General features: G+C 46.6%; 1 protein-coding gene across 1 annotated transcript; it reads right to left on the bottom strand.

Moving 5' to 3' along the window:
* Positions 1 to 43,169: 43,169 nt before the first annotated feature.
* LOC143769723 (glutathione S-transferase omega-1-like) lies at positions 43,170 to 53,259 on the bottom strand. The gene is made up of 6 exons (XM_077258530.1): positions 53,068 to 53,259; positions 50,666 to 50,774; positions 48,663 to 48,885; positions 45,883 to 45,984; positions 44,021 to 44,127; positions 43,170 to 43,435 (listed from the first exon to the last, which is right to left on the bottom strand). The coding sequence occupies exons 1-6, from the start codon at positions 53,096 to 53,098 to the stop codon at positions 43,279 to 43,281; spliced, it is 729 nt and encodes a 242-aa protein (XP_077114645.1). The 5' UTR covers positions 53,099 to 53,259; the 3' UTR covers positions 43,170 to 43,278.
* Between the last annotated feature and the right edge of the window lie 18,830 nt (positions 53,260 to 72,089).

Here is a 72,089-nt window from a genome sequence, read left to right as displayed (position 1 = left end):
GTTGTTCCTTTGGTGATCCCCGGTATTTATATGTCCTCTCTTTCTCTTGTTTATTGACACTTTTTTGGACATACCCCGGGCTGATCCCAGTTTGATATAAGTATGATGGTGCCCTCCATTCCTCTTTCTCATAGTTCAGGTTTTTTGGGGTGACACTAGTCTCTCCCCTTTTCTGGAGTTGTGGCACATCAGGAAAGATTTGAAACATTTGGTGAATATTATTTTATATATATTCATTTTTTCATATACTGGCGTCCATTTCCAACATGGACCTTTCTAGTAGGGAAACGGCGTGGAGCAATAGGGCCTTAGGCCTATTTGATAACAATAGTGGCAGTACTATAGTGGGTGAACCTAGTAGAGAAACGGACTTTCAGGTGTTGTCACAGAAAATCATTGGTCTACATAAATCATTAACAAAAGTATGGTGGAATATAAGGAGTCTCGAGGAATATAAAAAAGCTGGATTCATACCTCGTGGTTTACGGGTCCAAATTTTCCCAGCATGGGAGGTCTCCTCTGATTTTCAAAAAACATGGGAAATGGGACTCGCTAAATGCTCCACCATACTGATTGATATGCTGATCGAACATGATCAGCAGCTATTAATAAAAATCAAAAACGAAATTAAAACCTGTGAAGGCACTTTGGTGGATTTTGATAATGATATTTTTGTTAGCCCTTTTCAATTAAAGCTCAAGGATCTAATTGATACCTTTGAGAAGGAAATTATTAATCGGAAAAGAAACAAATTCCACAGAGATAAAACTGACTTTGGCAATGGAAGGGCATACAGATGGTCCCATCGGGGAAACAGACGCCCCCTTTTTGAAGAATCGAGAGGTATGACTGAACCCCCTTCCAGACAAGACATTTCCTCGAGTGATTTTTTATCCTCGGACCCCAGCGACGCAGAAGGCGCTGTCGGCGGGGTCGCAGGAAAAACAAACTTCACCCGCAAGAAGGGCAGAGGTTACAAGAAGTGGTCACCGTCTTACAGGAGAGAAACGAGGTTCAACAAGAGACCTTGATGGAGGTGCATGGTGATGATGGATCAGATGGTAATCTACAAATTATCAACCTCTCCACCTACACATTATCGGATATTGAAAAACAGGTACTTTCCAAGGGTCTCTCGTTCTCCCCTATGAACCAGCTTGACAAGTTTGTGCTTGTAAAAGATGTGTATCTGTTCTGTCGCCAAATTACTTTCAAATTATTGTACCATCAACCATCTTTAATTGATACCCTGCCCGATAACGAAAGACGTGTTTTTTGTGATCTTTTGGAATTGTTGCAGGAAAATGAGCTTTCTGATACCTCGGATAGATTCACAAGACGACTTCCCTCCCAAGCCACACCATCATTCTCCTTGTTTCCAGCAGTCCAAATTTTTTTTGATAAAGTATGCAAGGACATTGAAAGACTTAGACTGGATCGACATCAACAAGAGAATTTGGGTAAGACCGAAAGAGAGGCTTTGCGGCGTTTAACTACTAATAACAACTTCCTAATACGTGAAGCAGACAAAGGAGGGAATGTGGTCTTGTGGCCACATGAACTATATGTTAAAGAGGTTATGCGCCAATTACATGAAGGGCAATGTTACACTTTGTTACCCTCGGACCCCACTTGGGTCTTCAAAAACAAAATTGATAATCTTATCAATAGGGCTTTTTCGGACAGGGTTATCACGAAAAAAGAGACCGATTTTTTGATAACACCTCATCCTGTTGTACCTACTTTTTACGCCCTGCCGAAGATCCACAAGTCCCTTGTCGAACCACCGGGTAGGCCCATAGTCTCCGGCATAGGCAGCATTTTTGAACGACCCTGTATTTATGTCGACCACTTCCTTCAACCTTTGGTTACCTCTTTAAAATCATTCACCAGGGATTCGACTCATCTTATGCAAATCCTGGAGACGTTGGAGATCCCTGCGGGCACGTTCCTAGTGAGCATGGACGTGGAATCACTTTATACCAGCATTCAACATCAAGCAGGTATGCAGGCTATCATATATTTTTTGGAAAAAGATGAACATCGTGTAACAGCACATAGGGACTTCATTCTTCATTTGTTGTTCTTCATCTTGGACAAAAATTATTTTGTGTTTGATAGAAAGTTTTTTCGTCAGCTATCTGGTACAGCGATGGGCGCACGTTGTGCACCATCGTATGCCAACCTATTTCTTGGTTGGTGGGAGGAGCAGATCGTGTACAAACATCAGGCTTTTATATCTAATGTATTGATGTGGCAACGCTACATTGACGACATCTTGTTTGTCTGGTCTGGCTCTTTGGAGGAGTGCAATAGTTTCATCAAAGAGCTGAATGACAATTCTCTTAACATCAAACTCACCTCTGTTGTTTCAGATCACAGTATTGAATTTCTGGACCTTAAACTCTCTGTCTTAAACTCTGGTATTGTGAGCTCCTTGTTCAGGAAAACCACCGCAACCAACAGCCTTCTCCACTACACAAGCTTCCATCCATATCATCTTAGGAGGGGGATCCCGAAGGGTCAGTTTCTCCGTTTAAGGAGAAACTGTAGTATGAACAGTGATTTTTTACAAGAGGCCAGAGATCTATCGTGTCGATTCAGGAAGAGAGGATACCCTCGGAGGGCAATCTCTGATGCTTTTCAACATGCCGCAGAACAGGACAGGAGCAGTCTTTTTATCAAAAAGGTACGTGACTCCTCTCGGCCTCTCTCTTTAATTACCACCTACAATAACCAGTGGGCAGACATTCGGAAAATACTTCAGAACAACTGGGACATTCTTATGAGTGAGAGAAGAATTGTACCCTTTGTTTCCAGCTCGCCCTGTCTTGTAGCCAGGAGAGCCAAAAACTTGAGGGACACACTATGCCACAGCCACTATCAACGACCGTCTTTAAGATTAAACAGTGGTACTAGGATATATGGTTCATATCCATGTGGCGGATGTACTATCTGCCAATACATGATTGCACAGGATGGTTATTCAACACCTACCCTCTCTTTTCAGATCCGACCTAGGGAATTTTTCACGTGTAGATCCAGAAATATTGTCTATGCGATCTTCTGCACTTGCCCGAAAATTTACGTTGGACAAACGACACAAGAACTCAGAAGACGCATACAACAACATCTGTCTAACATCTCCACGGCCCGCAGGGATCGAGAAAAGAAGAAGGTCCTGTCATCAGTGGCGATGCACTTTTTGGATGTTCATCAGGGCAAGACATCGGGTTTAAAAGTCATGGGACTTGAGAGTGTTCGGACTAATATCAGGGGTGGCGACAGTACTAACAGTCTACTCCGCTGTGAAACAAAGTGGATATTCAATTTGAAAAGTTTGGCCCCTCATGGCCTGAACGAAGAACTACTCTTTACGGGCTTTTACAAAAAACTATGACCCAGCTTATCCGGTTACTATTTACATCGGCTGCCTCCTGTATATCTGTTAACCCACCCCTCTCAGGTTATGGTATGGGTACACATATCTCATTGTGCAACTAACTGCAGTTTAGAAGTCTGATCCATTGGGTGATGGCTCCTCACCTGATTTTAGTTTAGGGTGCATATATTTGGGAGTTTAATATCTTGATAAATCAAATTTCTTTCACGCTAATTTGTACTTGTAACATTTTTAGTTTAACCTATTGGACACCTGTATTGACAGGGTTTGGTGGTCTGATTTGGAGATATAACTATAACTACTATGCAGTACAAACTTGTTGGATTCATACCAATAGGCTATGTGTATACCATATATACCTTTTTCTTAAAATTTGCCATCATTACACAGATAGCATCACCTTGCGTGAGGAGCTGGGATGTTATATATATAAATATATTTTTTTATATATATATATATTTTTTGTGGAGCCTATTTCCGTAACTTATATAGCTCTCCTAATATCACCAATTTTTGTAACGTTATGCATGGGGGGCCCCTTGGGTCCTATTAGGTTTTATGATTCTTTTGTATGCGGGTGCATCATGCACTACTGCATGTTGCACTTTGTATTCTATTCAATATGTGTTTCTACCAGAGTCCCTTCACAGCTTTGCAGGCATTGTGTTGATCTATGTCTGGTGTGTGTGTTTTTTACATTCCTCACTTGATTTTTGTTTGGCCTGTGACAAAAAGTCTTTTTCGGCGACATACCATCTGACCTATCGGCCTATGTATATAATACAGTTTTCTTGTCAACTTGCTAAGGCATGTGCGTAATAAATAAATATATGTAATTTGATAATATTGCGGTAATATGCATATCATCTTTATTTATTCATTTGTTTCCCCTATGGATGTGGCATTCTAGACCAGCTTAGCCCTTGTGCTACCACTATTTGTTTAATTAGGTGCCATTTTTCTCTTTCTCTGCCCTCTGCATGACGTATTTATGACATTTGATCCGTATGCATATAATCCTCGATTTGGATAAGCATACTTAATTTATTACGTAGCAGGCTCCTCTTTACTATCCATATGGCACCTTTTTGTGGGAGTCACATGACTGTCTCTCCTTACGTTACGATCTATATTGAATAATGGGATCTCCCCCCCTATTACTTATATTTAGCACTTGTATATGTCGTCACTATGCCTTATTTTGGAATTTGTTCTCTTGTGCTGCAGATATATGCAGCGGAGGACAATCTATGTGTATATATCCTGGCGCATGCGCAATTGTAACGTCGTCCTCCATCTTGGGACACCTTACTCGCTCATATGTCTATGACGCAGGGACACTTCTGGTCTCCGATATGGAGGACAATACATCCTAGCGCATGCGCAATAGTAACGTCGCCCGCCATCTTGGGACACCCTATTCTGTAATATGTCTATGACGCAGGGACACTTCCGGTTTCCGGTATGGTGCCTCGGCGTCTAACAGCCCGCACATCGCCGTTCTCTGCTCGATGATTCTCTCCAGCTGGTATGAAATTTGTCTTAATTTGGGTCTATAAATACTTGCAAATATGTGGACACTGGTACTTCTGCTCCTGACGAAGCCACGCTGTGGCGACACGCGTTGGGCGTTTTTTGCCCCCCCTGACCGGTGCCATGCTGTTGCAGTGTTGTTCCCAGCCTTAGGCAGGTTGTATTTGGCGTTCACAGCTCCTCTATCTCCCTTGGTGCACATCCGTATGCCCTTCTACAGCCATTAGTGCAGATAAATGGGATATTTTTTTGTGCACCATTTCTTGCAGGTCTGTTTATATTCCCTTTTTAGTCTATGATATTCAGGTACCTCCTGACTTTATATCACAGCCTTTAGTCATCTTGCATATAGCACTTTATTTTGCCTATAGCACTTTATCGATGTGGCTATCCATCAAGACTATTATGACATTCAGGATGCATTTATATATATATACTACAAGGTTTATCTGACACACCACTGAATGTCGATTATATGTCTTTTTCTCCCTGACTTAATAGTTGTTTACAGGCAGGTGTGATACTTAGGTTTCCCTCATTTATAGGCTCATATTAATTGTGCTTACAGTCTGTGGGATACCGGGAGTCCTCCTTTTTCTCTCCCCTCTAGACTTTGTAGATTTCATATACAGCACTCTATACATCTACAGCATCTGGGACCTATTCTTTAAGGGCTGTTTGTTCATCTACACCATTTTGTGCACCTGTATAAGGGGACGCTCAGATTTGCTATTATTATACTATATTTATTCATTTATTTATATGGGTCTGTTGAGCTTCATTTCATTCTACATTGTTATGGCCATAACAATCTTTAGCCGCTAAGGCACATAGGGTATATATATTCTTTGACTATCAAGCCATTGTACACTGCATATGTGAATTTGTTCATCTATGGTATAATTGTGTAATATCACGGTACATCAATATTGTATTTTCCTGCATCAGTCTGTTCTCGGTTCTGGGGGGCATCCCCCTTTTGGGGATGTACCTATTTGGTTTTTAATTGTTTTTATTGGGTTTTGTGTCCTGTTTGAATTTAATAAAAATTGAGTATTATGCACAATTTTGTTGTTCCTTTGGTGATCCCCGGTATTTATATGTCCTCTCTTTCTCTTGTTTATTGACACTTTTTTGGACATACCCCGGGCTGATCCCAGTTTGATATAAGTATGATGGTGCCCTCCATTCCTCTTTCTCATACCTTTTAATTGCCAGTGCAGTCCGGGGCACCAGTTAAAGGCGATCTTTGAAATCCGGGCAGCCTGGAAGCGGTTCGGAATCCCCCTAGCCAGGTGGGGTTGGAAGCCTTCCTTCTGTGCTGAATTCTGGGTTCTTGATGCCTTTGCTTTCTTCAAGTCCCTCGCTCAATCTGTCCCTCATGTGGAACACTACTCGCATGGCAGGCAGCTTGAGCCTTTTTTAGGTGTCCCTCTCTCATGGTGACTCTGGGCTCTAGTCTGCTGCTGTGCCTTCAGGTGTCTGTTGTGGCCAAGAGACCTGCAATCTACTGTCCTCCGGTTTCAGTTGTGGGGCCTACAGCTCCCACACAACCTCAGACTCCAGTGTCCGGTTTCTTTTGCTCTCAATCCTGGGTGTGAGCTCAATCGCAGCTCCACTCCCAGTTTCTCTCCCACTTCCTCCTTCTCCCTTCACTGTCTCACACAGACTAACCTCTAACTCCTCCTCCAGACCAAAACTTATAGGGAAGCTACCCTGAAACCGGGTTTAGCGCTCCCCCTTCTGGCCTGGAGTTGGGAACGAGTTGTATGCTAGTGTTACCTGCTGCTAAGGGGATTCCATCTCGCTTCCAGGCATGACATCACCCTCCCTGGGAGGCAGGCAATACCACTGTGGCAACCGGATTCCTGAGGTGCCACAGATCTATCTCCCCAACCCTGCACATACTGACACTGGAGCGCCTAAGCAACTGCATTCAGTGTCAGTGGGAGCAGGAGCACACAGAATCACAAAGCAGTGGGCGGCCGATGCGGAGAGCAGAGGGAGATGAGAATGTGCAGACAGTGGCACTGTGTGTACATGTTAGCCCCCTGTATGTCATGCACGTGTGCTGTTATCTCCCTCTTCTGTGTACAGAGGCCGCTCGCTGCACACAGGACCGCACGGCAGCATGTGGCCGCTACACGCAGGAGAGTGAGCTGAGAGCGCACTCCAACATTGCACTTATACTTATCCCTCTCCTGTCTGTATCGGCCACTATACACAGGAGAGAGGGATTGGGAACTCTGCCCCTGCACACCGACACTGTACGAAGCTGCTCAGCAGCTCCAGTTTAATTATATGCAGGGCTGGGGACTTTGAGAAGGCAATACTCAACAGTGAGCGCTGTCAAATCACCATGAGGATAGGGACGGAGCATTGTAATTGAGGGGAAAGAATTGGAAAGGTGATCCGAAGTGGTTAGCCGCAGACAGCAAGTGCTGATGGGTCCCATACTTTCTGAATTTCAGATTGGGCTCTTCTGACTGTACCGCCAGTAGCGCCCTGATGGCAGCCCAGTCAGTTATTTGAAAAAAGGAGTACCCTAAACCAGACTGCCCCTTTTAATAATTGAGGAACATACAATGTGTAAGGCGGGTAAAAAGTAACTGGAAATAAAAAGGTAAAATAAATAAATTATAATACACACACACACACACACAGTGTCTGACTGGTGTGGCAAGGACCAACCAGTATAATTGATTTAGGGTGCCCACTGTTCAGCTTCATGCAAATATATTACCCTCTTCACAAATTTACTAGGTAGTTTTTTTTAATGAATAATTAGATCCTGCTTTGTGTGTAGATTGTGAATTAATGTACTGTATTGGCCAACTATTGCTCATGTTGGGGGTAAGTGGCTTACTTTTGCATAGTGGTAGTGGTTAGGGTTGAGCGACTTTCATTTTTTTAAGATCGAGTCGGGTTTTGCAAAACCCGACTTTTGTCCAGAGTCGAGTGCAGTCGGCCGATTATCGCTAAAAGTCGGGGATCGACCGAAACACGAAACCCAATGCAAGTCAATGGGGAAGCATAGTCGGCAGTGAGTGGAGGCCAGGAAAACACCTACAGTGCCCATTTTAATGCCAAAAACATCCATTCTTGTTTCTGAAGCTTGTCAATCTTAATTAACTTTATAATAATAGTTGGGCATTGGAAATTGGGGGTCATTTGGCAAAAGTTGTGGGGGGTAGGGCTGGTTCAAGGTTTTAGTGGGCCCAGGAAACGTGGACTACGTCATTGCGGTGGAGCAGTGAGAGGTAAGTATGTCAAGTTTGCAAGTGCTGTGATCCTAAGCAAGCAGGGGGGGCCCACTCGTTGGTATTGGCACTGGCACAGGGCCCCTCAAAGTACAGCGATGTGTTTGCACGGCGGGGGCGCCTCCCACCAGCAGCGACACTTTTGCGTACTCTGAGGGGCCCTGTGCCAGTGAAGTCGCCAACGAGTATGCCCCCCCACCTGATGAAGGAACCTGCACTTTCATCTGCACCTTCCTCTTTGTCCCTGTGTAAGGTGGTATAACATGCGGGAAGGGGAACCTTACTTTCAGCAGGGTCAGATTCTGGCTGTGTAGAGTGCAAGGGGAATGTAGTGGTCTAGGTCAATGTACCAGCAGACTCATCTAGCAGTGGCTGGGCAATGGGCAGGATGAGGAGGAAACACAGATATAGGGCCAAAGAATAAAGTAGGCTAAATGCAGTTCAAAATTGGTAACAGGACTAAACAGGCGGCATTGCTTTGTTCAGTGGAGGAGCAAACCCAGGAGCAGCAGACACTGTTTTAAGGGCCCAACCACACTAGTAGGCCAAATGCAGTTTAATATCTGCTACTATAGGCCAAAAGCCTAAAGACTGAAGCTCAGCTTTATACAGTGGAGGACAACACCAGGGAGCGGCAGACCCCGTTAGTAGGCCGTAACCACCAATTTTTTTAAAAAACAGCACTTAATGAGAGCCAGAAGGTTGAAGCTCAGCTTTATTCAGTTGAGGTCAACACCAGGGAGCGGCAGACACCGTTAGTAGGCCGTAACCACCAAGCTTTTTAAAAAACAGCACTTAATGAGAGCCAGAAGGTTGAAGCTCAGCTTTATTCAGTTGAGGTCAACACCAGGGAGCGGCAGACACCGTTAGTAGGCCGTAACCACCAAGTTTTTTATAAAACAGCACTTAATGAGAGCCAGAAGGTTGAAGCTCAGCTTTATTCAGTTGAGGTCAACACCAGGGAGCGGCAGACCCCGTTAGTAGGCCGTAACCACCAAGCTTTTTAAAAAACAGCACTTAATGAGAGCCAGAAGGTTGAAGCTCAGATTTAGACAGTGGAGGACAATTTTAATTAGGGACTGCAGACAGACTTAGTAGGCTGTCCCCTGTGGACCATGCATCCACCACATTAACCCATTGCGCCGTAATGGACACGTAACCTTCCGTGGCCATGCCTACAGGTCCATGCATCAGTTGTCAGGTGCACCTTTGTACTCACAGATTGCCAGAGTGCATGGTCTTTTACATGCTGGTGGAGGGTTGGGATGGCTTTTCTCGCAAAACAAGTGTCGACTGGTTAGCTTGTAGCGTGGTACAGCGTAGTCCATCATGGCTTTATTAATATTAAATAAAATATATAAATAGGCTCTATGAACTTTTAAATAGGTTCCAGGGGTACACGGGCAGCATTGGTGTGGTCAGCGGAGGAGGATTGCAAGTAGGGACCGCAGACAGGCTAATGAAGGCCTAAAATAACAAAAAATAGGCTCATGGCTGTTTTAAATCGGTTACATGGATACACAGGCAGCATTGTGGTCAGTGGAGGAGTATTGCAAGTAGGGACCGCAGACAGGCTAATGAAGGCCCGCAGACAGGCTAATGAAGGCCTAAAATAACTAAAAATAGGCTCATGGCAGTTTTAAATCGGTTACATGGATACACAGGCAGCATTGTGGTCAGTGGAGGAGTATTGCAAGGAGGGACCGCCGACAGGCTAATGAAGGCCTAAAATAACAAAAAATAGGCTCATGGCAGCTTTAAATCGGTTACATGGATACACAGGCAGCATTGTGGTCAGTGGAGGAGTATTGCAAGTAGGGACCGCAGTCAGGCTAATGAAGGCCTAAAATAACAAAAAATAGGCTCAAGGCAGTTTTAAATCGGTTACATGGATACACAGGCAGCATTGTGGTCAGTGGAGGAGTATTGCAAGGAGGGACCGCAGACAGGCTAATGAAGGCCTAAAATAACAAAAAATAGGCTCATGGCAGTTTTAAATCGGTTACATGGATACACAGGCAGCATTGTGGTCAGTTCAGGAGTATTGCAAGTAGGGACCGCAGACAGGCTAATGAAGGCCCGCAGACAGGCTAATGAAGGCCTAAAATAACTAAAAATAGGCTCATGGCAGTTTTAAATCGGTTACATGGATACACAGGCAGCATTGTGGTCAGTGGAGGAGTACTGCAAGTAGGGACCGCAGACAGGCTAATGAAGGCCCGCAGACAGGCTAATGAAGGCCTAAAATAGCTAAAAATAGGCTCATGGCAGTTTTAAATAGGTTACATGGATACACAGGCAGCATTGTGGTCAGTGGAGGAGTATTGCAAGGAGGGACCGCCGACAGGCTAATGAAGGCCTAAAATAACAAAAAATAGGCTCATGGCAGTTTTAAATCGGTTACATGGATACACAGGCAGCATTGTGGTCAGTGGAGGAGTATTGCAAGTAGGGACCGCAGTCAGGCTAATGAAGGCCTAAAATAACAAAAAATAGGCTCAAGGCAGTTTTAAATCGGTTACATGGATACACAGGCAGCATTGTGGTCAGTGGAGGAGTATTGCAAGGAGGGACCGCAGACAGGCTAATGAAGGCCTAAAATAACAAAAAATAGGCTCATGGCAGTTTTAAATCGGTTACATGGATACACAGGCAGCATTGTGGTCAGTTCAGGAGTATTGCAAGTAGGGACCGCAGACAGGCTAATGAAGGCCCGCAGACAGGCTAATGAAGGCCTAAAATAACAAAAAATAGGCTCAAGGCAGTTTTAAATCGGTTACATGGATACACAGGCAGCATTGTGGTCAGTGGAGGAGTATTGCAAGGAGGGACTGCAGACAGGCTAATGAAGGCCTAAAATAACTAAAAATAGGCTCATGGCAGTTTTAAATCGGTTACATGGATACACAGGCAGCATTGTGGTCAGTGGAGGAGTACTGCAAGTAGGGACCGCAGACAGGCTAATGAAGGCCCGCAGACAGGCTAATGAAGGCCTAAAATAGCTAAAAATAGGCTCATGGCAGTTTTAAATCGGTTACATGGATACACAGGCAGCATTGTGGTCAGTGGAGGAGTATTGCAAGGAGGGACCGCCGACAGGCTAATGAAGGCCTAAAATAACAAAAAATAGGCTCATGGCAGTTTTAAATCGGTTACATGGATACACAGGCAGCATTGTGGTCAGTGGAGGAGTATTGCAAGTAGGGACCGCAGTCAGGCTAATGAAGGCCTAAAATAACAAAAAATAGGCTCAAGGCAGTTTTAAATCGGTTACATGGATACACAGGCAGCATTGTGGTCAGTGGAGGAGTATTGCAAGGAGGGACCGCAGACAGGCTAATGAAGGCCTAAAATAACAAAAAATAGGCTCATGGCAGTTTTAAATCGGTTACATGGATACACAGGCAGCATTGTGGTCAGTTCAGGAGTATTGCAAGTAGGGACCGCAGACAGGCTAATGAAGGCCCGCAGACAGGCTAATGAAGGCCTAAAATAACTAAAAATAGGCTCATGGCAGTTTTAAATCGGTTACATGGATACACAGGCAGCATTGTGGTCAGTGGAGGAGTACTGCAAGTAGGGACCGCAGACAGGCTAATGAAGGCCCGCAGACAGGCTAATGAAGGCCTAAAATAGCTAAAAATAGGCTCATGGCAGTTTTAAATAGGTTACATGGATACACAGGCAGCATTGTGGTCAGTGGAGGAGTATTGCAAGTAGGGACCGCAGACAGACTAATGAAGGCCCGCAGACAGGCTAATGAAGGCCTAAAATAACAAAAAATAGGCTCAAGGCAGTTTTAAATCGGTTACATGGATACACAGGCAGCATTGTGGTCAGTGGAGGAGTATTGCAAGGAGGGACCGCAGACAGGCTAATGAAGGTCTAAAATAACAAAAAATAGGTTCAAGGCAGTTTTAAATCGGTTACATGGATACACAGGCAGCATTGTGGTCAGTGGAGGAGTATTGCAAGGAGGGACCGCAGACAGGCTAATGAAGGCCTAAAATAACAAAAAATAGGCTCATGGCAGTTTTAAATCGGTTACATGGATACACAGGCAGCATTGTGGTCAGCGGAGGAGGATTGCAAGGAGTGTCTGACACAGTTAGTACTCACAAAAAATAAATAGATGTTAATGTCTCGCAAAACAAAAAAAAAAAATTTGTGGCATACTTAGGTACAGGGGTGGGCTCATCTGCTGAGTTTCTGACAAAGTAATTTGGCAGTAAGTATTTACTGGTGTCAATATAGGACACTGACCCAGACTACTTTAACTAGCATCATAGATGTCAACAAATTGGTATTGTCAGTGCCAGGCATTGAATGATGTCAGCGCATAGACTAAACATTGGTGGAGCTGTGCGAGAGAATTTTGCATGTGGTAGAGCACAGTTTGAGCTGGGGGGGGGGAACTCTCTTGTGGCCGGCGGTACCGTCCCAGGGCCCCTCATGTTACAACGGTGTGTCTGACGTTGGGTGCGCGCCACCACCGCCAGAGACACTTTATTTTACTATGAGGGACCCAGTGGCAGTGCCGTCGACCAAAAGCGGGCACACCCACCTCTTCAGACAAACGGCACTCTAACGGGTGCTTGCGCCAAGTGGCGAGACCACGGCCCCGTGGGGGGAGTTTTCCCATTGAGGGAGGTGTAAACATGTCGTATGCTGGACATACAGCTGCTGCAAATTAAGAGATTGGAACACTCAGTAAGACTAGTCCACAAGCAAGACCTTTTTATAGGAAAGCTAGGTGTCAGCCGGGAAAGGTGGGGCAAAATAATTTGAAATCCAGGAGTGGTTCATTTTAATGAAGGTTAGATCATCCACATTTTGGGTAGCCAGACGAGTCCTTTTTTCGGTTAATATTGAACCAGCAGCACTGAATACTCTTTCTGATAGCACACTAGCTGCTGGGCAAGCAAGCTCCTGCAATGCATATTCTGCCAATTCAGGCCAGGTGTCTAATTTGGATGCCCAGTAATCAAATGGGAATGACGGTTGAGGGAGGACATCGATAAGGGATGAAAAATAGTTAGTAACCATACTGGACAAATGTTGTCTCCTGTCACTTTGAATAGATGCTGCAGTACCTGTCCTGTCTGCGGTCATTGCGAAATCACTCCACAACCTGGTCAGAAAACCCCTCTGTCCAATGCCACTTCTGATCTGTGTGCAGCGCCCCAGAGTCCTGGTCATTGCAGTACTGTGGCTCCGCCGCTATGGGGAGCTATGGTACGTCTGATGGCACTGAAGGAGTTAGTCTAACCAGGTATCACAGACACCAATACATTTCACAGCCGGGCCTCCGGGGGGAGCTAAGGGTTCTATTCACTAGGCCACTCCCCACCATAGTGGGTAAACTGGGGGTCAGGCAGGAAGTTAGATCAGAAGCTGACTGGGTTGGAACCAGGCAACACCTTGTGGCAGAGGGTGTTGCAGGGGAAGATACAGTAGGGTCTCTGTCAGGGGTGGGATCCTGACAGAGGCTTGGCAACTTGAACGAACGTAACGGGACCGTGCCTGCTCAGCATAGCGGCGGTGCCCAAGGAGGGACCAGAAGCGAGATAGATTGTGCTGAGTGAGAAACGAGATCATAGCAACAGGAGAATACCAGTAGGAGTCGTGCTGTAAGACCGAGGCAACATCCTACTGAGGCGCATAACCGGTGGCCGGAACGCCGAGGGAGTATTATAACATACAGCTTCAAGCAATACTCTAAACAGCGGCAGGACAGTCAGTCTAAGGCGGGCTGTCTAACTTAAATCACCTATGCAGTCTTGGGGGGCAACTTGTGGAGAGGGGCGACTCTAGGGTCCCGGAAGAGCTCCGAGCCTACCCGTCAAACGGGTGCCGTCCCAACCAGAACATCAGGGAGGGACGGAGGATTAGCAGAACATCATCTAATCGAGTTGTGAGGGAACTTAAGAAACAGACACAACAGTTGTGGGGACTTTCCGTAAGCACAGCAGGGAAGGACCACAACACATAGCGCAAGCAGGAAGGCACAGATGTCCACCTGTGAAGAGAACTCTGGAGGTGCCATTGGACCGGCCGGACTTGCGCAGCCTGGTGAATCCTATTCCGGACTGAGGACCCAGAGATCTTCAGTAAAGAGGTAAAGAGACTGCAACCTGGTGTCCTCGTTATTTACCGTGACCTGCACCCCACAACGGCACCGCTACAGTCACTACCATCATCCATCATATCTACCACTGACTGTGCGCCCCTCGGCAGGGTCACGGATCGGGCCTAGCCACCGTGACAACCCCAGAGCAGAGACTCAGAGGCCCGGTACCGGGTACCCCTTGGCCCTGCGGCAGTGGGGGCGCTGCAAACTTGGCGTCACGAACAGGATCTACTTAAGCCTGAAGAATCAGGTCATGTGTGCCTTGGAACTGTGATTTGTTGTGCTTGGACTGTACTTTATTGCAAGGACTGTGCTGCGCCATTTGCCGCCAAAATCCGCCGCCATTACAGCGCTGAGGAGAGCGCAGGAAGAGAAGAGGGGCGTGGAGTGGGCGTAGGCAAGCTGGAGAGCGCGAAGAAACAATGGCCGCCCAGTCTAAATATTTCTGCACTGTGAGGACGTGTCCGTCAGCAGCAGAGATCCGCCTCCTGATCCTCAATGGAGGGCGGAGACCGAGAAAACGACACCGCCCACGAAGGAGAGAGCGGGAAAGAGACCAGGAAGCGACCCACGTGGAGGACGCCATGGCCAGCAGCTCTGAACCCGACAGTGGGGTTGAAGTGGAAATCTCCCCCAACTACCCGGATGAGCACAGCAGCCCGTTCTCCGTGGACAGCACCGAACTCCTACGGGTCGAGATGGAGAGCTTACTCGACCAGCTCCTTCAGCTGAACATGAAGGCCCAGGCTCCGCACCAGGCAGCGCCGGAAGAAGGTCCTCGGGTGCCGGATCCTGCACCGTTATCGGAGCAGCCGCTGAGACCCGTGCTGACCCCGCCGGAGGAACCCGTTGCGAAAGAAGAACCTACACTGGCTGGTGAGTCCGCCGACCCCGTCCCGCTGGCCGCGGGTTTGCTGGTGGGTCCCGTAGCAGCACCCCCTCCCCCGGGAACCCATCGACTCCAGCGCCTGCTACCGTGGGAGGAAGCCACGGGCATGGAACACCGTATGCGAGCCCCAATCACCCCTACTCCCCTGCTGTGTGAGATCCACGCGGAGCGCACGGTATGCCGCTGGGTGAACCCCGGGTCCGATCTTATGGGGTTCCCTGGGGTGGAGACCCAGGAGGGAGAGAGGGTGCAGGCCCTAAGCTGGGGAGAATATCAGGCCCAGCTACAGCAGCAGTGGAAGGAGCAAGACAACAAGTACCAGGCCGGGCTGGAGGCCTGTCATCGGAAAGACTTGGCGGTGAAGGACCGGGCCCGCAAGGACCCCACTGCCCACCAGGCCCTGCGCAGGCAGGGCATCATCACCACCTTTAAGCTCCGTGGGGGCTGGGGCTTTATCAAGGAACCGGGTCTGTATGCGGAGGTGTTTGTGAACCGGAGGGATGTTGAATCACACCTCAGGGAGGGCCACCCAGGCCGGGATCTCTATCCGGGGGATAAAGTCTCCTACACCAGGCACTTTGGGGAAAAGGGGTGGTTTGCCCTGAATGTCCACAAGGAGCCAACCCCTGTGACGCCTCCGATTAGGGCGCCAGTAAAGCTGACCCCTGTAGCAAAGGTGTCCCCTTGTGGTCAGCCAGTGGTCGTGGCCAGAGCCACCGAAGATACTCCCACGTGCACTATGGTCAAAACCACGACCTGCAGCATCGTCACCTCCACCACCCTCGTAGCCAAGGAGACACCGCTTACGGAGGGTGGTGCCCGTACTGCTGCGGAGCTGAAGACCGTGGGTACACAGACCCCCAGTTGGGACGACAGACCCCCTTATGCAGTACCAGGTGGATCGCAATACCCAAAGGGGTTGCCTTCGCCGGTGCTGCCCCCTGAGTGGTTTAAGTGAGCATGAATGCTTTGAAAATGTACATAGTTCTTCTAACTGTTTGTTTCCCGTTATGTTGCTGCTAAACCCGTCCAGGGTTAACTCTTAAAGGGATCCCTTAGTTGACCCGGGATCCCTATTGTTTCTGCTGTTTGGTTTGTTTTTCTACCTTTTGTTCCGTTATCAAGAACTGCCGCAATCATGAACAGTGCATGATACAAACTGCTTGTAAATAGTTTGCACCTTATTAAAGGTGCTCCCTACTGGTTTTACTTAAAGAAGGACTCTTTGTGAAGATACCACACTGGAACCTTTGCTGAGTAAGGACTGGTAGCTTGAGAAGATATGCTACCTCATAGAGACTTGGCCCCCTCTTAAAGGGGTGTTCATATGTTGCACTTGAGAGAATCGTATTGCTTTAAGACTGAGAAATAGCAATAATGCTTGGTAAAGAAGAAGTGATGATAATGTTTGTGAGAGAAAGTTATATGTATCCAACTAGTTAATTGTAAAGAAATGCTGATGATGTTCCCTGAAAGAAAGTGAAAGCTAGAAGAAGGACGCAGTGGGCCCATAGGGATAGACGAAGTGTCCAGCGTGCATGTTAGTGAGAAAAATAATGAGAAGGTTGATGTTCTATAGAAAATGTTTAATAATGTTGATAGATGATGAGGATAGAAGGTAAACCCTGAGTCCTCCTAGGAGCCATATAGAGATGGCTCAGTGCTCTTAAAATTGAAAGTAATGTTATGTTCTATACTGTGTATAGTAGTGGAAAAGACAGAAGGCTCGGGCTGAAAGGAGCGGTCCTGTGAGAAAGGAGAGGCAGTAGGTCTGGTGCCGTTAGGACAGGCGGTCCCGCAGATTTAAAGAAGGAGAATGTGAAAGTTAAATTGCCTTATAATGTGATTATAAGAAGGTCTTTAAAGGATTTAGAGTGTACATCCTTAAGGGCAATGTTAAACTATTGTTCAACAAATTTTGCACTTAGTAGAATATCCGGTTGGGTAACAGGAGCTATTTATAGCATGTTGCTATAATATTTAACCATGTTTGTAACGTTCAAGTGTCCTTACCTCCCATAAAGGGAAGCCTGTTCAAGTATACTTATTGTTATTGCACTCAACAAAACTGTATGTCTTTTTGCTAACTTGTATTGTTGTTTTCTTCCCAGTCCCGGAGTACTGTGTTTAACCAGGGGGGAGTGCAGCGCCCCAGAGTCCTGGTCGTTGCAGTACTGTGGCTCCGCCGCTATGGGGAGCTATGGTACGTCTGATGGCACTGAAGGAGTTCGTCTAACCAGGTATCACAGACACCAATACATTTCACAGCCGGGCCTCCGGGGGGAGCTAAGGGTTCTATTCACTAGGCCACTCCCCACCATAGTGGGTAAACTGGGGGTCAGGCAGGAAGTTAGATCAGAAGCTGACTGGGTTGGAACCAGGCAACACCTTGTGGCAGAGGGTGTTGCAGGGGAAGATACAGTAGGGTCTCTGTCAGGGGTGGGATCCTGACAGAGGCTTGGCAACTTGAACGAACGTAACGGGACCGTGCCTGCTCAGCATAGCGGCGGTGCCCAAGGAGGGACCAGAAGCGAGATAGATTGTGCTGAGTGAGAAACGAGATCATAGCAACAGGAGAATACCAGTAGGAGTCGTGCTGTAAGACCGAGGCAACATCCTACTGAGGCGCATAACCGGTGGCCGGAACGCCGAGGGAGTATTATAATATCCAGCTTCAAGCAATACTCTAAACAGCGGCAGGACAGTCAGTCTAAGGCGGGCTGTCTAACGTAAATCACCTATGCAGTCTTGGGGGGCAACTTGTGGAGAGGGGCGACTCTAGGGTCCCGGAAGAGCTCCGAGCCTACCCGTCAAACGGGTGCCGTCCCAACCAGAACATCAGGGAGGGACGGAGGATTGGCAGAACATCATCTAATCGAGTTGTGAGGGAACTTAAGAAACAGACACAACAGTTGTGGGGACTTTCCGTAAGCACAGCAGGGAAGGACCACAACACATAGCGCAAGCAGGAAGGCACAGATGTCCACCTGTGAAGAGAACTCTGGAGGTGCCATTGGACCGGCCGGACTTGCGCAGCCTGGTGAACCCTATTCCGGACTGAGGACCCAGAGATCTTCAGTAAAGAGGTAAAGAGACTGCAACCTGGTGTCCTCGTTATTTACCGTGACCTGCACCCCACAACGGCACCGCTACAGTCACTACCATCATCCATCATATCTACCACTGACTGTGCGCCCCTCGGCAGGGTCACGGATCGGGCCTAGCCACCGTGACAACCCCAGAGCAGAGACTCAGAGGCCTGGTACCGGGTACCCCTCGGCCCTGCGGCAGTGGGGGCGCTGCATGTGCACCTCTAACACATCTGCCCTGTAGCCCCCTGCAGCTCGTGTGAGAAACATCACCGGCGCTGTGTGCTGGGAATGCCTGAATCAAACGGTCTACAAGAGTTGCTTGTATGGTTGCTAATATTTGTTCGAGGTTCTCATGTGGCATAATATTTTGCAATTTGCCTTTATAGCGAGGGTCAAGGATGCAGGCCAACCAGTAATCGTCATCGCTCATCATTTTAATAATGCGTGGGTCCCTTTTGAGGATACGTAAGGCATAATCTGCCATGTGGGCCAAAGTTCCAGTTGTCAAATCTGCGGTTGTGCTGGTTTGAGGGGCAGTTACAGGCAAATCTATGTCACTTGTCTCCCTTAAAAAAACAGAACCCGGCCTTGCAACGCCACTAATTTCTGTTGGCCCAGGAGAAGCTTCCTCATTAAAAAAGTACTCATCCCCATCATCCTCCTCGTCCTCCTCCTCCTCTTCGCCCGCTACCGCGTCCTCTACACGGCCCTGACCAGACAATGGCTGACTGTCATCAAGGCTTTCCTCTTCCTCGGCTGCAGACGCCTGCTCCTTTATGTGCGTCAAACTTTGCATCAGCAGACGCATTAGGGGGATGCTCATGCTTATTATGGCGTTGTCTGCACTAACCAGCCGTGTGCATTCCTCAAAACACTGAAGGACTTGACACAGGTCTTGTAGCTTCGACCACTGCACACCTGACAACTCCATGTCTGCCATCCAACTGCCTGCCCGTGTATGTGTATCCTCCCACAGAAACATAACAGCACGCCTCTGTTCGCACAGTCTCTGAAGCATGTGCAGTGTGGAGTTCCACCTTGTTGCAACGTCGATGATTAGACGATGCTGAGGAAGGTTCAAAGACCGCTGATAGTTCTGCATATGGCTGGAGTGTACGGGCGAACGGCGGATATGCGAGCAAAGTCTGTGCACTTTGAGGAGCAGGTCAGGTAACACCGGATAACTTTTCAGGAAGCACTGCACCACCAGGTTTAAGGTGTGAGCCAGGCAAGGAATGTGTTTCAGTTGGGAAAGGGCTATGGCAGCCATGAAATTCCTTCCGTTATCACTCACTACCTTGCCTGCCTCAAGATGTACAGTGCCCAGCCATGACTGAGTTTCTTTCTGCAAGAACTCGGACAGAACTTCCGTGGTGTGTCTGTTGTCGCCCAAACACTTCATTGCCAATACAGCCTGCTGAAGCTTGCCACTAGCTGTCCCATAACGGCACACCTGGTGTGCAACAGTGGCAGCTGCGGATGGAGTGGATGTGCGACTGCAGTCTGTGGACGAGCTCTCACTTCTGCAGGAGGACGAGGAAGAGGAGGGGGGGCGAACGCCTACAGCCAACTCTTTCCTTGACCGTGGGCTAGGCAGAACTGTCCCAATATTGCTGTCCCCTGCGGACCCTGCATCCACCACATTCACCCAGTGTGCCGTGATGGACACGTAACGTCCCTGGCCATGCCTACTGGTCCAGGCATCTGTTGTCAGGTGCACCTTTGTAGTCACAGACTGCCTGAGTGCATGGACGATGCGGTCTTTAACATGCAGTTGGAGGGCTGGGATGGCTTTTCTAGAAAAGAAGTGCTGACTGGGTAGTTCGTAGCGTGGTACAGCGTAGTCCATCAGCGCTTTGAAAGCTTCGCTTTCAACTAACCGGTAGGGCATCATCTCTAATGAGATTAGTCTCGCAATGTGGGCGTTCAAACCCTGTGTACGCGGATGCGAGGATGAGTACTTCCTTTTCCTAACAAGAGTCTCATGTAGGGTGAGCTGGACTGGAGAGCTGGAGATCGTGGAACTAGCGGTGGTGCCGGTGGACATGGGTGAGTGAGAGAGGGTTGGAGATGGTATTCTTGCCGGTGCCCTACATGCAGTGTTTCCTACTGCAAACCTGGTGATTCCCTGACTGCTTTGGCCTGGCGACGAAAGCTGCACTGATACTGCAGGTGGTGCGGGAAATGGTGGGTTTACAGTGAGGGAAGGGATGTAGCGTTGCTGACTAGCTTCATTGGCCGAGGGTGCTGCAACCTTTAGGGACGTTTGGTAGTTAGTCCAGGCTTGCAAATGCATGGTGGATAAATGTCTATGCATGCAACTTGTATTTAGACTTTTAAGATTCTGACCTCTGCTTAAGGTAGTTGAACATTTTTGACACATGACTTTGTGCTGATCATTTGGATGTTGTTTAAAAAAATGCCAGACTGCACTCTTTCTACTATCGGATACCTTTTCAGGCATTGCAGACTGAGCTTCTTTAACCGGATGGCCACGCTGTCCTCCAACTGGTTTTGGTTTTGCCACGCGTTTTTGGCCAGATACAGGCCCGGCAGATGGAACCTGTTGTGATGTTGATGCCTGCTGCGGCTCCTCCTCCTCCTCTTCAGCGCTACTGCCGCCTGCACTCTGTTCCCCCAATGGCTGCAAATCGGGGTCAACAACTGGGTCATCTATGACCTCCTCTTCTATGTCGTGTGCAACTTCATCTGTGTCACCGTGTAAGCCGGTGGTATAGCGTTCGTGACGGGGCACCATAGTCTCCGCTGGTTTTGATTCTGCCTCAGTACACTGCAAGGGCAATGTTCTGGTCTGAGTCAAAGGAACAGCATAGTAATCTGGCTGTGGCTGTGCATCTGTGCACTCCATGTCCGATTCAACTTCTAATGGGCATGGCCTGTTAACTGTTTCACTGTCTAACCCAGGAACGGTATGAGTAAAGAGCTCCATGGAGTAACCTGTTGTGTCGACTGACGCATCCTTCTCTGTTGTTCTGGGTGAAGGACACAAGGAAGCGACTTGTTCCTGACCGGGAGCATCCACTGACTATGCACTGCTCCGACATTTGGCACTTTCCGAGGAGGAGGCGAAAGAGCTAGAGGCAGAGTCAGCAATGAAAGCCAATACTTGTTCCTCCTGCTCCGGCTTCAAAAGTGGTTTTCCTACTCCCAGAAAAGAGAGCGTTCGAGGCCTTGTGTAGCCAGACAACGAACCTGGCTCAACAACTCGAGACTTAGGTGCTGTACTGCTTTTACCACGACCACCTGATGCTCCACCACCACTACCATCATTACCAGCTGACAATGACCGCCCACGGCCACGACCTCTTCCACTAGACTTCCTCATTGTTTGCAAAACGTAACCAAAGTAACGGTATTTGTTACTGTAAAACAACTTATAAGGTGAACTCAAACTTCTGTTGGATTTATATATACCTTTATAGGTGCCTGACACTGAAAGGAAAATCAGGCCCAATGTTACACACTAGGTTTTCTGTGCCCCAATAATTTGAGACAGATGGCACACACAGGACCAGCACTCCAGCAGAAATGCCAATCTTAATCTCCCACAATTTTTTTTTTTTTTCTGGGAGAATTTAAAAAAAAAATAAAAAAAATTTACACACGGTTTTCTGTGGCACACAATGAGACAGATGCCACACACAGCAATGGCACAGAGGCAGACTTGCCAATCTTTATCTCCCACTAATTATTTTTTTTTTTACAGGGAGAATTTACCCCCCCCCAAAAAAAAAAATGGGCCTGTATTACACAGTGGTTTTCGGTGGCACACAATCAGACAGATGCCACACACAGCAATGGCACAGAGGCAGACTTGCCAATCTTTATCTCCCACTAATTATTTTTTTTTTTACAGGGAGAATTTACCCAAAGAAAAAAAAAATGGGCCTGTATTACACAGAGGTTTTCGGTGGCACACAATCAGACAGATGCCACACACAGCAATGGCACAGAGGCAGACTTGCCAATCTTTATCTCCCACTAATTATTTTTTTTTTTACAGGGAGAATTTACCCAAAGAAAAAAAAAATGGGCCTGTATTACACAGAGGTTTTCGGTGGCACACAATCAGACAGATGCCACACACAGCAATGGCACAGAGGCAGACTTGCCAATCTTTATCTCCCACTAATTTTTTTTTTTTTTACAGGGAGAATTTACCCCCCCCCAAAAAAAAATGGCCCAGTATTACACAGTGGTTTTCGGTGGCACACAATGAGAGACAGATGCCACACACAGGACTGGCACAGAGGCAGGCTTGCCAATCTTTATCTCCCTGCAGTAATCTCAGAAAAGTATGGCAGGCAGCTATAAAAAGGACTGCTGCACACAAAAGTGGGGACAAACACACAAGATAGCTGTGCAGAAAGGAAGGAAAAACAGGATTTGTGCTTTGAAAAAAGCAGTTGGTTTACACAGCGGCGTACACACACAGCAACGCAGCTATCAGGGAGCCTTCTAGGGCAGCCCAATGAGCTACAGCGCTGAGGAAAAAAAAAAGTAGCTTCCACTGTCCTGCAAACAAAAGGTGGTGTTGGACAGTGAAAATCGCTACAGCACAAGCGGTTTGGGGGTGAATGTACCCTGCCTAACACTGTCTATCCCTGCTTCTGACGAAGCGGCACCTCTCCCTACGCTCAGATCAGCAGCAGTAAGATGGCGGTCGGCGGGAACGCCCCTTTATAGCCCCTGTGATGCCGCAGAAAGCAAGCCAATCACTGCAATGCCCTTCTCTAAGATGGTGGGGGCTGAGATCTATGTCATCACGCTGCCCACACTCTGCGTCCACCTTCATTGGCTGAGAAATTGCGCTTTTAGCGTCATTGAAACGCGACTTTGGCGCGAAAGTCACGTACCGCATGGCAGACCCCACACAGGGATCGGGTCGGTTTCATGAGACGCCGACTTTGCCAAAAGTCGGCGACTTATGAAAATGAACGATCCGTTTCGCTCAACCCTAGTAGTGGTACAGAGACTCAGACACAGAGGTCCTCGCTGTTAAGTTACACATGCAATGCAATTATTAGTCCACTAGAGGGAGACGTGCACATTGCTGTTAGTTCTTGTACATAGTCTGTAAAAACTAAGCGAACAAACTCCACTATGAACAAGGTGACAGCAGGGATCCTGGGATCATTTCCAGCACTGCCTAAAAATCAAGCAGACTCCTAATCCACAGTCAGGTTTTGCAGATTAATGTTTAAATGGATTCTGTTACCAGATTTCACAACACAGAACAAGATACCGTAATAAAGAAAAATAATATATATTTATTAAATATCTGAACTATGCATTTCCTTACATTAGTTGATACTTGCTATAAGTAACACAACTGAGATCTCACAATGGCAATAATCAACACAATGTTTTATGGCTGAAACAGTAGAAGCTGCTCAAAAGGGATGCCTGGTCATCTTTTGAGCCTTCCCCCGCTGACTTCTTTTATAAATTGTCTTCAGAATAGAAAATGCCTGAAGAATGATTTACTTACGTTTTTTTTTTGTTTTGTTTTTTTAAACCGCTTGGCTTTTATGGAAACCTAAAGTCGTTAAAAGGAGCTCAAAAGACTGAACATGAACATATGGACAGCAAGTCATTTTTACATTGAACATACAGTTGTGCTCAAAAGTTTACATACCTATATTACTAGTTATTGTGCATCTTGAAACAGCCACACCACTAGTTTTCAGAGAGTCCTGTATTTCAGCTGATGTTATTTGTAGGTTTTTCTTTGCATCCCGAACAATTTTCCTGGCAGTTGTGGATGGCGTTTTTGTTGCTCTACCTGACCGTGGTTTTGTTTTTACACGGCCCCTGAATTTCCATTTGTTAATCACAGTTTGAACGCTGCTGACTGGCATTATCAATTCCTTGCATATCTTTTTGTATCCCTTTCCTGTTTTATACAGTTCAACTACTTTTTCCCATAGATCCGTTGACAATTCTTTTGCTTTCCCCATGACTCACAATCCAGAAACATCAGTGGCTGGATGAAAGATGCAAGAGCCTGTCTGGACCCCAGAAACTCACTCAGCTTTCATGCACACACACTGATTACAAGCAGACAGGTCACAGGTGAGGATGTTATCTTTAGTAGCCATTCAAACCCATCTGTGTCAACTTCTGTGCAGGTTATCAGGCCAAAATGAAGAGAGTATGTGAACTTTTGATCAGGGTCATTTGGATGTTTTGGGTTGTCATTATGTTTTAAAAAGAGAAAACACAGTAGTTCGACAATAAAAGACTTCACCCAACCATTAACCATGAGTGGAGAAAACGTTTTGGTGTTATCATTCATATTCTCTGAAAAAAGGCCAAGGAAACAAAGAATTCTGCCGGGGTAAGTAAACTTTTGAGCACAACTGTATATATGCATTTCTTTTGAGAGTGTTTTTTAAAGCTTTTTCAAGCGGTTTTCAAATTGGAAGCCACCTAAAAAAAAACTGAAAAACCCCCCACAAAACACATGATGTGTACATATCCTTACTGGACTATACAACTACACCATTTTTAATGCCTCCTCCCCAAAAGGAGAGTTCACACACACTTCCATAAGGAAAGGGAATAACTTCATGATAACACCATTAACCTAGATTCCTCAGTCAGACCGTGTGTCCTTTACCATCTTCCCATATCGCTGTGTTACTTCTAGTGAATACAATATCCTAACAATGGTTAGCTTGTGAATTCTATGACACAAATTACTGATTCGTGTGAAGTCGTCAGATTGGAAGCAGTCCTGCATTATTGTGCAGCTGGGTTTTGATCATTTCCCATACAATGGTATTGCAGAGTGCAAACACTTAGCAAGAGAAGAGTCATTCATTAGTTAGATATCCTAGATCTGATGAGACTGATGTACTTACTGTAAAAATCCATATGACAATGACTGTATAATCTTTTTAGGAAGAATAAACTTGGTCTCTGACCACATAGCCCGACCTATAGCTCCCTCAGTGTCTCTCCTGCAGCTGAGATCTCAGGCTGCTCAGTACAAGCTGCATGAGCTCTCACTCTTCAGTTGGATTATACAGCCATTCTCACATGGATTTTCAAAGTAAATACACCAGCTAAGATATCTATTTAAAGAGATTGTCCGGTGAATAGTTGTCGTGCAACTGGGCATGCACACTGCCGCGCCATTCCATCAGGGGCAAAACTGCCTCATTTTGCCAATCAGAGCAAATCCCACCAGTCAATAGCAGTTCAGCAGCTGAAGTCTGTATTATAAGTTTAAATAGTTGATATTAACATAATATCACATAGTTTGTATGATGTCCAGTATATCATGCATGCAGTTTATCTAAAAAGGTAGAAGTGAGTATAAGCCGTTTTTTTCCCTCCATTGCAGTTAATAACTGACTAATTGCACAATTTGTTCCTTTGGAGTAAACAGTGAGTACAATTATTTCTGTAAAGTACATGCAGTTCTGACAGTCTGCTCATATTTTACTCTAGTGATAGCACATTAAGAAGTCACTGGCTTGTACAATATAACTAGTTTGAGATGCGAGTTATGGTATAATGTTTTGCTGGTGTAGTCCAGGGGTCGGCAGCTTTATTTTGTGCAGCTAGCCATATTAAAAAAAAAAATTAAATTAAGTACTCAGTATGCCATACAGGGCAGCCAAGGAGAAGAGGAGATGGCCCCTGATTATATGGACTCTGTCCATGTGCACTGCAGAGCTCAGGCTCTTCTCCTAAACCTCCCCCTGGAGGACAGTGCTCTGATTGGGTATGTGTTGCTCCAGCACCTCCCCGGTCAGCAGCACTGCTCCAGCACCTCCCCGGTCAGCAGCACTGCTCCAGCACCTCCCCGGTCAGCAGCACTGCTGGGAGGATATCTCCCAGCCCCCAGCTCCTCCCCAACAATAGCAGTGTGACTAAGTTCTGTCTCTGGCTATCCTCCCTAGAACACATATTGGGGGCCTTTTAGGCCCCCATGCTTACATTTTTGCTATTACAGTGGGGCAAAAAAGTATTTAGTCATTCAGCAATAGTGCAAGTTCCACCACTTAAAAAGATGAGAGGCGTCTGTAATTTACATCATAGGTAGACCTCAACTATGGGAGACAAACTGAGAAAAAAAAATCCAGAAAATCACATTGTCTGTTTTTTTATCATTTTATTTGCATATTATGGTGGAAAATAAGTATTTGGTCAGAAACAAAATTTCATCTCAATACTTTGTAATATATCCTTTGTTGGCAATGACAGAGGTCAAACGTTTTCTGTAAGTGTAGCGCCCCCACCGCCGCAGGGCCGGGGGGTACCCGGTACCGGGCCTCCGAGTCTCTGCTCTGGGGTTGTCACGGTGGCTAGGCCCCGGTCCGTGACCCTGCCGTGGGGCGCACAGTGAATAGGTAGGTAGATGTAGATGGTGGTGACGGTAATGGTGCAGTTGTGGGGTGCAGGTCGCGGTAAATAACGAGGACACCAGGTTGCAGTCTCTTTACCTCTTTACTGAAGATCTCTGGGTCCTCAGTCCGGAATACGGTTCACCAGGCTGCGCAAGTCCGGCCGGTCCAATGGCACCTCCAGAGTTCTCTTCACAGGTGGAAATCTGTGCCTTCCCCCTAGCGCTATGTGTTGTGGTCCTTCCCTGCTGTGCTTACGGAAAGTACCCCACAACTGTTGTGTCTGTTTCTTAAGTTCCCTCACAACTCGATTAGATGATGTTCTGCTAATCCTCCGTCCCTCCCTGATGTTCTGGTTGGGACGGCACCCGTTTGACGGGTAGGCTCGGAGCTCTTCCGGGACCCTAGAGTCGCCCCTCTCCACAAGTTGCCCCCCAAGACTGCATAGGTGATTTGAGTTAGACAGCCCGCCTTAGACTGACTGTCCTGCCGCTGTTTAGAGTATTGCTTGAAGCTGGATATTATGATACTCCCTCGGCGTTCCGGCCACCGGTTGTGCGCCTCAGTAGGATGTTGCTTTGGTCTTACAGCACGACTCCTACAGGTATTCTCCTATTGCTATGATCTCGTTTCTCACTCAGCACAATCTATCTCGCTTCTTATCCTTTCTTGGGCACCGCCGCTATCCTAAGCAGGCACGGTCCCGTTACGTTCGCTCAAGTTGCCAAGCCTCTGTCAGGATCCCACCCCTGACAGAGACCCTACTGTATCTTCCCCCACAACACCCTCTGCCACAAGGTGTTGCCCGGTTCCAACCCAGTCAGCTTCTGATCTAACTTCCTGCCTGACCCCCAGTTTACCCACTATGGTGGGGTGTGGCCTAGTGAATAGAACCCTTAGCTCCCCCCGGAGGCCCGGCTGTGAAATGTATTGGTGTCTGTGATACCTGGTCAGATGAACTCCTTCAGTGCCATCAGACGTACCATAGCTCCCCTTAGTGGCGGAGCCACAGTACTGCAACGACCAGGACTCTGGGGCGCTGCATAAGTCTTCACAAGGTTGCCACACACTGTTGTTGGTATGTTGGCCCATTCCTCCATGCAGATCTCCTCTAGAGCAGTGATGTTTTTGGCTTTTCGCTTGGCAACACGGACTTTCAACTCCCTCCAAAGGTTTTCTATAGGGTTGAGATCTGGAGACTGGCTAGGCCACTCCAGGACCTTGAAATGCTTCTTACGAAGCCACTCCTTCGTTGCCCTGGAGGTGTGCTTTGGATCATTGTCATGTTGAAAGACCCAGCCACGTTTCATCTTCAATGCCCTTGTTGATGGAAGGAGGTTTGCACTCAAAATCTCACGATACATGGCCCCATTCATTCTTTCATGTACCCGGATCAGTCGTCCTGGCCCCTTTGCAGATAAACAGCCCCAAAGCATGATGTTTCCACCACCATGCTTTACAGTAGGTATGGTGTTTGATGGATGCAACTCAGTATTCTTTTTCCTCCAAACACGACAAGTTGTGTTTCTACCAAACAGTTCCAGTTTGGTTTCATCAGACCATAGGACATTCTCCCAAAACTCCTCTGGATCATCCAAATGCCCTCTAGCAAACTTCAGATGGGCCCGGACATGTACTGGCTTAAGCAGTGGGACACGTCTGGCACTGCAGGATCTGAGTCCATGGTGGCGTAGTGTGTTACTTATGGTAGGCCTTGTTACATTGGTCCCAGCTCTCTGCAGTTCATTCACTAGGTCCCCCCGCGTGGTTCTGGGATTTTTGCTCACCGTTCTTGTGATCATTCTGACCCCACGGGGTGGGATTTTGCGTGGAGCCCCAGATCGAGGGAGATTATCAGTGGTCTTGAATGTCTTCCATTTTCTAATTATTGCTCCCACTGTTGATATCTTCACTCCAAGCTGGTGGCTATTGCAGATTCAGTCTTCCCAGCCTGGTGCAGGGCTACAATTTTGTTTCTGGTGTCCTTTGACAGCTCTTTGGTCTTCACCATAGTGGAGTTTGGAGTCAGACTGTTTGAGGGTGTGCACAGGTGTCTTTTTATACTGATAACAAGTTTAAACAGGTGCCATTACTACAGGTAATGAGTGGAGGAAAGAGGAGACTCTTAAAGAAGAAGTTACAGGTCTGTGAGAGCCAGAAATCTTGATTGTTTGTTTCTGACCAAATACTTATTTTCCACCATAATATGCAAATAAAATGATAAAAAAACAGACAATGTGATTTTCTGGATTTTTTTTTCTCAGTTTGTCTCTCATAGTTAAGGTCTACCTATGATGTAAATTACAGACGCCTCTCATCTTTTTAAGTGGTGGAACTTGCACTATTGCTGACTGACTAAATACTTTTTTGCCCCACTGTATCTGCAAAATTACTTTAGTTAGAATTTTGAAACTCCAGGTATTCCTCAAGTATGTCGTTGTTGATAATATCCAGTTGTTCATATAATTTTTTTCATAGGCATTATGGTGTAACAATGCTTGTTTGGTGAAAACTACATCTGTACGAATTGGGGGCCTTTTAAGCCCCCGCTATTCTTATCATGTCCTCAGTAGTGTTTGTGTCTCAAGTTACTTTATTTGGACTCAGTAATGCTGGTGGAGGGGCCAGGGTGTGGATAATAACATGTGAGGATGTCATGTGATTTTTGTGATCCACACTATAAGGCGACAATGTCAGTGGGCAGATATGAGGAAATTAGAAGAATCATTCGCTTTGATGATGAGCGAACTCATGCAGCGAGGTTTGAAACAGACAAATTAGCCCCTATCAGTTATATCTGGAACATATTTATCAAAAATTGCACAAAACTTTACAATCCTAGCACCAGGGCCGGCGTTAGGGGCAGGCAGACCAGGCAGCTGCCTGGGGCCCCCACTCCCCCAGGGGCCCCCAGCTAGCGGCAAGTCACGCAGCCGCTATGGGGCCCCTGTGAGGCAGGGGGGCCCGCCTGCTGCCAGCGCCGACTCCCCCGCCGCATTGAACTGTACCGGCGTCTGCCGGTACAGTTCAATGCAATGATGGAGGAGAGAGCGTCACCTGACGACGCCTCCTCTCCCATCATTCCCCGCTCTGCCTCTGACACAGCGGGTGCGCGCACTCACTGTGTCCCAGGCAGAGCAGCGGCAGCCACTGACACAGGAGCAGGAAGCAGCGCGGGCACGTGTGGAGAGGTGCGGAGCTTGTGGTTTTTTTTTTGGTTTTTTTTTTACTGGACTGTGCGGCCATTCTCGGGAGGGGAGAGGGGGGGATGGGCATGCTGTATACTACTATGGGCTCTGCTGTATACTACTGTGAGCTCTGCTGTATTATACTACTATGGGTTCTGCTGTACACTATTGTGGGCTCTGCTGTATACCACTGTGGGCTCTGCTGTATACCACTACTGTGGGCTCTGCTGTATAGTACTACTGTGGGCAGTGCTGTATAGTACTACTGTGGGCAGTGCTGTATAGTACTACTGTGGGCAGTGCTGTATAGTACTACTGTGGGCAGTGCTGTATGCTACTGTTGGCTGTGCTGTATACTACTGTTGGCTGTGCTGTATACTATATGGAGGACTGTGGTGCACATTATATTATATGGAGGACTATGGGGTGTATTATACTAAACCAGCAAAATGCTGCATATTCATTGGGTGATTGGATTGTTTATGCTGGAATAAAAATCCTTGTTCTCAGCAGCACATCGCTGGTGTAAACTGTATTTGTGCTGTTGATAACATGATACTGTATGGTGATCTATTAGTGATCGTTCTGTCCCCTTCATTCTTTCTCAGATGGTAGAAAGATGTCGGGAAACAAGCGTCCATGACTTCAGAATTGTCAATCACGCTCGTTTAGCGGCCTGAGATCAGCGCATGTAAATACAACCGAAATGATTCTGTATGATGTGCAATATGTTAGCATTTGGGGCCCCATTTTAAACTTTGCCTAGGGCCCCACTTTGCCTAAAACCGGCCCTGCCTAGCACTAATGTTACTGTAGATGAGCAACTTGTACCGTTCAGAGGACGCTGCAAGTTCATACAATACATGCCCAGCACGGAATAAAAATCTTCTGGATGTGTGATTCTGCAAATTATTATGGCATAAATGGCGTAATCTACTGTGGCAAAGAGGTTGGTGCACCAGTACAGAAGGATCTGGGGTCTGAAATAGTCAAAACTCTTGCTGTTCCAATATTCAATTCAGGTAGAAACATTATCATGGACAATTATTTCACCAATGTTGAACTAGGCAATTTTCTGCTTGCAAAAGCTATTACACTTGTTGGTTACATAGTTACATAGTTATTAAGGTTGAAGGAAGACTTTAAGTCCATCTAGTTCAACCCATAGCCTAGCATGCCCTAACATGTTGATCCAGGGGAAGGCAAAAAAAACCCCATGTGGTAAGAGTAAGCTCCATCATGGGGAAAAAAATTCCTTCCCGACTCCACATACGGCAATCAGACTAGTTCCCTGGATCAACGCCTTATCAAGGAATCTAATATATATACCCTGTAATATTATACTTTTCCAGAAAGGCATCCAGTCCCCTCTTAAATTGAAGCAATGAGTCACTCATTACAACATCATACGGCAGTGAGTTCCATAGTCTCACTGCTCTTACAGTAAAGAATCCGCGTCTGTTATTATGCTTAAACCTTTTTTCCTCCAGACGTAGAGGATGCCCCCTTGTCCCTGTCAGCGGTCTATGATTAAAAAGATCATCAGAAAGGTCTTTGTACTGTCCCCTCATATATTTATACATTAACATAAGATCACCCCTTAGTCTTCGTTTTTCCAAACTAAACAGCCCCAAGTGTAATAACCTATCTTGGTATTGCAGACCCCCCAGTCCTCTAATAACCTTGGTTGCTCTTCTCTGCACCCGCTCCAGTTCAGCTATGTCTTTCTTATACACCGGAGACCAGAACTGTGCACAGTATTCTAAGTGTGGTCGCACTAGTGACTTGTATAGAGGTAAAATTATGTTCTCCTCATGAGCATCTTTGCCTCTTTTAATGCATCCCATTATTTTATTTGCCTTTGTAGCAGCTGCCTGACACTGGCCACTGAATATGAGTTTGTCATCCACCCATACACCCAGGTCTTTTTCATTGACGGTTTTGCCCAGAGTTTTAGAATTAAGCACATAGTTATACATCTTATTACTTGTACCCAAGTGCATGACCTTACATTTATCCCCATTAAAGCTCATTTGCCATTTATCAGCCCAAGCTTCTAGTTTACATAAATCAGCCTGTAATATAAAATTGTCCTCCCCTGTATTGATTACCCTGCAGAGTTTAGTGTCATCTGCAAATATTGAAATTCTACTCTGAATGCCCCCTACAAGGTCATTAATAAATATGTTAAAAAGAAGAGGGCCCAATACTGACCCCTGTGGTACCTCACTACTAACCGTGACCCAGTCCGAGTGTGCTCCATTAATAACCACCCTTTGTTTCCTATCCCTGAGCCAACTCTCAACCCACTTGCACATATTTTCCCCTATCCCCATTATTCTCATTTTATGTATCAACCTTTTGTGTGGCACCGTATCAAAAGCTTTTGAAAAGTCCATATACACTACATCTACTGGGTTCCCTTGGTCCAGACCGGAACTTACCTCTTCATAGAAGCTGATCAAATTAGTCTGACATGATCGGTCCCTAGTAAACCCGTGCTGATACTGGGTCATGAGGTTATTCCTCTTCAGATACTCCAGTATAGCATCCCTTAGAATGCCCTCCAGGATTTTACCCACAGTAGAGGTTAAACTTACTGGCCTATAATTTCCGAGTTCAGTTTTTGTCCCCTTTTTGAATATTGGCACCACATTTGCTATACGCCAGTCCTGTGGTACAGACCCTGTTATTATGGACTCTTTAAAGATTAAAAATAATGGTCTATCAATGACTGTACTTAGTTCCTGCAGTACTCGGGGGGTGTATCCCATCCGGGCCCGGAGATTTGTCAATTTTTGTGATTTTTAGACGCCGCCGTACTTCCTGCTGGGTTAAGCAGGTGACACTTAATGGGGAATTTTTGTACTATAAAGCAAAACAGACGAGAAATTCCAGAAGCACTGAAACACAATCGTCAGCGAGCACTTTATGAGAGTGTCTTTGGATTCAATAACAAAGCGACTTTGGTATCTTACAAGGCGAAGAAGGAGAAATCTGTAATTTTACTCAGTACCATGCATCACGATTGCAGTGTTGACAGCAATGACAAAAAATTGAAACCAGAAATCATCCTGCATTACAATACAACAAAAGGAGGTGTAGACAAAATGGATGAGATGGTGGGAGAATATTCGTGTAAGAGGCAAACAAAACGATGGCCTGTAGTACTATTTTCAAATATGCTTGATGTAGCAGCCCTAAATTCATTCATTATTTATACAGAAACTCATCCGGAATTCCATGCAGGGAGGAAGGACAGGAGACGCATATTCTTGAAGGACCTTTGTCATGAACTTGTAATGCCTCACATGATAGAGCGAAGCGACTTGAAATGCTTGCCAAAGCAAACTAAAGAAGCAATGAAACGGTGTGGCGTACAGTTTCAGATTATTCCAGAGCCAGGAGAAAGAAAACGAAAGCATTGTTTCATGTGTCCAAGAAACAGAGAGGAAAACTGAGCGATATTGTTCCACTTGTAAGGAAACTGTTTGCAAAGAACACACTTCTGAAAAAATAACATGTCAATTGTTTGGAAGACTAATATAATAGAAAAGAAAGTTAGAATAAAAATGTAGCTGCAGCTAGTTTGCTATAGATTTCTATGCGTTTTTGTGTGCTTTCATGTCTTTGAGTGAAATTTGGGAAAAAAAAGATTTTTTGGTGTTTTCTGTGAAAAATTATAATTAAAATTTTGTCCACTATTCATATTTTATTGAGCAATTTTGAAATAAACTTGTGAAAGTTATTTAAGTGTGTTTTTCTACATTATGTGCATGGGGGCCTAAAAGGCCCCCAATACGTTAATATGTATATTTTTAACGTCATGCGTTCTAGGGTTAAAGGGGTGCAACCAAGTTCACTGGCTCTAAAAAAAAAAAAAAATTTGAGGGGAGGGACCTGGAGCACAGAAACATAAAACTTACACCAGGTCAATATAACTCATGTGCCAACCACTGGTGTGGTGCTCCTGTAGAATAAAGGACTCTCTTGGATGTCCTGCTTTGCTGACAGTACAAAAAAATTAAAATAAAAAAAAAAGGTGACCTAATACTTTATTATATATTTAATGAAACCAATGTTGCAGAGACAGAGACTGATTCAATTCTAGAGCTATGGCTTAATAATGACCGCCAATACGTCTTTTAACTGACCTGAGATATAAGAGACTAGCATCCCCATACAGGTGACAATCCAGCAGCTGTCGGCTGTACACTATAGCTGACAACTTGCTGCATCAGCCATGATCAGTGTTTGCACCGTCCAAATCTACATCATATAAATGGTTAACAGAGTGTGGAGGCTTCCTCTTTATCCCAATTGGTGCCCTGAGATCATGATTGTGTGCTCCTGATGTTTGCCATGGCAATTCACGACCAATAGCCGCCTTAGAGTCCGACGGCTCTAGTAATCTGTTCGGAAGTTAGAGGCATTTAGGTGGTAAAAATACACATTTTCATTTCTGTCATGCCACTTTGCATTAATTCCTGAAAATCATCTGAAGGGTTAATAAACTACCTGACTGCAGTTTTCAATATGTCAGGGGGTTCTGTTTTGTTTTTTTTAATTGTATAACTTTTGGGGGTTTCCCAATATATGGGACCGCTAAAGGCATTTCAAACATGGAACGGTCCCTAAATAAAGAAAGAAAAATTACTGCTACATTTTTAAACCTCCTAAAATGCTAACAGAATAAAGAACATAGAAAAAAAAATTGGAGTCCAGCTTTTCCATTTCTTTTTCAAAAGAAAGTATAGTGCATACAAAAGAAAAATTTACATGGTCGACACATTTTGACTGCACTAGGTAGTCTTACTCATGGGTCAGTTTTTGGTTATGTTCTGGATGAAAGGATTTCCTTCCAGCATTTTTTGGTTCAGGCAAAAATTTCTTTTTATCTGAGGCCTTTTCTATAAAGTCTAGCACCGGGACAAACATGTATTCACCCCACAAGTGAATGGAACAAACCTGAACTTTAGAAACCACATCTCCATGCCATGATTTTAGCCAGAGTGCTTGCAACACAGCTTGACAGAATGTAAGCTCTCACTAACTCCGCCAAGGTATCTGCCAGGCATCCTATGGCCTTCTCGATAAGAGAAATAAATACACTAGAATTGACATCCTACACAAATGGGGAATAAATGTCAAAATACAAGGCTCAAGAGTCAGGCCAAAGCGTAATCCCCATCATATATATGGACAATACTAGGACAAACTGCAATATATACTGAAGAAAAGAAAAAGCACCACAAGCAGTTTTTTAAATATCCAAAAATGGAAAAATACTTTATTAAATATAAAAGAAACAGACAGGTACATAGGGAACATGGGAATACATGTAAGAACACGGCATAAAAGAGCCGTGGACGGCTATATATGAAGTATATTGGTAAAAAAACAAGTTATATCATAGCATGATCTTATATATAACAATACTGGGCTACCCCGGTCAGAAGCATGTCAAAGTATAAAGTGATAAAGTGCACATATTAATATAATGACATACCGGGGTTGCACGTCCGTCACCACGCCGTCCACCGCTATCCCCGACGGGCGTTTCGGTTACGAAACCTTCCTCAGGGGGCATACCAAACAGCTCACATGTGCCGTCTTATATAGAACAGGTGTGTATCGCAAAAAAAGAGGAGAAACCGGAAATCAACCGCCATTAGCATCACCTCCAAAGGCCCAGTGACATGAAGACCGGAACTAGTGGGGCGTTACCCGAACGTCACCATAGCGATGAAAACGCCATGGAAGCTCATTGTAAGTACTTAGAAAAGATCAGCGGCATACCTCGAAGATGTCACAAAAGTACTACTGATGTATTGCAAGTACTATTATAATGTAGCACGCACCTTACCGGAAGCAAAAAGAGACCGGAACTGCTACGGCGTCACACATATATCACCATAACAACAATATTGCCACAGACTCTCATTGTAAGTATATAAGAATACGATGTAAAGTAGTGACGCTAAAATAAAGCGTGACAGAAGCACCGCTAGAACGTCGCCGTAATAATATGAGTACTATGTCACTAAACCTGTGACGCACCACACCGGAAATGATGAAACATTGCCATGGAGACGGCCAAAGCAACCAGGTACGCCACTACCCAATCAGCTGGTGCCGGAACACATGGGGCCCCATATGACCGAGCAGCAGACTGATAAAAGGGCGGAGTCCCAGTGCTCAAATATCACACCCAGTGTAAACCAAACACCTTAAAACAAGACGGACCAACAAGAGGAGAACACAAAATTAGCCTATGGAGTACGAATAGAGGTATAGAAATTCCTATGGTAGTATAAGCTAAGTACAAATCAAAATACAATAATAACACAAAATCAAATACAAACATAAATCACAACTGGGGATTTACAAATAGTCAACCATAGAACATTGGACAAAAATATATACATGCAATAATCATAAACAGTGTACAAAATATGCAATATTAGTATATATAATATGTCCCAAAAAGTCTCAAAATGGTAATGACTCCAGATGGACAGGCAGATGCACCGAATAGAGTAATCTCCCACATATGAGATGGAGTGGAAATATCCTTGTCAGCAATATACCTCCAAAAACGAACCCCAAAAGGCCTATGAATAATATAAGAATAAAAAGTTAAAAATACAGCATTACAAACATGATAGGTGCACAGGGGCGTGGCGACTACAGAAAAGGAGCAAAGGGAAGATTCTCGTTCAAGCTCATATTATATATACTAATATTGCATATTTTGTACACTGTTTATGATTATTACATGTATATATTTTTGCCCAATGTTCTATGGTTGACTATTTGTAAATCCCCAGTTGTGATTTATGTTTGTATTTGATTTTGTGTTATTATTGTATTTTGATTTGTACTTAGCTTATACTACCATAGGAATTTCTATACCTCTATTCGTACTCCATAGGCTAATTTTGTGTTCTCCTCTTGTTGGTCCGTCTTGTTTTAAGGTGTTTGGTTTACACTGGGTGTGATATTTGAGCACTGGGACTCCGCCCTTTTGTCAGTCTGCTGCTCGGTCATATGGGGCCCCATGTGTTCCGGCACCAGCTGATTGGGTAGTGGCGTACCTGGTTGCTTTGGCCGTCTCCATGGCAATGTTTCGTCATTTCCGGTGTGGTGCGTCACAGGTTTAGTGACATAGTACTCATATTATTACGGCGACGTTCTAGCGGTGCTTCTGTCACGCTTTATTTTAGCGTCACTACTTTACATCGTATTCTTATATACTTACAATGAGAGTCTGTGGCAATATTGTTGTTATGGTGATATATGTGTGACGCCGTAGCAGTTCCGGTCTCTTTTTGCTTCCGGTAAGGTGCGTGCTACATTATAATAGTACTTGCAATACATCAGTAGTACTTTTGTGACATCTTCGAGGTATGCCGCTGATCTTTTCTAAGTACTTACAATGAGCTTCCATGGCGTTTTCATCGCTATGGTGACGTTCGGGTAACGCCCCACTAGTTCCGGTCTTCATGTCACTGGGCCTTTGGAGGTGATGCTAATGGCGGTTGATTTCCGGTTTCTCCTCTTTTTTTGCGATACACACCTGTTCTATATAAGACGGCACATGTGAGCTGTTTGGTATGCCCCCTGAGGAAGGTTTCGTAACCGAAACGCGCGTCGGGGATAGCGGTGGACGGCGTGGTGACGGACGTGCAACCCCGGTATGTCATTATATTAAAATGTGCACTTTATACTTTGACATGCTTCTGACCGGGGTAGCCCAGTATTGTTATATATAAGATCATGTTATGATATAACTTGTTTTTTTACCAATATACTTCATATATAGCCGTCCACGGCTCTTTTATGCCGTGTTCTTACATGTATTCCCATGTTCCCTATGTACCTGTCTGTTTCTTTTATATTTAATAAAGTATTTTTCCATTTTTGGATATTTAAAAAACTGCTTGTGGTGCTTTTTCTTTTCTTCTGGATAAGAGGTAGGGAAGCAATTAGATTCACTAATTGACTCAGCCACCAGAACATAGATCTGGCCACACATGTAGAAAGTCTTAGTTACTCACCGGTTAATGGTATTTTTCGGAGTCCATGACAGCACCACCAGAGAGAGGGGATCTGCCCTTCAGGAACAAGAAACCTACGGATACATAAGTGCGGCACCTCTCCCACGCATCAGTTGGTTTACAGAGCACAAGAGGACCACCAAGGTTAATGACATGATTCATATACAATATTACTACTAACCATTTACCACGTGCGGAATATAAGAGGAAGAGGTGCACACCCAGAACTAAGAAAACGGGAGGGAATCTACAGGTGCTGTCATGGACTCCGAAAAATACCGTTAACCGGTGAGTAACTAAGACTTTATTCGATCGTCCATGACAGCACCACCAGAGACAATTACAGAGAGTAATAACTAATTACGGAGGTACTACAGCCTGCAGCACCCTTACACCAAAGGAGAGGTCTGAGGAGGCACCCAGATCTAGTCTATAATGGTTGAAAAACGTGTTTGGAGAGGACCAAGTAGCAAAATTACATATTTGGTCAAACAACACTTCCGATCTCTCCACGCATGAGGCTGCCATGGCTCTAGTGGAATATGCCCTTAGTTCTCCAGGTGCCGACCTGCCCTTTGAGATGTATGCTAGTGAAATAGTCTCCTTGATCCACCTAGCTAGCTTACTTTTTGATGCTCTTAAGGCCTTTCCTAGTACCCTGAGAGGACACAAACAGGGCGTTATCTTTCTTCCAGGGATCAGTAACTGCTAGATATTCCAGGAGACATCTCCTTACGTCTAGGGTGTGCAGTTTCTTTTCTTTTTCGTTACTAGGATTAGGGAGGAAGGATGGAAGAACTATTTCCTGCGTCCTATGAAATCTGGAAACTACCTTAGGTAGATATGCTGGATCAAGTGAAACTATTACCCTATCATCCCTAAGTTGCGTATAAGGAGGAAGCCTGGATAACGCCTGGAAGTCACTTACTCTATGAGCTGATGTTAGGGCTGCCAGGAAGGCTACTTTAGGGGACAAATTTTTTTAAGGAGGTAGATAAAATCGGCTCAAATGGGGCTTCTGTCATGGCCGTGAGGACTAAGTTTAAATCCCACGGCATGACCCTATTTTTCACTATTGGTCTGGACCTACTTGCCGCCTTAATGAACCTACTAATTACCGGCAATGTTACAGCCAAAGAGGGCCCCTAAGGCTGACACCTGCACTTTAAGATTGCTAGGGGATAATCCCATGCCCAGACCTTTTTGTGGGAATTCTAAAATCTGGTTTATTGGTGCGGATTGACCAGCTACCACCCCTGAGCTCTGAAAGAATCTTTTCCAGATTCTAACGTAAATTTGGGTAGTGATTGTTTTTCTGCTTATAAGCAGGGTATTAATCAAGCCTGGGAAAAAACCTCCATCTTTTAGTAGTGACCTTCAAAATCCACGCCGTCAGATGCAGGCCATCTACCTGAGGATGGTAGACTGGGCCCTGGGATAGGAGATCCGGGATGTCTGGTAGGACCCATGGGTCAGATACTGACATGGTCCTGAAGCATGAGAGCCATGCCCTCCTTGGCGAAAACGGGGCGATTGCTATAATCTTGACCTTGTCCTTCCTGATTTTGCTCATCACCAGAGGAAGTAGAGACAGGGGGGGGGGGGGGGGGGGGGAGAGGCATATGCTAGCCTGAAGTTCCACTTTATCAAAAAAAAGCATCTATTGCCAATGGATACTCTCTGGGATTCAGAGAGCAAAAACGCCTCACTTTCTTGTTCTCTCTGGTGGCGAAGAGATCCACCTGTGGTTGACCCCACTTTTCCACAATCAGGTCGAAGATGGAGGTTTTTGGGGACCTTTCCCGCTGTCTTAGGGTGTTGCGGCTTAAGTTATCCACTGTAGTATTTTCTATTCCTTTTATATGTAGAGGGGTTAACGAGAGAAAATGCTGTTCTGCTAGTTGGAACAAACGATCTGCTACATTCATCAGGGGTCTGGAACAGGTCCCGCTTTGGTGATTGATATACGCCACGGTGACCTGATTGTCGGAGAACACCCGTACATGATGACCTTGTAGATAAACAAGGAGTCTTAGTCGCCTGCTCCACTGCCATTAACTCCTTCAGGTTAGAAGACATCTATACCTAATGATGCTCCCAAAGTCCCTGGACTAAAATTTCACCCATATGAGCCCCCCAACCGGAAGGGCTTGCATCTGTGGTGACTATACGGGTTACGTTATATTCCAGGGGACCCCTCTGGATAGATTGTTTCTTTCTAGCCACCAGCCGAGGGATTTTATAGTGTTTTGGGACAAAGTTAGTTGGCCTTCTAGTTAACCCCCCAAAGTTTCTTGGCGTAACAAAACCTCGCCCTGTAATTTGCTGGTTTGGAACTGGGCCCACTGGACCATGGGAATACAGGACGAGAGAGAGAGCCTAAAAGAGACATGGCTTTCCTGAGGGACATGGTGGGGTTATTGGAGGCGTTCAGGACTTGATAGTGCAGGCAAACTAATTTATCGAGAGGTAGACGGCATTCCTGATTCTGAGAATCTAAGATCAGGCCTAAGAATTGCTGAACTCTCATGGGCTGTAGTCAGGATTTTTTTTGATGTTTAGCAACCACCCAAACCGTTCCAGGGCAGACATTACTTTCTGTAACTGCTCCAAACAATGATCCGCTGTTTTGCCTACAATAAGGAAGTCATCGAGGTAGGGGGATTACCAGAACGTCAGACTCCTGCAGATGTGACATACCTTTGGCTATGACTTTAGTGAACAATCGGGGGGCAACTGCAATACCAAAGGGAAGGGCACCATACTGAAAGTGTCAGAGCGACCCTTCTAAATGGACCGCTACCCTAAAGAATCACTGGTGAGCTGCATAAATGGGTATATAGTAATAGGCATCCTTTAGATCCAATACCACCATAAAGCAGCTTTTAAACAGCAGTTTTATTGTGGGATTGATTGATCAAAATTCGTTGAGAGCTTTAGAGATTTATTATAGTTCTAAAGGAGCTGTCTGGTTTACGGACTAGGAACAGAGGGGAGTAGAAACCTCTACCCCTTTCTTCCACTGGCACTTCTGTCAGAACCCTTTTGCTGCGCAGGTCACAAATTTCAGCTTCCAGGGCCGCCTGTTCTGTTAGGGAGGATCTGAGTGGGGTAATCCTAAACCTGTTTTGGGGAATACAGGAAAATTCTAACCGCAGACCCGTGGCTATCAATCCCAGGATCCAATTGCTATTGGAAATCAGGGACCAAGCCGGGTAGAAGGCAGTTAGCCTATCCTCCTACCGGAGCGGCTGGTCATTGGGGTGGCTTCTTGACCTCACGGGATGGTTCCTGGTGCCCCCTACCTCTAAAACATAAATCCAGTACCTCTCTTTTTTTTCGACCCATCTGCCTTGATCTCTGGATGACCTTCTACGAAAAAAATATTTTCCCAGTGAAGGGACGTCTATAATAAGGGGTCGGCAGACTGGGAAATTTCTTTCTCATCCCCAGCTTTCTCTAAAGGTTCGTCCAGAACCGGGCCTAACAGATATTGTCCCTCACACAAAGCAAAGACGGGATCTGGCCTGGATGGCCCCTGGCCAACACTTTAGCCATAGAGTCCTACGAGCCACATTTGATAGTCCTGTGACCCTGGCTGCCATCCTTGCTGAATCTGCTGAAGCATCGTCTCGAAAGGCTGCGGCATTCTGGATTATTGGCAGGGATTTCAGGATGGATTCCCTTGAGGCCCCGTCTTCTAGTTGGGATTTGAGTTGATTCAGCCAGAACATCATTGATCTGGCTGTGCACATTGCACCCACTGCTGGTCTTAGAGTGCCAGCCGACATTTCCCATGTTCCTTTTAGAAATGAGTCTGCTTTTTTATCAAGCGGATGTTTTAAAGGAGGCCATGTCGTCGAAGGGAATGGAGGATTTTATGGAAGCTTTCGCCACCTCTGCGTCTAATTTCGGCACTTTATCCCATCTGTTCACCAATGGGGGAATACTCACCTACCGGCGCTGGCTTCTGGAGACAGCAATCCACCGGACTCCGCTCCACCTGCTCCGCACACTGTCGTGGAGCCCTGCCCAGGCCCACCGTGGCGCTTCCAGGGACCCCGCACTGACTGAGGTAGGAGACCACTTCACTACTTGGGTCGGTCAGCCGGCCTGGGAATCCTGATGTAAGACGAGATGATCTGTAGGGCATCCTGTCCTCCAGGAACAGGAAACCAACTGATGCGTGGGAGAGGTCCACCCTTCTGTATCTGTAGGTTTCCTGTTCCTGAAGGGCGGATCCCATCTCTGGTGGTGCTATCATGTATGATCGAACAAACAATGTTAGTTTTCAGTAAAACTGCTGAAGTTTCCTCAAGATATCTATTTTCCTAGGAACGTAACCGACATGCCACTGTATAGGATAGCCACAGCACACTACAGGATGACCTCCTCATGCCCTATAGCACATACATCAAATATTGGTTTGTGATGCTAGGCTGATCCCATGAGTTAATTTGGCCAGTGACGCGGACTAGCATCACGCTTTCAACTAAACGATATTGGATGCAAATACAATGTTGGAGGTGTAAGGGGGAAGTGGGAACTCAGCTGATGCTCCCTCTCCCATCATTCCCCCTCAGCATCTGACATCTCAGTGCAGCGGTCATGACGGCATCACACCGCTCCCACTGTGCCAAGATGTGCAGAGGATTTGAAGCCACCATTTTTCTTAATGTGGGGCCCATTATACTGTAGGGAGCACAATGTGGGGATTACAGTTGGAGTATCATACTGTAATGTCATCATTCTGTGTCGGGGAGGGGGTACAGTGAAGTCATCGCATTGCGGAGGAATCTGCTGTGGAGATATCTTACCGTGATTGGAAAGCACTTGTTTGCATAATCCTTTATTCAAGGGTTTATGGTTTGTTATCACATTTAATTTAGGATATGTGCTTTTCATTTTATTCTAATATCTATCAGTTAAAGTATACTTTGTTTGTGATACAACCGCTTTAAAGTTTGTATTCATACAAAAAAGTTAGTTATATTTGATAAGTCTACGATTGAAATTTTTCCTTATTTTTAAAGTTTGACATCCCTGCCCAGTAAAGACAGGAAAAACCCAGAGAGAGGATGTGGGAGGGGGCTTTTTGACCTCTTTGTATTTCCTGTCTCTACATTATATCTGGATAGCCCCTTTAACCATTTCTTTATCTAACCTAGGGGTTTTGCAGGATACTGTATACCTGATGATCCGTCCTTAGATTGTATATTGAACACACAATGATGGATCAATCTTTGAAAGATATTATTTATTCAGAGCTTTGGGGGGGTAGGGAACACAGAATGTGGTGTAATATATTAAAAAGGCACTCTAGGATCACACAGTTAGCGGTGACTTTAATCAAGGTCATAGTCACCCGCATTCAAGTCGTTTTGGGTATATAGTTTGACAAAGCCGATGAGGACTTCAGGTTCGGTGAAAGTATCTTTAACAGCTTGGTCCTGCAGCATCAGCTCATACCAGGCATTAACACGTGGGGTCTTCTCCAAAATTCTTAGAAAGTGAATAAAAAAAAAAAAAAAAAAAAAAAAAAAAGAGATAGATAATAATTATATATTTTGCCCAAGATTACTAATATACACCCTATACTAGCATAGGTTTTATATATATTGTAACTGATGCACTCATATTGAAGCCCATATTTCCAAATCTACAAGTCTTGTTAGGAGAGGACTTACTCGCCAACAGGCAAATTGAAAAAGCCAACACCAGATATTGACTGGGCTTAATCAAATATCTATAAACCTAGCTACTAATAAGGATCTGCTAGAATCCAAAACATGTTAGATGACGTACTACTTTCTCCAGGTAGTATCTATTCTCCTACTGCCTATAGAAACCTGCAGTAGTAGTGAAAGTAGGATCTTAAGAGGCTTTAAGTAAAGGCTAATCGATCTACCTCTGAATAAGAACACTCATTCAAACAGAAAACAGATCTTAAAATTAATTTTACTGCTTAAATCATGTAGTCATTTTTCTTTAAAGATATAAATTACACATCAGTATGTTTTATGGATGGTGAGAAATTAAAAGAACTTAGATTAGGGCTAAAACACAATCTATTTTTTCGTCACTTACTCAAGAACATCAAAAACAATGAACCGTTCAAACCAAGGCCAGATCATGTAGTCAATCATAGACACGGACGCCCCACCGAAGTAAGGACTGTTCCTCTTGGCCAGGGCCTGAAAATAAAGTGGAAGTGAAATGCAAAAACACCCCATCAGTGAACAGAGAAGTTACATGTCCGCACAAAATGATGGATCCCAATTTTGTAGCCTGGGGAAGGTACAACGTTTGAAAGTGCGATGAATCAGAAGATTGTGGCACCATAGTCGTGGCTACATGAAGAAACCATGTCACTGTGTGCGCTCCACTCGTACTGCTTAAGGAATTCACCATGCTATAATAATTTAAGGGTCTCCACCTGAAAAAATTAACCACATTCGAGAATCACCATGTGAGACAGATCCAAGACAGGATTGTATGGAGGAGCCCAAAATAGACTTCACTGTAGAAGTCCCTGCATATGTAGGAATGATGGGGCACTGTAAGGACCCAGAGTAGGGCATGTGTGCTAGACGTGGATACAGAAAGCATATCGCCTCTGCACAATAGCCCGCAGCTCTACACCCCTGTTTCTTTAAATTATCCAGGTCTCAGGCCTCCATGAAATTGGCAGTTTGGTCCCTAACCCATTGGCCTCTGCAAAGCTGCACAGGTGGAATTAAAAAGGAGTATTCCCATCTCCATGAACCTATCCCAATATGCAGTAGGTATAATAAGATTAGCAAATACCTCCAATTAGAAATTTAGTATAGTTCTTCTGATTTACTAGGTCTTTCCTTATATGCAGGGATAACAGGACCTTAGGTATCCATGGTTATGATCAACTAGCTGTCACTATCACTAGTCATAACCATGGATACCCAGGGTCCAGCACATGAGGAAAAATATAGCGAATCAGAAGAATACTACATTTCTAATTCGAAGTATTGCTAATCTACTACATATTGGGATAGGATCTTTGAGATGTGATTACCTCTTTAAGGCTTAAGGCAGAGTACCTGGAACAGCATCAATAATTCAAAAAGTCGATTGTTAAAGGAATTTTAAAACACTACTCTGATGGATGAAAACTGTATGGGGGCAAATGATAATACAAACTTGTGATCCCCATATGGGTTGCATTTTGTTTGCAGCATATCCACCATTTAGTCCCCCCCCTCTCTGCCGTTGTTGTAGAGGCAAAGCTGTCTGCACTTGGAGCATTGGAGAGAGCAGTTTGGTCAAGCAGTGTAAAGGCCCCGTCTCACTTAGCGACGCAAAAGCGATCCCGACAACGATACGACCTGTCAGGGATCGTTGCTGCGTCGCTATGTGGTCGCTGGTGAGATGTTAAACAGTGAGATCTTCCAACGATCGCTGCTGCGATCTCACTGTTTGACATCTCACTAGCGACCTGTACAACGATGTCACATGGGAGCTATTATGATGATTCAGTGTCTGAGTCGTCAACGAGGTCGTTGGTAAGGTGTCAAACACAGCGATGTGTGCTACCCAGCGGGACCTCAACGATCAAAAAAAGGTCCAGGCCATTCCGACACGACCAGCGATCTCACAGCAGGGGCCTGGTCGCTGCTACGTGTCACACATAGCGAGATCGCTACTGAGGTCGCTGTTGCGTCACAAAACTTGTGACTCAGCAGCGATCTCGCTTAGTGAGACGGGGGGCTTAACTGTCCCCCTGGTCAAAACCATCACTAGGAGTGCACTGCACCCCAGCAATCTGGGATGATAGCTAATGGTGCCGTCATGGAGATCAAATATGAGAAAGACCCTTTAATGGCTTTGTTCCTATATTGCGTATTATCAGTATATAAAATGTACAGCATCAGCAAAAATGTATGGTAGATAATTTTGCAAAAACACTTCCTTACCTCTTCGAATTTTTTAAATTTCTCAAAAAACTGAGTCTTTAATTCACTTGTATCTTGATTGTCCTTCTTGGCAAACATGATCTTGTAGAGCACAGCGGTAACCTGAGGTCAAGCACACAAAGGCACATTACGTGTCTCGTTAGGCATTTCCTAAATATAAAGTTAACTTTACTCTCCTTTCAACTGAATGAATGACTGAGGCTGGGGTCACACATGCGTGTTTTACGTACGTAAGAGCGCATAAACTACGTCCGTAAAACTCGCATTACATACGGCACAATGCTTCTCAATGGGGCTGCTCCTATCAGCCGTATATTACGGTTCAGTATTATACGGCTTTCTACGGCCGTACAAAATCGCAGCATGCTGCGTTTGTCAGCGTACTGCGCAAATAATACGCCAATGAAAGTCTATGGGGGCGAGAAAAATACGGATTCCACACGGACCAGCAGTGTGACTTGCGAGAAATACGCAGCGCTGTTAGTGAAAAGTCGGAAATTCAATTGCCGGCTTTTTCCTTCTCCTGCACAAACCCGACATGATATGAGACATGGTTTACATACAGTAAACCATCTCATATCCCCCTTTTTTTTTGCATATTCCACACTACTAATGTTAGTAGTGTGTATGTGCAAAATTTCAGCGCTGTAGCTGCTAAAATAAAGGGTTAAATGGCGGAAAAAATTGGCGTGGGCTCCCGCGCAATTTTCTCCGCCAGAGTGGTAAAGCCAGTGACTGAGGGCAGATATTAATAGCCTAGAGAGGGTCCATGGTTATTGGCCCCCCCCGTGGCTAAAAACATCTGCCCCCAGCCACCCCAGAAAAGGCACATCTGGAAGATGCGCCTATTCTGGCACTTGGCCACTCTCTTCCCACTCCCTGTAGCGGTGGGATATGGGGTAATGAAGGGTTAATGCCACCTTGCTATTGTAAGGTGACATTAAGCCAGATTAATAATGGAGAGGCGTCAATTATGACACCTATCCATTATTAATCCAATTGTAGGAAAGGGTTAAAAAACACACACACACACACACACACATGATTAAAAAGGATTTTAATGAAATAAACACAGCGGTTGTTGTAATAATTTATTGTTCTCGCAATCCATTTGCAAACCCTCGCTTGGCAAAATAATAAACGCACAAAATACATACCTTCTGATGTCAGATCACGTCCAACGATGTAATCCATCTGAAGGGGTTAACTAATATTACAGGCAGGAGCCCTGCTAATGCAGCGGTGCTCCGTGCCTGTAAGCCCCGGCGAATGAATGAAATGTAGGTCATTGACCTACATTTCCTTCAGTCGCGGTGATGCGCCCCCTGGTGGATGTCCTCATATGACCTGGAGCGTGGGAAAAAGTTCCCAGGCTGCAGTTCATGAGAACATCCACCAGAGGGCGCCTCACCGCGACTGAATGTAAGTATAGATCACTGCTTTCCTTTCAGCACCCGGGGATTACAGGCACGAGCGAGTGGATTATCGCAGCTCGTGCCTGTAATATTAGTTAACCCCTTCATATGGATTACTTCGTGGGACATGATCTGACATCAGAAGGTATGTATATTGTGCGTTTATTATTTTGCCAAGCGAGGGTTTGCAAATGGATTGCGAGAACAATAAATTATTACAACAACCGCTGTGTTTATTTCATTAAAATACTTTTTAATCGTGTGTGTTTTTTAACCCTTTCCTACAATTGGATTAATAATGGATAGGTGTCATAATTGACGCCTCTCCATTATTAATCTGGCTTAATGTCACCTTACAATAGCAAGGTGGCATTAACCCTTCATTACCCCATATCCCACCGCTACAGGGAGTGGGAAGAGAGTGGCCAAGTGCCAGAATAGACGCATCTTCCAGATGTGCCTTTTCTGGGGTGGCTGGGGGCAGATGTTTGTAGCCACGGGGGGCCAATAACCATGGACCCTCTCCTGGCTATTAATATCTGCCCTCAGTCACTGGCTTTACCACTCTGGCGGAGAAAATTGCGCGGGAGCCCACGCCAATTTTTTCCGCCATTTAACCCTTTATTTCAGCAGCTACAGTGCTGAAATTTTGCACATACACACTACTAACATTAGTAGTGTGGAATATGCCAACAAAAAGGGGATATGAGATGGTTTACTGTATGTAATCATGTCTCATATCATGTCGGGTTTGTGAAGGAGAAATGCAAAGGCGGCAATTGAATTACCGGCTGTTCACAGATATCGCGCTGAATGAAATATAAATACAGAATATATATATGTGTCTCAATGACATACTGTATATATGTTTTAATGAACATTTGAGCACATAAATCCATTAGATGTCGGTTTTGCAAGCCTGCGCGAAAATCTCGCAGTACGGATGCCATACGGATTACATACGGAGGATGCCATGCGCAAAATACGCTGACACACCCTGACTACGGATCAATATTTTGGGAACATTTCTCCATATTACGGCCGTAGTACGGACGTATAATACGTGGCGTATTGTCTTACGCCATGTGTGACCCCAGCCTGACTGTTGACCCTCCTTAGGACAGTTTTGTGAGGCAGCAACACAGCCACAAAGAGTGGTTCTTGAAAAACCACTTACACTGGGTTCACAGTTTGGCACCACATCCATGACCCTGGAGTTTGTGAATACCATTTTTCGGGGAACCAGATGGAACCCTTCAGTATAGGGCAGGCAGGGTATGGAAGAAGACCCTTTGATTTTGTTTAGTTTTTTCTAACCCCAGACAACATTAAATGGATTTTACATGTCCAACAAAAAGTTCCTACCGCAGAGAAATGTTCCAGGAGAATCTTCTGTTGGGCTTTTTGGTAGGGATCGGCTGGGGTCAGCTTATTCTTAGGAAAGGCGTCATCCAGGTAATCGCAAACAATTGGAGATTCGTAGATTATTTTACCGTCAGAGGTTTCAATAGATGGCACCAGTCCCAGAGGACTTTTCTCGAAAAACCAATCCGGCTTGTTCTTTAGGTTAATGTTGATAACTTCATGTCTGAATAGAAAGAAAACCGGTCAGTTCAGGCGAAACATGTAGCAGTCACTTTGTAGACACAAAATAAATATAGAGATCATAGAAACACAACTTAAGGGTACCGTCACACAGTACCATTTTGATCGCTACGACGGTACGATTCGTGACGTTCTAGCGATATCGTTACGATATCGCAGTGTCTGACACGCAGCAGCGATCAGGGACCCTGCTGAGAATCGTACGTCGTAGCAGATCGTATGGAACTTTCTTTCGTCGCTTGATCACCCGCTGACATCGCTGGATCGTTGTGTGTGACAGCGATCCAGCGATGTGTTCGCTTGTAACCAGGGTAAACATCGGGTAACTAAGCGCAGGGCCGCGCTTAGTAACCCGATGTTTACCGTGGTTACCAGCGTAAACGTAAAAAAAAAACCGAACAGTACATACTTACATTCCGGTGTCTGTCCTCCGGCGTCTCAGCTTCTCTGCACTGTGTGAGCGTCTGCCAGCCGGAAAGCGAGCACAGCGGTGACGTCTGACGTCACCGCTGTGCTTTCCGGCTATGGCGCTTACACAGTGGAGAGAAGCAGAACGCCGGGGACAGACACCGGAATGTGAGTATGTACTGTTTGGTTTTTTTACGTTTACGCTGGTAACCACGGTAAACATCGGGTTACTAAGCGCGGCCCTGCGCTTAGTTACCCGATGTTTACCGGGGACTTCGGCATCGCTCCAGCGCCGTGATTGCAACGTGTGACCGCAGTCTACGACGCTGGAGCGATAATCATACGATCGTTGCGACGTCACGAATCGTGCCGTCGTAGCGATTAAAATGGTACTGTGTGACGGTACCCTAACCCCTTACATCCTGTGACATACAAAGGGCACATGTCTTGCCTTAATGTGGCCAGATTATACATATCGCACACTTGTGGTGACATGACTGCTTGGTCTTACCAACTGACAATAGAGTGACTGCAGACTTGATAACCCCTTTAAAGATCTTGAGCCCCAATTGAAAATCTGCAATAGGGCTCCAAATGGTACCAATGAGGCTGGTGACCCACTGCTTATTTCTGACTGCAACCGCTATAATTATGGCCTACAATAATATACGATTCTCTCTCTACAAAAACCCAATTTACCAATATCTTAAAACATTGTGCTATTCCCCCATAAATGACATGATTTGGCTAATTCTATTAATTGGGGATAACGTGCTGATTGCTGGGGGTCTAACGGTTGTGACCCCAAGGTCAGGGGTTGATACAACTAGAATGTTGCTCTGCAGCCCTGGCCTGAATCAAGCGGAGGTATGGCATGCTCGGCCTCTGCTCCACTCATGGCCTATGAACTAGCCAAAAGTTGCAGCCAGTCTCAGCTAGTTATCCATAAGCCATAGTTTATTTAAGGCTAGGTTCACATTGCCCTAGTGCAGTCCGTTCAGCGCATACGCAAGTGCCGACTTTGGCACAGCGCTAGCAGTGACGGACCCGGAAACGCTGCAGCCCGCGTCTCGGGTCCATCACTCAATGATGGCACATCGCCTAGCGCACGCCCATTGTGGGAGTGCGCTAGCGATGCATCCGACATGGTCTTCAATGGCGGCGTTAACGGACTACGTTACACCGCGTTATGCCACGGTGTAACGTAGTCTGTTTAACATACCGCCATAACGCAATGTGAACCTAGCCTAATTATTATTTTAGGGAGGGCAGAGAAATAACACCAGCTAACAAAAACAAGAAAATGTGCAGAACAGGTCAAATCTACAGAAACGGTATAAAAATCTGGTGCCTACTTGATTCCTTTTGCGATCAAGACAAGCCGTGCTCTTTGGGCAAAAGGGCAGAATCTCATGCTGTAAAGTCGAATTATCCCTTCTGGTACTGGTCCTGGGGCGGTGCTGCCTGAAAAAAAAAAAAAATTATTATTTTCGTTTAGTGTACAGATGCAGATGTTAATAAAAACTAGGCCAGCTGTGGAAAAGGAGTAAAACTAGCGACCCCATAGATTTGCTCCAAGTGACCATCGTATACCCTCGCCGCCACACATGTACATATTGCACTCACTGATGTGATTTTACCAAAACGCCAGGAGTTTGGTAAAAATTGCTGAAAAATAATTACCGGTAGATGTAAGGTCACATTCACATAAAAACTGCAGATCTGCAGTATGTTTATTAGATGGTCAATATTTTGTGAAACTGTACTTTACCATAAAGTTATAATAACTGGGCACATGCGCCACATTGCACTTCAACGTGCACACTTGTGAGCGGGTTAGGCAAAAAGTTAAGGATACACCGTGCAGTCCCACCATGGGTTATTCCCTGTTCCCAATTTCAACAGTACCTTGAAAATATATCCTTACATGCGGCAGAAAAGGAGCCCAAGACTACCTCTCTCGTTACACCATATTGGCAGTAAGACAACAAGGGTCAAGTCTTTGGTAGACACTTCCTCATTATACAGTCCTTGTTAACTCCTTCCAATGCATTTCGCCATGTTGTAAATTGGGTTTCCATGTTGAAACTGCTTACAAGGAAACTCTTACCTCTGGACTAAGCAGAAAGAACTCGCTGATCTGATGTCTCCACGAGACTTTCCCTCGTTGATTACGGCAATTAACCTATATCCACATATCAGCGATAACCTTGTTCACAAGCGAGGAATTTAGATCACACGAAATGTAGCAGAGCTGACTTATGTTATGAATAATTATTGATGATTACACACAGATCAGATTGACTGTGGATTTTCCAGACAGAAAAATCTGCAGTTGTATCACTTTCGATTGTGACATTTTGCATTAGTGGTTTTTAATCAGTCAGATGCTAATGTAAAGTAGTCTATAAATGCACACGGGGAAGTTTGTGTTGCCCATCAGCTTAAGAAAAAAAAAAAAAAAAAAATCAGGTGCAATATGGTCGATTTGTAAAGGATATTTTTTTTTTTAGCTCAACCACAGATCTCGTCTGAACAGCCCTATTCAATAACAGGTCAGTGTGTTGTCTATGTGCTAGTATGTATGTAAGCCTTAAAGGGGTTGTCTGGCTTTCAGCTACAAGTCTGCAGTCACTGACCGCAAGCCATTGAATCCACATATTGTAGGCACGGAGAGGATTCTCCGTTGCCAGCAGCATGACCAGAAATACGCAATTTGCTTACATGCAGTCACATGCCAACTAGACATTGCACAGGCTCGCTCAATGCGAGTGTATTGATCGTGGCCGGATATAGTCTAGCCAGGATGTGCCTGGAAGTATGTACATGACTGCCAGCTCCTGGCACTGGAGAATTACTCATTTTGCCTTTCTACCCAGCTGATTCTTGGAAACAAAAAGTTTCTTATCTCGGCAAGACATAGTTCCCCGACCCTCACCCCGGGACTTTTGCAGTGACTTATGGGTCATTCAAGACGGAAAAAAAAAAAAAAAAAATTATATATATTTCCTGCTTCTACATAGAGCATACACAGACGGATTCACCAGGTCAGTTTTTAATCAGGTGATGTCATAGACCTAATGGAAAAGAAGAGTTAGCTGGGTAGGAAAGGTGGAATGAGCAATTGTACGTGCACGGTGTTGTATAATATGATGACTGCAATATATTAAGAGGATGAACATTTTGGTGGGAGGAGAAGAAATGCTTCTTTAAGTAGCAGGCATAATGTGGATGAAAGACATATGCAAGCCCAGATAAGGTTACATTCACATTTGCGTTGCGTCGGGCGCAGCCGCGTTTTTTTTATGCAAGCGTCAGGGCGCAGAGGACGCAGCATGTTGCATTTTTTTTTTTGCGCTAAAAAAAAAAAATGAACGCATGCGTCACAAAGCGCTGCGTTTTGCGTGCGTTGTGTGTTGCCGACGCAGCACACAACAACGCAAATGTGAACGTAGCCTTTCATTGCAATAAACACAAGGTATAATGTCATCATACAACAGCTCTGCTACATACGGATGCACAGCACAACGATTCTGGTGCAGTCAACCTTGTAAGTGTATTCAATTAATATTTGTAACACACACACCACATCAATTAACAAGGAAATCCATTTAAACCTTTGATTTTAGCCGTTAAAGTGTACTGTACTAAGAAGTAAATACAATGATTTTATTGGAATGCACATAAACATATTTGTATAACCTGTTTATGTAATATTAGGTGAAAGCTCATGGCCTCATTATGTTCCTTTACTTACCCTTGGCCAAACTCCTCTGTGATCCGGCCATGGCTGCAGACAGTCTGTTACTGGCGAGACCTGTATAACCAGCAGACAGCACACGTATGTATGTCAGGCTATGGGGCGCAGCCTAATATAAGGCCTGACATGCCAGAAGGAGGCCTGGATTGGGCTGAGAGCTGCTCCTCCTTGCTGGCTGGAGCTGTGTCTATGGCAGTATCCACCCCCTTCCCTTCTAGCTAAAGATCAACCAAAAACAGAGCTAGTTCCTCTGTCTGTACACAGTGATTATTACATAAGAGCCATGTGTATGTAATTACACTCCTATTATTACTAGGCAATGACTTAGCAACTTCTGCTCACATGTAAAGCAATGTGAATATTTCATGTGCACACACAATGAAGATTAGCCCTGGGCTACACTGTGGCTTTTTGTAGCACTACTGATTGATTTCAACTACTCAGTGGCAGATCCAGTGCCCCCAGTTGCATGCAGTTCAATGCATTGCTTTGGACTGCAGCTGTAGCTAAAAAGTTGAAATCAATCATTAGCGCTACAAAACTTCACAGTGTAGCCCAGGCCTTAGGCTGGAGTCACACTACAGTGAGATATGGCTGAGTCTCGCAGGTTAAAACCAAGCTCTGGCACCGGCACTCCGGAGCGGAGCTTGCGGCTCCATGTGTTGTTATGCGGCCGCACGCTCGGCTCTGGAGTGCTGGTGCCAGAGCTTGGTTTTAACCTGCGAGACTCGGCCGTATCTCGCTGTGTGTGATCCCGGCCTTAGTCCATGTTCACATGGTCAGTATTTTACCTCAGGATTTGAAGGCCAAAATCAGGAGTGGGTGATAAATCCAGAAGTGGTGACGTGTTTCTATTCTACTCTTCCTCTGATTGTTCAACTCCTGATTTTGACTTATAAATACTGATGTAAAATACTGACCAAATACTGAACGTGTGAACGTGGCCTTACACTGCAATCATTAGAATAGTTAAGGGAAACCTGTCACCAGTTCTGGCCGATATCAAGTAAGACCATCACCTTTCGGGGCTGATATACAGCATTCTATAATGCTGTATATAAGCCCCCAACCCGACCTGTAAGCAGTGGCGTATCCAGGGGGGGCAGCCGGGGCATGTGCCCCGGGCACAGCCGACAGGGGGGCACCCCTGACGATGCGGCGGTCCAAGTAGGCTCCTCGTCGGCGGCATTCTGACGTCCCCACACTGAGATAATCCCATTCTGCGCGTCGAATCCCAAGTGTACAGCGATGCCGCCAACACTGTCGCTAGTACTCTTGGCTTGCCTTGTGATCCATTTGTAAGCCCTGACCGCTGAGGTGCTGACAGCCGCTGGCACTACCGCATCAGTGAAGCGCCAGCAGCGGCTAACGTCACTCTTCACAGACACAGCAGGGCACAGGCTGCGTTGCGGTTGGTGGTAAGTGCTCCTGCTCCAGACTGCGGGGTAATGGAGCTGAAGACACCGACCGAAGAACCAGATAATGTTTGAAATTTAAGGGGGCTGGTTGGGGTCGGCTATATGGAGCCTGCAGGATAGGGATGGAGCAGGGGCCAGGGTAGTAAATTGTGTATGGTGTGTGTGTGTTGTATATATATATAGAGAGAGGTGAGAGGTGCTGTGTGTGTTGTGCGTGTGTGTATATAGGTGAGAGGTGTTGTGCGTGTGTGTATATAGGTGAGAGGTGTTGTGTGTGCGTGCATGCGTAGTGCTGCGGGTGAATGTGCAGAGAGGTAAATGGTTTTGTGTGTGTGTACGAGGAGGAGAGGTGAGGGCAATGATGGGGCTGATGGGGAGAGGGCAATAATTGGGATGGAGGGGGAGGAGGAAATGATGGATGTGGTGGAATGGGCAATGATGGAGGTGGAATGGGCAATGATGGGGGTGGGGGGGAGGAAATGATGGAGGTGGTGGAATGGGCACTGATGGGGGTGGGGGGAGGCAATGATGGAGGTGGAAATTGGAATGGGCAATGATGGTGGTGGGGGGAGAATGCAATGATGGTGGGGGAGGAGGAAATCATGGAGGTGGCGGAAAGGGCAATAATGAGGGGGGGAGAAATGATGGAGGTGTAAGAATGGACAAGGATGGTGGTGGTGGTGGAAAGCACACTGATGATATTGGAGGGGGAGAAAATTATGGAGGTGGTGGAATGGGCAAGTATGGTGATGGCGGCGGAAAGGACAATGATGATGGTGGTGGAAACGGCAATGATGGGGATGGTGGGGGAAGAGAAAATGATGGATATGATGTATAAGGTAAAAGAGGAATTGATGGAGGTGGTGGAATGGGCAATGATGGGAGTGCTGGGGAAGGAGGAAATGATGGAAGTTGTAGAATCGGAAATTATGGGGTGGTGGGGGAGAAAGCAATGATAGTGGTGGTGGAGAACTGTTGTGAATTCCGTTCTCGGACTCCCTCCTGTGGTCATGAATGATACTTTGGTGAGTTCTGTCCTTGGACTCCCTCTAGTGGCTTTGAGTGGAACTGCTGGTCCTTGAGGTTGGCTTTCTCAGCCACCCTCGTTTATCGCTATGCTGGCTTTCCTATTTAACTCCACTCTGATCGTTACTTCATGCCAGCTGTCAATGTCTCAGTATTGGTTCAGATCTCTCTTGGACTTCTCAGATGACCTGTCTACTCCAGCAGAAGCTAAGTTCCTGCTAGTTCATTTGTTGTTACTGCTTCCTGAATATATTTCTTAGATTGCTAATTCTAGTCCAGCTTGCTATCATATTTCCTTGCTAGCTGGAAGCTCTGGGGGTGCAGAGTTGCACCTCCACACCGTGAGTCGGTGTGGAGGTCTTTTTGCAGACTCTGCGTGGTTTTTGTAGTTTTTTGTGCTGACCGCATAGTTCCCTTTTCTATCCTCTGACTATTTAGTGAAGACTGGCCTCCTTTGCTAATACCTGTTTCATTCCTGTGTTTGTGACTTTTCTCTAAACTCACAGTCAATACATGTGGGGGGCTGCCTTTTCCTTTGGGGAATTTCTCTGAGGCAAGGTAAAGCTTCTATTTCTATTTTTAGGGGTAGTTAGCTCTTAGGCTGTGAAGAGGCGTCTAGGGAGAGTTAGGTACGCTCCACGGCTATTTCTTGTGTGTGTGATAGGCGTAGGGTTTGCGGTCAGCAGAGTTCCCACTTCCCCAGAGCTTGTCCTGATTGCTAGTTTAACCATCAGGTCATTCCGGGTGCACCTAACCACCAGGTCCATAACTGAGAACGCAAAGATGGAGGTGGTGAAGAGAGCAATGATGGGGTGGAGTAGAGGAAAATAATGGGCATATATGAGGAAAAAAAAACAGTACACAGGCAGAGATGCTTACCTGTCCAAGACCTCCAAACAATTGCACTAGCCAAGGTGCAGTGGACCCAAGTTAAGATGGCAGATACACAGGTGCAATAATACTGATAAGGCAGCCACCCTACAATCAGGAATTGGCCACTTGGTGCACCTGTGCAAACAAATAGTCTGTATGTGGCGTGTTCACACAGAACTGCAAAGTATATGGCTCAAAGCCTATTAATGATGCCATATAGCAGGCTAACCATAATGCATCCTGTGTGAACAGAGGCCACAGTATACAGAGCCATCTAGGGCCCAGCCACGCCCTGGAAAAATATACAGTGCACCAAAAACAAAGGCCTTGGACAGGTAAGCATCTCTGCCTGTGTACTGGTTTTTTTGTCTAGAATAGTGGAGGTCTTTCCTCTTATGGTGTTTTTTTTTTGCATATATGAGGAAACGCAGTGCCCCAGAGTCTTGGTCGTTGCAGTAATGTCGCTCTCCCACCAGGGGGAGTGATATTACGTCTGATGGTACTAAAGGAGTTCATCTGATCAGGTATCACAAGTCACACACTACACTTCACACTCCAGTCCACCAGGGGGAGCCTTGCTTCTATCTATTAGGGCACTCCTCACACACGGGTAAAACTGGTGGGTTGGATAGGAAGTTAGAGAGAAGCTACCTGGGTTCGACCCAGAGGGGACCTGTCAGGCAGACAGGGGGAGAAGGAGGAACATCTGAGCTGCAGACAGAGGGTCTCTGTCAGGGGTGGGATCCTGACAAGAGGCCAAGCACGAGATAGAATGTTACGGAGCTGCGCCTGCACCCAGGGCTGCCACTAGAAATTTCGGGGCCCCATACTGGCAACATTTTCGGGGCCCCCTTAAGACTCCGCCCAGGCTCCACCCCAGCCCCGCCTCCAACCCTCGAACTGTCTACAGCACCACCGCTGACTCTTGGAAAAACTACACTTCTCACCAATCACACATTAACAGTTCCCATCACCAGATCACACACATAGCCAGCAGATTTTGTTTTGGCCAAAAGGTTTTTTTAATCTGCCACGATGACAAGGTAGACTCTTTTGGCCGGGCCCTACTCTACTCTAACTTATTAAACATTTGTTAAAATATGCAATACAATTTAGGTATATTTTTATTTATTTTTCAATTTTTCAAATTACCAATAATTCCACATACAAGGGACAAATAACACAACACCATGACCAGACACCACATTATCACCACGTAGTGACCTATAATACTATCTACAAGGAATAAATACTGCCACACCATGTGCAGACCACATATTACCACCACAGTGACCGAACAATATCGCATACAAGGGACAAATACCACAGCAGCATGTACAGACCACATATTACCACCACATGGTGACCAACTACATACAAGGAACAAATACCAACACAACATGACCAGACCACATATTACCACCACACGGTGACCGTATAATAGCACGTACAAGGAACAAATTTTCACTACACCATGACCAGACCACATATTACCACCAAATAGTGACCAAATAATAGCACATACAAGGAACAAATACCGCCACACCATGGCCGGACAACATATTACCACCACATTGTGACTGAAAAGTACAATACTGATCATTAATAAAAAAAAAATACTATCACCATAAGTGCTATTATACATAGGAGATCTGTACTTAGTATGCAGTGTCTGTGTACAGGTAATACAGTGGTCACCGATGCCATTATACACAGGAGCTCTATATATAGTGTCAGTGTACAGGTAATACAGGGATCACCAGTGACATTATACACAGGAGCTCTATATATAGTGTCAGTGTACATGTAATACAGTGATCACTAGTGACATTATACACAGGAGCTCTGTATATAGTGTTTAGTGTACAGATAATATAGTGATCACCAGTGACATTATACACAGGAGCTCTGTATACAGTATACAGTGTATGGTGTCAGTGTATAGGTAATACAGGGATCACTAGTGACATGATACACAGGAGCTCTGTATACAGTATATAGTGTATGGTGTCAGTGTACAGGTAACATACTGACTCACCAGTGATGTCTCTAGCTGAAGTCCTTCATCTTTGCGTTTCTTTTTAATCCAGCGCAGACCGCCATCACTTCTTTCAGCCAGGACTCGTCTCTGCATAAAATAACACAGTTATCTAGAGCACCGCTTTCAGAGCACATTCCCCACTTTTTTTCCTTTCTTCTACACTACACATCTGAATACAGACATTCACCCACCATTAATATATACTGTAATTGGTTATTATGCAACCCACCATTCCAAATATAAATTATAATACGCCACTGAGCCCCTTCTAGCTATACATAGCCACTTTCCCCATTTAATATATAAATTAATTAGCACCTGTACTCTTTCTCCCAATTTATTTCCAGTCACTTTATCCTCAACGATCCCACTATGCACCTCCCGCTCTAACCCTAACTCCGATTCATTATAGTTACATGCCCCTTCTGCCTCAATTCATTGTCATGTCTTCTCTCTCTCCCACCCTCTATTCATTATCAACTGCTCTTCCCCACCCTCAAAATTCATTATTTGCTCTCCCTACCTTCAATATACCATTGGCTCTCCCCACCCCCACCTTCAATTCAATTGCTGTCCACCTTCCCTCACACTCACTTGATGTGCATGCAGTCCCCATCACCCCCACTTCATCATTTGCAGTCCACCTTACTTCATCATTTAGTCCCCTATCCCCCCTTCACTTCATCTGCAGTCCCCCTTACTTTATCATTTGCAGCCCCCTATCATTTCATCATGTGCAGTACCCCCTCAAACACAATTCATCATTTGCAGTCCCCATCACCCCCACTTCATCATCTGCAGTCCCCATCACCCCCACTTCATCATTTGCAGCCCCCTATCATTTCATTATGTGCAGTACCCCCTCAAACACACTTCATCATCTGCAGCCCCCTATCATTTCATCATGCGCAGTGCCCCCTTAAACACACTTCATCATCTGCAGCCCACTATCATTTCATCATGCGCAGTGCCCCCTCAAGTACACTTCATCATCTGCAGCCCCCTATCATTTCATCATGTGCAGTGCCCCCTTAACCACACTTCATCATCTGCAGCCCCCTATCATTTCATCTTGCGCAGTGCCCCCTTAAACACACTTCATCATCTGCAGCCCCCTATAATTTCATCATGCGCAGTGCCCCCTCAACCACACTTCATCATCTGCAGCCCCCTATCATTTCATCATGCGCAGTGCCCCCTCAAACACACTTCATCATCTGCAGCCCCCTATAATTTCATTATGCGCAGTGCCCCCTCAACCACACTTCATCATCTGCAGGACCCTATCATTTCATCATGTGCAGTGCCCCCTCAAACACACTTCATCATCTGCAGCCCCCTATCATTTCATCATGTGCAGTGCCCCCTCAACCACACTTCATCATCTGCAGCCCCCTATCATTTCATCATGCGTAGTGCCCCCTTAAACACACTTCATCATCTGCAGTCTCACTCCCCCCCACCTCACCCATTTAAAAAAACAAAAATAAAAATGTTTTTTATACTTACCTCAGTCGTTTCGGGGCGTCTAGTGTTTCCAGCAGTGAAGCAGCAGCTAGAATGTATGGGCTGCTGAGAGGACCTGACAGGAGCCCCTACATTCTAGCACATTCACTACTGAGACTGCTAGAATCAGAGGTGTAGCTAGGGTTTCAACTTGGGGGGGGGGGGCGAAACATCTGAGTGGGCCCCTAACCAGCTAACCCTGATTACAGCTACGGTTGCGCACTTATTGTGAATATAGGGGAACCTCAGAATATGACCCTACTGTTATTGAAAATAAATCTCTATACAAAAACGAACATTGACTTTACCGCCATATTGTGACCATATGCAACTTTGATGGTCACAATACTCCGAGTGCCCCTATAACAATGATGCTTAAGTGCCCACTTAACATTTAATAATGTCCCCTAAGTTCCCTCATGTACTGCTCCATTATACACAGTATGGTGAGCTTAAAGCTTCCCTATACATAGTCTAAGGCCCCCACAGCTCCCCTTTACACAGTATGATGATTCTATAACTCCCCGATACACCGTATGATGTTCCCACTGCTCCCCTCTACACAGTATGATGTTCCCACTTCTCCCCTATTTACACAGTATGATGTTCTCACTGCTCCCCTATACACCGTATGATGTTCTCACTGCTTCCCTATTTACACAGTATGATGTTCCCACTGCTCCCCTATAGATAATGAGCCCAATGCTCCCCTATACACAGTATAATGCTGACAGAACTCCACTATAGAAAGTAGAATGCCCCCCAGAGCTCCCCTATATACAGTGTAATGGGCCAACAGCTCCCATATGCACAATATGCCTTCACAGTTTCCTATACCCAGTATGATGGGCCGGCAGCTCCCGTCAAACAGTATGATGTCCCTCACAGTTCCCCTGTACACAGTATGATGGGCCCACAGCTTCCTTATACACAGTATGATGGGCCCACAGCTTCCTTATACACAGTATGATGGGCCCGCAGCTCCCATATAACCAGTATGATGGGCCCGCAGCTCCCTTACTGTATATATAGTATGATGGGCCCGCAGCTCCCATATATACAGTATGATGGGCCCGCAGCTCCCTTATACACAGTGTGATAGGCCCACAGCTCCCTTATACACAGTATGATGGGCCCACAGCTTCCTTATACACAGTATGATGGGCCCACAGCTTCCTTATACACAGTATGATGGGCCCGCAGCTCCCGTATACACAGTATGATGGGCCCGCAGCTCCATTATACACAGTGTGATGGGCCCACAGCTCCCGTATACACAGTATGATGGGCCCGCAGCTCCCGTATACATAGTATGATGGGCCCGCAGCTCCCTTATACACAGTATGATGGACCCGCAGCTCCCGTATACACAGTGTGATGGACCCGCAGCTCCCGTATACACAGTATGATGGACCCGCAGCTCCCATATACACAGTAAGATGGGCCCACAGCTCCCTTATACACAGTATGATGGGTCCGCAGCTCCCGTATACACAGTATGATGGACCCCAGCTCCCTTATACAGAGTATGATGGGCTCGCAGCTCACGTATACACAGTATGATGGACCCCCAGCTCCCTTATACACAGTATGATGTGCCCACAGCTTCCTTATACACAGTATGATGGGCCCGCAGCTCCCGTATACATAGTATGATGGATTCACAGCTCCCGTATACACAGTATGATGGACCCCCAGCTCCCTTATACACAGTATGATGGGCCCGCAGCTCCTGTATACACAGTATGATGGGCCCGCAGCTCCCGTATACACAGTATGATGGACTTACAGCTCCCGTATACACAGTATTGGAGCGCCCCCACACCGCCGCTGGGCCGAGGGGTACCCGGCGCCGGGTCTCTGAGTCTCTGTTCTGGGGTTATCACGGTGGCTAGACCCGGTCCGTGGCCCTGCCGGTCGGTGGGGGACGTCCGGTGCAATAAGTGGTGGTGTAGCGGTGCAGTTGTGGGGTGCAAGTCGCAGTAAATAACGAGGACACCAGGTTGCAGTCTCTTTACCTCTTTACTGAAGATCTCTGGGTCCTCAGTCCGGAATCCAGATCACCAGGCTGCGCAAGTCCAGCCGGTCCAATGGCACCTCCAGAGTTCACTTTGCAGGTGGAAATCAGTGCCTTCCTTCTTAGCGCTATGTGTTGTAGTCCTTCCCTGCTGTGCTTACGGAAAGTACCCCACAACTGTTGTGTCTGTTTCTTAAGTTCCCTCACAACTCGATTAGATGATGTTCTGCTAATCCTCCGTCCCTCCCTGTTGATCTGGTTGGAACGGCACCCGTTTGACGGGTAGGCTCGGAGCTCTTCCGGGACCCTAGAGTCGCCCCTCTCCACAAGTTGCCCCCCAAGACTGCATAGGTGATTTGAGTGAGACAGCCCGCCTGAGACTGACTGTCCTGCCGCTGTTTAGAGTATTGCTTGAAGCTCAGTGTTATAATACTCTCTCGGCGTTCTGGCCACCGGTTGTGCGCCTCAGTAGGATGTTGCCTCTGTCTAACAGCACGACTCCTACTGGTATACTCCTATTGCTTCGATCTCGTTTCTCACTCAGCACAATATATCTCTCTTCTAGTCCTTCCTGAGGGCACCACCGCTTCTCAGTGCAGGCACGGTCCCGTTACTTTCTTTCCTGTAGCCAGGTCTCCATCAGGGTCCCAAACCTGACAGAGACCCTACCGAATCCTCTCCTGCAACACCCTCTGCCACAAGGTGTTGCCTGGTTCACATCCAGTCAGCTTTCTTTTCTAACTTCCTGCCTGACCCCCAGTTTACCCACAATGGTGGGGAGTGGCCTAATGAATAGCACCCTTAGCTCCCCCTGGTGGCCCAGCTGTGAAATGTATTGGTGTCTGTGATACCTGGTCAGATGAACTCCTTCAGTGCCATCAGACGTACCATGGCTCCCCATAGTGGCGGGGCCACAGTACTACAACGACCAGGACTCTGGGGCGCTGCACTCCCCCCCGGTTAAATCCAGTACTCCGGGACTGGGAAGAAAACAACAATACAGTTAGCAAAAAGACATACAATTTTTGTGAGTGCAAATAATAATAAGTATACTTGAACAGGCTTCCCTTTATGGGAGGTGAGGACACTTGAACGTTACAAAACATGGTTAAACAGTATAAATTACAGGTTACAAACAACTCCTGTTACCCAACCGGGTATTCTACTTAGTGCAATTCTTTGAACAATACTTTAACATCGCCCTTAAGGACGTACACTCGGCATCCATTAAAGACCTTCTTATAACCACATTATAAGGCAAGTTTAACTTTACATTCTCCTTCTTTAATCTGCAGGACCGCCTGTCCTAACGGCACCAGACCTACTGCCTCTCCTTTCTTACAGGACCGCTCCTTTCAGCCCGAGCCTTCTGTCTTTTCCTCTGCTATACACACTATAGAACATAACATACTTTCAATTTAAGAGCACTGAGCCATCTGCATATGGCTCCTAAGAGGACTCACTGACTAACCCCTTCGGGTCTACTTTCTGTCCCTATTATCTATCAACATTATCAACTCTCTTACTTGCAACTATGTGAGACACTATGTCTACCCCCTACGGGTCTACTACACCTTTCCTCCAGCTCTCACACCTTCTCCTAAGGAACTTTATCAGCATTTTGGTTACAATTAACTTAATCAAATACATATAACTTTACATGTAAACACCATCATCATCATTACTTCCTTACGACATTATTGCTTCTTGTCAGTCTTAAAGCAATATGATCCTTTCAAGTGCAACAACTGAACATCCCCTTTAAGAGGGGATCAAGTTTTTATGAGGTAGCATATCTTCTCAGGCTACCAGTCCTTACTCAGCAAAGGCTCCGGTACGGTATCTTCGCAAAGAGTCTCTTTTTAAGTAAAACCAGTAGGAAGCGCCTTTAAGAAGGTGCAAACTATATACAGAAAGTTTGTATCATGCACTGTTCATGATTACGGCAGTTCTGTAAACTTTGTGCAAACTTGAGAAAAATAAACAAAACAACAGGGATCCCGGGTCAGCAAAGGGATCCATAAAGAATTAACCCTGGACGGGTTTAGCAGCAAACAGTAAACAAACAGTTAAAGGAAGAACTATTTACATTTTCAGGTCTTCGAGGTTTATTCTTGCTCAGGTGGCCTTGGCCCCTGACCCCCGGCTGCTGCAGCGTCTGTGCCGGTGGCAGGTCCCGCAGGGGCCGTCAGATCACCTGGTGTCTGGATTTGGAGGCTGACCTTACTTGCAAGTTCAGTAGCCGCTACTAGGCGCACAGTGGTGATGGTCACAAGATCTGGCAAATTTGGGTCGGTCATGATCGGGGCCACAGGTGACGCTCCCTCAGGCCCACACCGGTGGACGTTCCGAGCGCACCATCCTTGTGCATTCCGGTGGCGAGTGTAGGTCACCTGATCCCCTCTTTGCAATGGGTCACCATCTCGACTGCAGCATGGAGTTTTTACGTTGTAACTGGTAACAAAGACATCAGTTGGTAGTCCCGGTTCCTGTATGGAGCCCCATCCCCTCTTCGGGTGATAGGCCAGCACGGTTCCCCGTTTTACCACGTCCTTCCTGCCATGCACAGACTTCTTGCGTTGCGCTTCTTGTTGTTCCATTTCGTCTCGATTTTTCCAGTGCTGAATCAAGCATTGATTGTATTGTTCCCAGGTAAGTATGGCAATGGTGAGACCATCCCCCGGGGTCCCATCCGGCTCAACCCAGGAGGTGTCCCACCGGAGCATCACCCCATCTGGGCCCACATCTATGGGTTCCCCCCACTTGGTCGGTAGTGGCGGTATCAACTTCCCCATTGCGCTGGGGTGGAGGACCACCCGCTCAACTGTAAATGAAGGGTTACTGTTGCGGGGAGGGTCGGTCGCGAGAGCGGGATCGAGCGTGGAGACAGGGGTGTCTTCCGTACCTGCGCCTGATGTGATTCCACCGATGTCGATCTGGTCCACTGACGAGGGTGCTGGAGTCGGCTGCAGCTCGGACCGTGGCTCCTCCAATACGATCCACGAACACGGCTCCGCCCGCTGCGGTTCCTCCTCCGCTGGCTCCGAGGTCGGGATAGGTGGGCTCAGCTCCGCTGTCTGTTCCAAGGGCTTCGGGTCCGCCTCCAGCGAACGAGGGCAAGCCAGGACCGTTCCTTCCTCGTTCTGGCACCTGCTGTTCATTGTCATGATCTGATAATCTGTGGCAGTGCATGCATCGGACTCCGCCATTTCTCCAGGGCCGAGCTTCTCCGTCACCCACTTCTCGCTGTTGCAACTCAGGGGGCGGTTCTCCTCGGTTCCTGGGCAGGTCGTCTTCTCGCAGCAGGAATCGGAGGGGGCGGTAGCCATTTTTCGCGCCACTCTGGTAGTCTCCTCCCATGGCACGCCCTCCTTCTTCTCTGGCGTAGCAATGGCGGCGGCTTTTTGGCGGGAACTTCTCTCGGTCAATGGCAATACACAGTCTCTCAATAAAGTACAGTCCAAGCACAATAAGTCACAGTTCCAAGGCACACATGACCTGATTCTTCAGGCTTAAGTAGATCCTGTTCGTGACGCCAAGTTGGAGCGCCCCCACACCGCCGCTGGGCCGAGGGGTACCCGGCGCCGGGTCTCTGAGTCTCTGTTCTGGGGTTGTCACGGTGGCTAGACCCGGTCCGTGGCCCTGCCGGTCGGTGGGGGACGTCCGGTGCAATAAGTGGTGGTGTAGCGGTGCAGTTGTGGGGTGCAAGTCGCAGTAAATAACGAGGACACCAGGTTGCAGTCTCTTTACCTCTTTACTGAAGATCTCTGGGTCCTCAGTCCGGAATCCAGATCACCAGGCTGCGCAAGTCCGGCCGGTCCAATGGCACCTCCAGAGTTCACTTTGCAGGTGGAAATCAGTGCCTTCCTTCTTAGCGCTATGTGTTGTAGTCCTTCCCTGCTGTGCTTACGGAAAGTACCCCACAACTGTTGTGTCTGTTTCTTAAGTTCCCTCACAACTCGATTAGATGATGTTCTGCTAATCCTCCGTCCCTCCCTGTTGATCTGGTTGGAACGGCACCCGTTTGACGGGTAGGCTCTGAGCTCTTCCGGGACCCTAGAGTCGCCCCTCTCCATAAGTTGCCCCCCAAGACTGCATAGGTGATTTGAGTGAGACAGCCCGCCTGAGACTGACTGTCCTGCCGCTGTTTAGAGTATTGCTTGAAGCTCAGTGTTATAATACTCTCTCGGCGTTCCGGCCACCGGTTGTGCGCCTCAGTAGGATGTTGCCTCTGTCTAACAGCACGACTCCTACTGGTATACTCCTATTGCTTCGATCTCGTTTCTCACTCAGCACAATATATCTCTCTCCTAGTCCTTCCTGAGGGCACCGCCGCTTCTCAGTGCAGGCACGGTCCCGTTACTTTCTTTCCTGTAGCCAGGTCTCCATCAGGGTCCCAAACCTGACAGAGACCCTACCGAATCCTCTCCTGCAACACCCTCTGCCACAAGGTGTTGCCTGGTTCACATCCAGTCAGCTTTCTTTTCTAACTTCCTGCCTGACCCCCAGTTTACCCACAATGGTGGGGAGTGGCCTAATGAATAGCACCCTTAGCTCCCCCTGGTGGCCCGGCTGTGAAATGTATTGGTGTCTGTGATACCTGGTCAGATGAACTCCTTCAGTGCCATCAGACGTACCATGGCTCCCCATAGTGGCGGGGCCACAGTACTGCAACGACCAGGACTCTGGGGCGCTGCAGTATGATGGACCCGCAGCTCCCGTATACACAGTATGATGGACTTACAGCTCCCTTATACACAGTATGATGGACCCGCAGCTCCCGTATACACAGTATGATGGACATTTACTCATCCTCCGGCGTATTCAGTATTTTGGGGCACTGCTGCAGTGCCGCTGCTCAAACTTGTGAGCGCAGCTTCTGACAGACCAGAAGTTAGAAGCTATGTCACAAGCGCTCAATGTAAGACTATGAGGCTATGTGCACTTTGTTGCGGATTTACTGCGGATTTCCTGTGTTTTTTGTGCAGATTTCACCTGCGTTTTACCACCTGCGGAATCCTATACAGGAGCAGGTGTAAAATGCTGCGGAATATGCAAATAGAATTGACATGCTACGGAAAATACAATGCAGCGTTTCCGCACCATGTGCACTGTGGATTTGGTTTTCCATAGGTTTAAATGGTACTGTAAACCAGATGGAAAACTGATGCAGATCCGCAGCGGCCAATCCGCACTGTGTGCACATAGCCTGAGAGTGAGAAAGAGGCCAGAACGAGGCTCCCACAGACTCACAATGATTAGTGACCTCTGTGCTGCTCCATGAAACACTGGAGCCTCGGACAGGCCACAAACTGCAGGAGACGAAGCCAAGCAGAGACTAAAACAGATGAAGACGCCAGAAGGTGAGTATCAGACAGAGGGCAGGGGATGGGGATTTTCAGCACCGCTCCAGCAATGAAATAAATAATAATGCTGGAGTGGTGCTGTAAATGTGATGCAGCTCTTGGTTACTGTATGTGGGCTCCTTATACTAACACTCATAAAATATCCAGGTGGTACGTATCAAAGGCCCCCTACCCCCCATCTCCAGCCTCCCCGTACATATACTATCATAACATAACATTATAACATTCAGCCCCCAGTGACCTGTCCCCCTCCCCCACAATACCCCCATCGTCTCACATCCACCCCTCAGTGCCCTGTCCCACCTCACCCACCTTCTGCCCTCACAACCACCAAATGGTCTCACATTCACCCCCCAGTACCCTGTCTCCCCTCCCCCACAATACCCCCATGGGCACACATTCACCCCCCAGTACCCTGTCCCCCCTCACCCACTTTCAGCCCCCACAATACCCCAAGGGTCTCATAGTGACATACCTGAATTTAATAAACCTAAAATGTCCCATCCCCACTTACTGATAAAGCTTGCACTGCAGGACCAGGAAGTGTCGGTAAAATGCAGGTTGTGAGCACTAGGACCCAGCGTGCCTGAGCCAATCCCAGCGTGCACAGTAGTGATGTGTCGTTCGCGAATGAGCCGACACAAAGAGCCGGCTCCCTGCTGTGAACGATGGGAGCCAGCACACCAGTGAGAGCCACTAAAATCCCTGAATGGCTCTCACTGGGCGTAAAATCCCGGGCTTGGAGGGGCGTAACTCCGCCCACCTGAGCAAAACACCGCCCACTCTTCAATTTAATTGGCTCTCTAAGAAGTAGGCGGAGTTTCGGACGCATGAACAGGTACTCAATAGGGATCTAATACGATCCAAAAAGAGTCGGTTCACGAGCCGAAAGAGCCGGCTCTTTTTGGTGAGCGGAGCCATGAGAGCCGGATCACCAAAAAGAGCCGGACTGCCCATCACTAGTGCACAGAGTGAAGAAAACTGCAGCCAGGAAAAGCTTCATGATCAGGTCAGACGGGCGAAACCATTCACTGCAGGGGGGAGACTGCAGCCGGCCACTGTGCTAGTAGCCAGCGTGCAGCTCGTCAGACGGGAGCAGACGTTATACTGCCCTGCTCCAATGCGGTGTTCTGCCTCGTCACAGAAGTGGCCTGCCCTGGCTCCCAGTGGGCCCCTTCATGTGCCCCCCCCCCCCGCTACGCTATTGGCTAGAATGGATGGGCTGTAGTCAGGACCTGCAGGGAGCCCATACATTCTAGCTACAGCCGAGCAGGAGCTGCGCAGCCGACTAGGTAAGACGGCCGTGCACAGCTCCAAGACGGCTTCCGGGCCCCAGCGCCGACATGTGCGCCGCAGTGCACAGTATTTTAGTGCACGATGGGGCCCGATCAGTGGAAGCACAACAGTGGGGCCCCGGATCTGCAGGACCCTCTGTGCACTGCTGCTGACCGGGCCCCATACAGCAGTAATGCCTGTAACGCCCTGATGGCGGCCCTGCCTGCACCCATTGCGGCAGCATCCTAAGAAAGGACACGAAGCGAAATATATTGTGGAGAGTGAGAAACGAAGTCACAGCACAAGGAGATAATACCGGGAGGAGACCTGCCCCAAGATCGGCAGCCACCTTCTGAGGCGCGTAGACGGTGGCCGGAACACCGAGGGAGTAATTGACTCTACGAATTACTTCAGAAATCGGCAGGGCAGTTAATTCCAAGTTGGCTGTCCAACCTTAATACCTAAGAAGACACGGAGGCAAATTGTGGGAGAGGGGCGACGCTAGGGTCCCTATAAAATAGCTCCAGGCCTACCCCGTCATACGGGTTGTCCTATCCATACCATCTGGGGGACAGAGAGAAAAGATCAGAAACATCCACGAAAGTTGTGAGGACTATCCCGTGGTGCTCAGCAGGGAGGTACTACAACACACAGGCGCTAGTAGGAAGGCTACTGATTTCCACCTGATTAAGGGAACTATGGATGTGCCTTCGGACCGGCCGGATTCCATCTGCCCTGTGGATGGTACTCTGGACTGTGGACCCTGAAGTCTTCAGTTAAAGGTAAAGAGACTGCAACCTTTGTGTCTTCATTATTTACCGCGCCTTACATCATCCACCATCAACACCTACACATCTGGGAAGCCCTGGGGACCTACTTCACCTGTGGGAAGGTATACCATCTAGCTGCCATTCCATCACGCCAGCTGACCCCTAAGCAGCGTCGGTCACCCTGACCGAATACCACAGGTGGCATCACGAACACCAGACAAATTACTTGAGGACGCCCCTCAAAGGGCCACGGGCCGGGTCGGGCCACCGTGACATCCCCTGAACAGAGAAGGACCCGGTATCGAGTACCCCATTGCCCTTACGCGTGGGGGCGCTCCAGAAGCAGTGCAGGAGAATGGGGGGCATGTGTGAGGAAACAGTACGGGGGAATTGGGGGCATGTATGAGGAAACAGTACTGGGAAATAGGGGGCATGTATGAGGAAACAGTACTGGGGAATGGGGGGGCATATCTGAGGAAACAGTATGGGGGATGGGTGCAGACAGTATGAGGAGCGAACGGGGGAATGTATGTGGACACAGTATGAGTAGCGATGTGAAAAATGTATGTGGACAGAGTACGGGGAATGAGGGTGATGTGATGTGTGCAGACACAGTATGGGGATTCAGGTGAGCAGGCAGTATAGAAAGTGAGGGGGTAAATATATGAGGAGACAGTATGGTGAACAGGGGAATGTGAAAGGAGACAGTATGAGGAGGGAGGGGAATAGTGTGAGGAGACAGTATGGGGAGAGAAAAGTGAGTGGGCATAGAATAGAAACTGAGTAGTGGGGGCGTAGCATGGGGGGACAGTGTAAGGGTCCGGGGGGGGGGGGGTTGGGGGAGTGATTTCTTGCCCCGGGTGCCAGAGACCCTAGATGCACCTCTGCCTGTAAGACAAGAAAAATAACTTTTATTATACTCACATGCGGAGCGGTCCGGTCTGAGGGGTGTTGCTAGTCTTGGTCCGGCACCTTCCATCTTCTTACGATCTCCGTCCTCCCGCTTGCTTCATGTGGATGACGCGTCCGACGTCATCCACAGTCTCCTCGGCACAGCGCTCCTGCGCAGGCGTACTTCTCTAACGTGTTGAGGGCAGAGCAAGGTACTGCAGTGCCCATGTGCTGGGCCTCTGTGACCTTTCCCAGTGCCTGTGCACTGCAGTACTTTGCCCTCAACAGGTCAGAGAAGTGCGCCTGCTATGCCGAGAAGATTGTGTAGATGATGCATGGACATGTCATAAACAAGAAACAAGCAGGGGGGCGGCGATCATAAGAAGATGGAAGGCGCTGGACCAAGACCTGCGACACCCTTCGGACCGGACTGCCCAGCAGGTGAGTATAATAAAAGTTACCGTATTTTTCATCTCTTACAGGTCAGGATGGGAGCAAATATACAGCATTATACAATGCTGTATGACAGCCCTGAAAGGTGGTGGCCTTACTTCACATTGGCCAAAACTGGTCACAGGTTCACTTTAACTAAATGGAAAGCCATAGTCCTCTTCTCGCTTACCTTTAGGGTATGTCTCCGCGTTCAGGATGGCCGGCGGTATCGCCGCAGCGGCAAAGCCGCTCGGCGCTAAGCCCCGCCCCCTTTCTGGGACGCGATCATGCCGGATGTGTTAACTCTTCACATCCGGGATGATCGCTCTGTCCCATAGGGCCCTGTGATATGCCTTGCGGGGTCCCCGCAAGGTGTACGAACATGCTGCGATCTGAAAAGACGCGCAGCATGTCCGGAGTCGCAGGGCCGCCGCGTGCGGGTTTCCACGCATAGTGGAGACGGGATTTCATCAAATCCCCTCCACTATGCTGGAACATCTGGACGCTGCCTGTTTGACGCTGCAGCTCTGCGCAGCGTCAAACAAGCAGCGTTTCCTGACCGTGGAAACATACCCTTAGGCTATGTTCACACAGTGCAGATTATTTGCGGTTTTTTAGCGTTTTTGCGCTATAAAAACGCTATAAAACCGCAAATAATCTGCATACATTAAGCATCCTATCATTTTTAATGAAATCCGCAATTTCTGTGCACATGATGTGCGTTTTTCCGCATGAAAAACGCATTGCGGTAAAAAACCGGACATGCTCATTAATTTTGCGGTTTTTTCGTGGTTTTCCCACTGTCTAATGCATTGGGAAATGTTTGGGGAAAAACGCGTCAAAAACGCGTCAAAACCGCGCAAAAAACGCGCTAAAAAACCGCATGCGGTTTTCATGCGGAAATCCGGCAGAAATGTCAGGATTTTCACAGGAATTTTCTGCATCAATTCCTGAACGTGTGTATGGGGCCTTAATGCAAAATCTGGGCAACGTGGAGATAAAACATACAATTATTATCACGCTAGATTGTCATCATGCATTCTCATGTGTATTATACGATGGTTATATCATATGTGGTTTCATTTTCCTGCAATTTCAGATTGCAAAAACTGATCGTATACCGATCACACACGTTGGAGTTGACATAGATTTTGGTTCATATTTCACACTAAAATCCATGAAATATCTGAGGAAAATACACCTCTGATGAATGTGAATGGAGTTTCCGCTATTAGGCCTCAATAACAGATCTGTGCGTAAACACGTACGTGAAAAAATGGTACCGGTGTCAGTCAGTGTTTTGTATCAGTGTGTGCGTTTTTACCATAAATTAGAAAGCTGTCCCTATACTTTGCAATGGGAATCATGGATGGCACAAGGATGCCATCCGTCTGCTGTACGTGT

This window comes from Ranitomeya variabilis, chromosome 4 (assembly GCF_051348905.1).
Source record: "Ranitomeya variabilis isolate aRanVar5 chromosome 4, aRanVar5.hap1, whole genome shotgun sequence".
NCBI classification, from domain to species: domain Eukaryota; kingdom Metazoa; phylum Chordata; class Amphibia; order Anura; family Dendrobatidae; genus Ranitomeya; species Ranitomeya variabilis.
This window is presented reverse-complemented; position numbering and strand designations above follow the sequence as displayed.

Excerpts from the sequence above, each read along its gene's own strand:
- LOC143769723 (XM_077258530.1), bottom strand. The coding sequence starts at position 53,098 with ATGGCCGGATCACAGAGGAGTTTGGCCAAGG. Across the intron at positions 48,886-50,665 it reads TTGATCGCAAAAGGAATCAA|ACATGAAGTTATCAACATTA; the intron begins GTAGGCACCAGA and ends CTTTCTATTCAG. Across the intron at positions 43,436-44,020 it reads ATTGTTTTTGATGTTCTTGA|AATTTTGGAGAAGACCCCAC; the intron begins GTAAGTGACGAA and ends TCACTTTCTAAG.